Below are 64854 nucleotides of genomic sequence, written 5' to 3'. Positions count from 1 at the left end.
TTTTTCATGCCCTTGTTTGGTCTCAATGCATTTCAGTACTAGTGTGGTCATGCCAAGGAATTTGTTTGGACCTCCATGAAGCAACTGAAATATCCAATATCCAATCAAGCTGATCTCTTTGACAGGATCCTGCCCAAAGGCAGATTAGCTCCCAGTTTGCATCTGGGCTGTCAGTTGGCTTGCCCAATCATATCCATACTTATATTGATACCAAACATCTCATTTCACTGTCATCAGCTAATATAGCATCCAAATTCACCATCATACTCCAGGCAAAGCACCCAGGTAATGATGCAGCAGGAAGGGAATGTGCAGGCAGGGATTGAGCAGTAATAAGAAGGCAGCACCATGCATTGTGCAAGGCCAGTGCAGTTGCATTTGTATTTATGCCCTGACATGTGTTAAGGTACCAACATCAATAGAGCTAAATGATAAAGCAGCTTGCACTAGTGGTAGCATTTCTAACAACTGACCTCATACTGTGAAATCAGCAACCTCCAGATGGCCAAGGGAAGCACTCAAAAGGGTATGAGAATGATTGGTCCTACCCTGGGCCATCAGGTGAAGCAGCTGAAAGTCAAGGCTCAGAGAACATGAAAGCATGAGCCCACCAGTCCAGCAACTGATGTTACTGCAGAAAAAGGTATGCAGCAGTTTGCCAACCTGAAAGCAGACTTCACATGGTGTGTCAGATGCAGAATGATTACCTCAGTGAATGGGTTCCATGGAAGGGGGAGTTCTTGAAGATACTCCTGGAGCTGGAAGCCTCCCCAGAACCAAGGAACTGCACCTGATGTGGCAATGACAGGGTATACAGATGTCTGGATTGCTTGCATCAGCCCCTATTCTGCACAGAATGTTTCCAGAAGAGTCATGAGAGCCTGCCTTTCCACAGGATCCAACAGTGGACAGGTGACTTCTACAAGGAATCTGCCCTCCACATGGTGAGAGATCAGTTGCTTGCCCAGAATTACATTCACATCAAGACCCACAGACTGGCATTCAGTTGCACCTAGGACATGGCAGAGCACCCTGTCCCCATGTGATCACACAAGCCCAGCAAGCAGCAGGTGAACCTCTACCCATGGATGATCAAGAGTGGGAAGATGTGGAAGATATCAAAGAAAACCCAAAGCACCTCTGTCCTCCAGCAGGGTCAAGATATCTCACCATTGTGGATGTCACAGGTGTTCATTTCATTGTAGTGAATTGGTGTGAATGTGAGACTGCAGAAACCCAATACATACAGTTACTCAGAGCCAAACTATTTCCCTCAATGTTTGAGAAGCCAAGCACTGCATTCACATTCACAGTTCTGGATGACTTCCTGAGGGACAACCTGGAATGTGGAATGTCTGGTATGAACTATTACAGCAAGTTGCATTGGATCACATCCAGTGTGTTTCCACACCTCATTCCAGTAAGATTTGGTATTTTGGTTCCAAGTGTTGGAATGTCTGAAGGGTCAATCAGGATAGATAGTGTGAGCTTCTATGGGTTGCATGGAAATGGCAATACCTCAAGCTACTTAAATGGAATGGATTCTGTGGGACAACCAGGTCAGCAGAGAAAGGTGGACTGGCATTATTTTGCACAGCATGCCCCCAGCCTGGAGTAAATGTTGATACCAATGAGGATTTGGATCAGTAAGTGGCTCCAATAATGCAATCCTCATATGCTGACCTTCTCCAGCTGGTGGTACACCTGCACAGTAGTAATGGATGGAAACTTTAAAGTGGAACACATGCATGAGCAGAAATCCAAAGATCAGGTGTGGTTGATGGATGGACTAGGTTATATGGTGACCAATCCACACTATGCAAACTATTTGAAGGCCACTCCACATATCACAGAGGTATGATTCATTCAACCTGTGCAAAACATGATCTGAGCTCATGCACAGAAATCCACCTGCAACAACCACAGAGCTATCAGTCAGGCAAATGCAGCCCAGGGAAAGCTTCATGCGACAGGAATTGGGGTGACTGCATGTGCACAGCATGGATGCTTTTATCCACATTGTGTTGTTGACTTCCAAAAAGGAGAAAGGTATGAGGTTGATTTGTTGATTTTGACACCTGCTGATGGTGCTACAGACATTTGAACATGGACTACTCTTTGGCAAATGTATTGGGATACAATACGGAAGGGATCAAACAAGTGGTTTGCTTCTATGACATTAACTGCTCCTACATGATGAATCTGCAGAAGCATCTGGGTTGAAGTGAGATGATTGATATCCTGTTGTCACTTCAGATTATCCCTGGAATCAGCATATGGCATGTGCATGGGCACAAGAAGGAATGTTATGCATGGTATGCCCCACTGTTCATCAAGGGGGCTGGATGGGTAGACAGAATAATCATTGGGGTGTTGTGGTCTGTCCTTAATGTGGCATCTGCATCTGCACACAGGATGACCTCACCACACTGCCAAGAACTGCTGGATTTCCAGATGAATGATTCCAACTTCATGAAGATGATTCAGATTGGTTAGTCTGAGGATCCACTTGCAGTGCACTCTCTGACATCCAAGATTAAGCGGTGTCACACACCAAAGGTGTTTGGTGAGGTGGACATGGATGTAGCTGATGAATGGAGGTGAAGACCATAGCCCTCATGCGAAGAAGGACAGCCAGCAATGTTGGCAGTCATCCCTCGCACAAGAACAGGTTGTCGATGCCAAAGAAAAAGGAGGAGGCAAGTTAAGTGCCAATAAAATTCTTAAGCACCTGTGTACAGCATTCTGGTTTTCAACATATCTCCACCAATTCTGCAGACACCAAAACCATTCCCACACTCGCTTGTAGTGCTCAGCCACGCAATCCTACCTTCCAAGATTGGAAAGGATTTGCACACTCCACATGTTTCTACAGCACTCCCTCCAAAAGACGCTCATTTCGCTAGTTCTTCTGATATGGCTGCCTCCACATCAGTCATTTCGCTTGTCCCCTTTGCTAGGGACCATGGCTACATATATCTACCAGGAGTTCCTACCAGCTTCCATCCTGAAGCATCCTGGTACATCCCACTCTCATCTGCCCCCTCTCAGCCCATCCAGCTTGGACAGCGTGTTCTTTTTGTCAGTATGACCTCCAGGAGGACATTCTTTGGTTGCCTCAGGTCTGTCATTCGCTTGGAAAGGTCTTATGTGGTTGTTTCAGTCTCTCCAGTCCAAGAAGCATATGGATCCTTCCTCCCTGCCCCCTGCAACATCTTTATACCAGTCTCGTCCATCATTCTTCCAAAATTGCGACAGCTACAGTATAATCTGCTGTTCTCCACTCTCCCTGATCGCATCCATGACGAGTATGATGCACATCTTGCCTCCTTGTTGCAAGATACAGCAGAAGACGCTCCCCCTTCATCCTCTCTTCCAACAGAGCCTCATTCATGAAGTTTTTATTTGCTTCACTGAGAGGATGGTTTGGGGGGGAAAGTTGCGATCCCCTATGCTCCTGTCACCCCACAGACCCCCAAAGCTTGACCCCTGTTGACATCTGACTCACCCTGTCTGCTTTTGGATGTACTATATCGGCATCAGATCAGCGCTGCCTCTCTGTCATCCCACCTTGGCCTAGAAGCGATCTCTTCAAGATGTGACATGCACAGCCTCCCCCTAATGCGATTCCAGTGCGCTTTCTTGGTTCCTGACATTGCTTGACTCATACTTTGACATTCTGACTGTCTTTGACTCACCTATTGCCAATACTTACCAATCTTTTGACTTTGCTTACTGATTCTTCGCTTTTTGGCTTACTTATCCTTACCAATGCTTACCAATGCTTTCCAAGACAATTACCCATCACTTACATTCCTTACTCATCAGTTACCAATCACTTACCAAGTCTTTGCACCTTGTTTTCCATAGGCAACACCCCTGTACTGTATACAAGTCACTGTACTTAGGTAGCAAAAAAAGAAGACATCAGAGAGCCCCTCTTGCTCGCAATTTATCATCTCTCAGTAAATCATTCATCAGCTTCGATAGTTGAGACTTTATTAAGGGTCTAGCTATCATCTACTTCGCTTATCATCATCTATCCTCCATATACTTCGCTCCAAGCCCTCCCTGAGCTCAGTACAGCTTAGGACATCAAATTAAGTCACCATCCATCCTTCTGTAGGCTGACAGCAGTCTACCCTATTGCTTTCTATCACATTCTTGCTCCCTCTTTGTCAGGAGCACCCCCAACCCTCAGCACTCATCTTCAAGTGTTGTAGCTCACAAAAAACCTCCCAAAGAACAGGTTCTACCATCTAGGTACTGCATAGGCACACCACCACTCACTTTCATTGTCTTTTGTGTTGGTTTTGGTTGGTTTTCACCACTGAACCACACTTTGACTCACAGCGGATAGCCTATTGTGGAAGCTCAAAGCAGCTTGAGCAGCAGTACCATTGGCAAGGCAGGCATATATCAAGCTAGATGAACCTTTGTCTGCAGAACAGCAAAACAACTAGTGAATGCAAGAGATTCATGCACTGCATGATCACATCAATGACCCATCTGTCATGGACTTCTTCAAAGTTCAATTAAGGGCAGGTATGGCATCTGCCTTTTTGGATGAATGCAAAATACTTACAGTACATATCACAAGAAGCACCAACAGTGCATGCCATCAAACTAGCATTATTGGAGGATCCCAGACCCAGCAGAAGCCTACATGGAGCAGCTAGTTGGCTGGTGCACAGTTTATGCTTAGAAGAGGGCATAACCTCATTTCACATGGACAGAAAGGATGTCAGGGAATGGGCATCAGAATTGAAAAAATTGGCTATGGCATGCTGTGCTGATTGCATTGCATCTGAACAATTGGGTTTTATCATGGATGCCATGATTTACTTGAAGCTGCACCTTGAAGTGGGCTCTGACACTTCTGCCAGAAAATCCATACAGCAGACTGCATTTCTTGATGAAAATTCAGAGCAGGATTATGCTTTGGATGATGGTTGGCTGGACAATGTGGGGGATGAGTTGCCTGCTTCAGATGGAACCCCAGCAGGACTGCAGGACAAATTGCCACTTCCATCTGCTCTTGGCATTGACACATGTCAAGCTTGAGGGCTTCAAAATCTTGCAGAAATGGAGCTGAAGCCTCACACAGGTCAAGCTAATGATGCACTACATGGCCTCCATCTTACATTGGCAGACAAGGCAGCTGTCTTTTTGGGGGTGGTGCACACAGCTAAGAGCTATTCTACAAAAACTCAGGCCTGGGATATGATCTGTGTTATCAATGTCTCAGTAAAGAAACAGGCCACAATTTATAATCAATGCAGAGATGCCATGGTTGCACTTGCTGTGGGCACAGATATCTTAGGACATTATCAAGAGCTTCATAAAGAAGACCTGGCTGTGCAGACAGCAGCCTTCTCCCAAAATGCACAGGAGCACTGTGGAACCCATCTTCCATGGTTTTGGTCAATTGATGTCCCATGGGACACAGAATCAAAGAGCTGGATGCCTGGATGTATGTCAACCTTACCATTCAACAGTGCTTCAAGGTTGATGAACTTTCTTCAATTAGTTTATCACATTCATTGGCTGCAAGCAAAATCCATCAAAGATCATTTGGAAGAAGAGGAAGAGCTCATACTATCAGAATTTCAATGGGCTATAAGTTTCTTCAGATTTTGAGCAAAAGAATGGCATAAGATACAGATGGGAAGCAGCACTATTGGAGCTCCTGGGGTGCAGTGTTATGCAGCAAGGCAGAGGATGATGTATTTGAGGTTGGCCAAGCATGCTGGATGCAAATGGCAGGCCATGAATTTGACTGATATTCAGTTTGTGCTGGAGAAAGATTTGTAGTTAAATGTTAGCTTAATGTGAACCTGCAGTTTCTGTCCCCTGCCCTTGCATTCTGCCCTGTAGCTGATGGGCAGGTCAGCAGGTACTTCACAGGAGATGTCCAGTGACAAGCTAGCCCATTCATTCACCTTCAGCATGTTTTATTTCCATTGTGAATATGTCTGGTATGACATGAGTATGTAAATCATTTGTCTTGAAAGGCTCATGCATCTGCAGGCTGAGATGAATGGCAACAAACCATTGTTGGGAAACAGAATATTTATTGCTCACTGCAAAGGGTGAATTGGTCACTAGTGGCTGGCTGAATGCCCTTGGTTGTATTTCCATCTGCTGAGAAATATTTATCTGCTCATTTGCCAAGCTTCTGCCTATCAAAATACATTGGCTCCTGCAATAGCAGAATGCAATGTTTTCCCTGAATTGAACCTTGCAAATCTCACACTCTGCTCATTTGCACATGTCCCACCTGTGGGCATACCTTGGATCCTACATTAGTGCAATGAGAATATTGCTTTGCATTTGCATCCAATGACCAATTGCTGTCAGCCTTGCATCTCACATAGTCCACTCATTTTGAAGGGTTCTGTCTATCAGGATCCATCAAATGCCATGTTAGCAGGTCAAGACAGTCCATATCAACCTTGCATATTGTGCAGGCTGCTCATTTGGAAGGGTTCCATATATTGGGATCCACAGAATGCTGTTTTTGCAGGCTGACATCTTTCTTTGCATTGTTATCCTATTATTAGCCATTATCTTGTTTTGTAACTCCCAAGTGAACACTGCAAATAGCATAGCCCACTCATTTGCCAGGTGTCCATCTATTGGGATTCATCAGTGGCCATATTAGTAGACTCAGATGTGTTGGCCAAATCAGACTATTAATTGCATTTGTGTCAGATGGCAGGTTGCTATTGCATATCACACTGTCCATTCATTTGCAAAGGTTCTGTCTATCAGGTTCCATCAGCTCCAGTTTTAGCAGAATGAGACCATCCCACTATCTCATTTTTTAAGTTTCAAGTTAACTATTCTACATCACAAAGCCATGCATTCACTAAGCTTCTGCCTATCAGGATACATTAGCAGTTGTTTTAGTGGAATGAGATTATCCTTCGCAATTCTGTTGGCTGTCTAGCCATTATTTTCTTTTTCTCACTCTTAAATAAAGGTTGAATATATGATGCAGCAGGAGTGGTCAATTAAAATGGAAATACAAAATGACATCATATGTACCATGGAGGAGTAAAATGATAGACAGCCTTGTTCACCCTGCTGTCCCATCTGCCCTTGTCTCATCTGCCAGAGGCCCTAAGAGATTGATGAGATCATCACCCAATGCTCGTCCATATACCTGAATACACAGAGCCTCCAGCTCACAAGCCATCCTGCCCAGCATCTGCATGGTTTTATCCTGTTGTATTTGGAAATCATACATTCAATCCTCATAGTATTGGTAGTGGGCCTCAGCATTGCAGAGTCGACATTCCAAATCTTCGATTCACTCTTCGATTGTGTTAGATGTTTGCAACACCTCAGCAATTGGGGCACAGACAGGTGATGGTGCACTGGGAGTTGCAGCAGTTGTGAGTTGGATGGGTGCTGCTGTTGTCGATGGGTGGGTGTCTGCTTTGAATACAAGGGTTAACTGCAATAATTAGCATAAATGTAGAGTGATTAAATGTACCTGCTGCTGTAGATTCCTCTACCTCCTGTGCAATGGATGGGCCAGCCTCAATGATTGAATCTGCTCATACAGCAGCTGGGATTGGGTGGGAATCCCTGTGTTTGAATGCAGGAATATGAATCTCTGAATAAAATTTGAGTCAGTGTAAATACATGAAATTGTGAACATACTGAGTGAAGATCCCTCAGGGATTGTCTCTCCCTGGTTGGAGGGCCCAACCCCAGCATTGACAGCTTTGGAAGCCATTGAAATGTGTTGCTTTGGGGGATGTTCCTTTGGGCTTTGGGATTCTTTGGCCTCCATCATCAGGGACAGACTTCAAGCTCATTTTTTTCCCCTGGCTCACAATGGATTCTGTTGAGTTGGAGTGGCAATCCTGCCTTTGGCATGGCTACATTGAATCTTGTGACTGTTGCATGGGAAGCAGGACTTCCCAGGGTTCTTGTAGTATCAGACCTTGTGTCTGTGGCATGACTCACAGGAATGAGATTCAGGGGAAGGCATCCTTCTAGCAGCTATGGCAGTGTGACCATATAGTCCATCTGACAGTGGATGAGGCTTGTGTTTCATTGGCCTTGAGTGGGAACATTGTTGTCATCATTGGTTTCTGCTGTTGCCTTCCTAGAGTGGGATCGATGTCTGGATTGATGGGACATCATTTTCGTGGCAGCTTTGTGCTTCTGCCTGCCTTGCACTGGTTCTTCCTCATCATCCTCCTTCTCTGGCACCTCATCTTCACCCTCATCATCCACCTCCATCCTGTGTGAGCTATCCACTATCATTTGCTCCACCTCTGCTTCAGTCACTTTCTGTTTTCCTTTGTCACTCATAGGCATTTTGGTCTCTTGAGCAGGTGGTGTTGGTGTTGGCACCACATGGGGCATAGGGAGGCCCAACTGGTGGTAGTCACATCAACACTTGACAATGTCAAGCCACTTGTGGTTGGCAATGTCAGTTTTGGAAGGGGATAGGGCAGTCTTCCACTCAGGCCATGGGTGCTTGATCAAGCTGAGGTCTTCATGCCACTTTAAGAACATGTCAATGCTGATGAGGGTCATCGGAATCTCATCCATCCTAGTGATGAGGTTGCATACAGCATCCTGAATGCATCAGTTAGTGAAAAAATGTGATGATGCTATGATGCACTTGTTCATCATTTATCACCTTGATGGCACCTCTCCACTTCACAATCTTGTCTGCCTTTCCCAGCTTGCTGCTTTCCATGATATCCTTGAAGTAAATTTGAAGGATGCAGTTGGCCACAGCATTGAGCTCAGGTGATTTCTTGAAGAGCTTGCAAGATGATGACAATGACATGTTTCTGATGACAAGATGATGGAGTAGTTTGACAGTGAGAGTGGTGATGGTGATTGGAGAGTGGAAGAGTCAGAGGTTAAAGACAGACAACAAAATACATGGATGTTGCATTTTTTATCCCACCTATGAATGATTCCCATGGCATGATGGCAATACCAGTACAAGTCAATAATCCTGAATGCATATATGAAGCAGAGGCTCAGATAAAAATATGATGCATTGTTCTGGAATAGCATTGCTGTTTGTTTTGCATGTTTCCCATCTGCTCCAATGGAAGAGCCTGGCTTGCAGCTACATAGACCAGTGCCTGAGATTCCAACTGAATAGGCAAATCGTCCAATGTGAAACACAATTTATAGTGGGAAATTCAGATACTCTATAGTGCAAGAGGTTCCACTTTCTTCATTTCTTGTCTTCCTGGGCCTGTCTTATATTGTGACAGGGGGATAACCCAATTATGGATAGGCCCATCCATTTGTGGTGAGCTATCTATGATATGATGGATTGGCCCATCTTATGCAGTGCCAAGGGTTTGTAATCCTGTGATGGACAGATCAGCCCATCTTATGTTGTAACACTGGTCTTTGTTTTCCCTTATCTGCTGCCTGAGAATACCATGGATGGGCCCATCCTTATGTAGATCCCTTTTATCTCCCTTTCTGCTGCCTGAGAATGCCTTACATGGACCATCCTTATGTAGATAGCTTGGATCTCCCTTTCTGCTGCCTAAGAATACCATACATGGACTTGTCCTTATGTTGCAACAGGGGTGCATCTTGCTAGATGGGCCTGTCCATTTGTTGTGATGATATACATGATACTACTGAAGGGCCTGTCCTTATGTTGTGATGCTATTAGATGATATTACTGATGGGCCCATCCATATGTTGTGACAATATAAACAATACTACTGAAGGGCCCATCCTTATGTTGTGATGCTATTAAACAACATTACTGATGGGCCCATCTTTATGTTTTGACAGGGTACATCTTACTGGGGCTGGGCCCACCCATATGTTGTGACAATATAAATAATACTACTGAAGGGCCTGTCCATATGTTGTGATGCTATACATGAGATTACTGATGGGCCTGTCTAGATGTTGCAACATCATAAATGATATTACTCCCAGGCCCATCCATATGCTGCCAACTTTGTATTCTAATCATAGATGGGCCCATCCTTATGTTGTGACCCTCTCCATGTTATGATAGGTGGGCCTGCCTTGGTGTTGCAACAGGGGTGTAACCTACCAGGACAGGCCTGTCCATGTCTTACAGCAACTCAGTATACTTAATTGGTCATGGGCCCATCTAAATGTTTCAACATCCTTACCCATCACAGGCCCTCCCATATGTTGTGGTAATGCACTTACAGGCCCATACATATGTTGCTCTCACTTTAGTCCCTTGGGCCTGTCCATGTGTACTGGCTGATCTATTTAGGCAGGCCCATCTCAGGGTCTATATAAGTGTTGGTGTTTTGGCACACAGGCTGCCCATGTGTTGTGACTAAATGTGACTACACCATGTGTTTACTTTTACTTCAGGTAGAGTGATCTAGACAGGATGGCATCAGTGGCTGTCAAAAGTGAGATCATGGAGCCTTGTCAGTTAATTTAGCACTTGTGTTGTTGCCATCATCATCATCATCGACGGAGGTGAGTTTGAGACTGGGCAGAGTTCCAAAACAGGTTGAACAGGTGTCCACACACCTCCAACCATGTCCACACTGTTGCCATTGTCCTCAGTGACACACCACTAACAAATCTGCAAATGGACCATCCAACTGGACCACAACACCCACCAGACAAAAAGGTTGTCAATACTTGCCTCCCAGGATAGAAATTAGGTAATATTTACCACATCCTGAAGCTCAAAGAGAAATCCACATTCATAGAACAAAAGCATGAAGAAGTTTGTGGGGTTGCAGAGGGAAACCCAGAGAGGAATCTGTAGGGAACCTCAGTAGTCTGTCAAGCTACTTATATTGAGTATAGTACCTGTAGGGAACTATACAAGTTAGTAAGGGTATTCTATCTATGTAGATGTGTACTCATCCTCAGTAGTCTGTCAAGCTACTGAGGGACTAGATGAATGTTACTAGTTTATGGGTGCGCTCTAACAGCTTATGTAAGCAACATGATCATGTGCCTAAGTCCAAGTACCTGAGGATTGCCTTGCAGAGGTCACCCAGCTTCCTGTGACCTTCAGGTGTGTTAACCTCCCTTTTATGAATCAATGCCATTGACTCAAACTCTGGATGAACTTCAGGTGTGTTGCCTGTCATTGGAAAATGACAAGATTTGAAAGTCCTCAGCCCTATTTTGTAAGTGCATATTGCCACCCCAATCACTTCTAACTCCAAGTACAGGGCTTCTACTTGTCAGGCAAGCCAGTCCTGAAACACCCTCTTGTGGTCATTGGGGGGTTTGAGCATGCCACCACCTCTGAAGTGGCTGGTAACTCTACTGCCATTATCCACCTCCACCTTGAGTCTCTGGAGCTTGGCCATGCCCCTGTGCATATCCTTCACACCATGCTGCAGGGATATTTCACACAAGACACCTACCACTTCTCACAACTTCTCACAACTGCCCTTCAACTTTGCCACTGAGGAGTCCAGAGATGCCTATGACACTGCAGCATCAAAGCCAGCTGCAAGTCTGACTACCTTTGCTAAGGTAGTCATTTTCCTTACTACTCATACTGATGAAGACAGGGGGAATCTGTTCTCTGGAATGGAGAATAAGGTTCCAATAGCCACAGAGGTCTTTGAGGTAAGTCACCATTGTTTGACTGTCACTCCCATCTGATCAGTTGCAGTTTCTGCAAGGCCTTCTGTTACCCTTCTCCAACATTGTCAAGGGTGGAGACCTCATCTTCTTTGTATGTGGTTCTACTGTAAGGAAGGAGGAGAGCTTCCAAGGACTGAAGGCAGCTGTGCAACAGTAGGTTTCTTTCAATGTTGGTGGTTATGGCTGACACCATATCAGTTTCAAGCCAAGGTCCATGCTGCTTTTTGATGCTGAGAGACTTCAACTAGTCACCACCATTCCCTTCCTCATGAGTGTCCTTGACCACACCCTGGTTCAAGGCTTCCATGTCCAAAGTGCAGTCAGGTATGCCCTGAATGACTGTGGTATGTTGGGTAGGCACTCCAACATCATCTTGATGTTGTGGCAGGAGAAGGTAGTGGTGGAGAAATTTATCCAGACTGACAAGTTCATTAGGCCTTGGGGACAACAATTGCCTGCCCAGTGCCCTCAGTGTTATAGCATTCAGAAGTGGGAAGCTGGTTGTTCAGGGCAGACTTATTCCTATGAGTGCAAGAATCCTGGCTGTGGGAAGGACACACAGGGCACATCTCAGCCTCCCCAAACCTATACTATCTGCATGTCCAAAGGGGCTACCAAACTGACACAGGGAATGGGGCAAACATCATCCTGGCTGTTGGAATCTTTGTAAAATACCCTACCTTGATACATATGATATGCATGTACTACAATAAAAAATGGCTGCTTTGTGTTTTCAAATTTCATATGACATTGAATGTTCAGAAAAAAAAGTAATTTCCTGCAGGACAATTCCTCCTTAAGTACTGATACACAACTGAGTAAATTTGTCCAATGTTAATTCCAACACAATGGCCAGGTTGGTAGAGTTAACTCCAATACCACAGGATAAGGATAGGACATAGGATTTTTCCACAACCATGTGGGTTCAGCCAGCTAACTACCAAGGAAGTAGTGTACTGAGTAATAAGATTGACCAGCCCCACTGACCCACTATCAAGATATTGGTCTTTCTTGCAAAGTGTCTGCCCAACTATAACTCCAGGTCATGGTTCATTCCCCCAGCCACATCAGCTGACCCCACTGCTAGGACATCATCCCTTCCCCCAGCCATGTCAGCTGGCCCACTTCCAGGTCATCAATCCATCCCATAGCTGCATCAGCTGACCTCACTTCCAGGACAGCCAACCCTACTTCCAGGACACCCATTCATCCCATAGCTGCATTGGCCAATCCCACTTCCAGGTCACTAATTCATCCCATAGCTGCATTGGCCAACCTCACTTCTAGGACACTAATCTATCCCATAGCTGCATTGGCCAACCTCACTTCTAGGACACTAATTCATCCCATAGCTGTGTCAGTCAACCCCACTTCCAGGTCACTAATTCATCCCATAGCTGCATTGGCCAACCTCACTTCTAGGACACTAATCTATCCCATAGCTGTGTTGGCTGACCCCACTTCCAGGTCACTAATTCATCCCATAGCTGTGTCAGCCAACCCCACTTCCAGGTCACTAATCTATCCCATAGCTGTGTTGGCCAACCCCACTTCCAGGTCACTAATCTATCCCATAGCTGTGTCAGCCAACCCCACTTCCAGGACACTAATTCATCCCATAGCTGCATCAGCCAACCTCACTTCTAGGACACTAATTCATCCCATAGCTGTGTTGGCCAGCCCCACTTCCAGGTCACTAATTCATCCCATAGCTGCATCAGCCAACCTCACTTCTAGGACACTAATCTATCCCATAGCTGTGTTGGCCAACCCCACTTCCAGGTCACTAATTCATCCCATAGCTGTGTCAGCTGACCTCACTTATATGACACTAATCTATCCCATAGCTGTGTCAGCTGACCTCACTTCTAGGACACTAATCTATCCCATAGCTGTGTCAGCTGACCTCACTTCTAGGACACTAATCTATCCCATAGCTGTGTTGGCTGACCCCACTTCCAGGCCACTAATTCATCCCATAGCTGCATTGGCTGTCCTAGAAGTGGACACTAATCTATCCCATAGCTGTGTCAGCCAACCTCACTTCCAGGTCACTAATTCATCCCATAGCTGTGTTGGCCAACCCCACTTCCAGGACACTAATTCATCCCATAGCTGCATTGGCCAACCTCACTTCCAGGACACTAATCTATCCCATAGCTGCATTGGCCAACCTCACTTCCAGGACACTAATCTATCCCATAGCTGTGTCAGCCAACCCCACTTCCAAGTCACTAATTTATCCCATAGCTGTGCTGGCCAACCCCACTTCCAGGTTACTAATTCATCCCATAGCTGCATCAGCCAACCTCACTTCCAGGTCATCAATCCATCCTATAGTCATGTTGGCTGACCCCACTTCCAGGGCAGTTGATCCATCATCCTGTGACATAGGCCAACCCCACCTTCACAGTCCAGCCTACCCACCCCTAGGGACCACTGGCCAATGTTGGTTAGTCCCAGTTTCAGGACAAAATGTACATGTCAGATGACCCACTTTTAGGACTACATGTGACTGAATCATGTGTCTCACCATTTCAAAGTAGGTCTTGATGTTTCATTCAGCAATCCCATTCTGTTCCAGGGCATAGGGCACTGTGGTCTCATGTAGGATACCATTTTGTCAACAGAAGGATTCTACTACTGAGTTGACAAACTCAGACCCATTGTCTGAGCACATTTTCTTCAGTTTTCAGCCTGACTGCCTCTCCAACATCACAACTACTTCCTTCAAGGCACTTGCAACCTCCTCCTTTTTCTCAAGGACCCATCCTACTCCAAATCAGCAACTAGCTTCAATGATCACCATGGCATAAGTGCGCTGTGTCCAAGTCTCGACTGACATAGGACCTGTGATATCCATGACAACTAGTTCCATTTTCGAGTAGACAGTGTTGCTGACCTTAGGGAATGGTAGCCAATGTGATTTGCTGAGGACACAACCCTCACAAACATGGTCAAAGTCCTTGGGTGATGTGATATTGAGTCCATTGACAAGGTTCTTCTGCACCATGGTTCGAATAGCATCTAGGTGCAGGTGGCCCAGTCGATGGTGCCAAACTTGCATGCTCCCACTGGCAACAGCAGCAAATGCCACCTCATGATCTACCATGTCAACATGGTAGAGTGTTGCAGTGGAGGTTGGGAACAATGCATGGAGTAATTCATCTCCCCAAAGGGTTACACTAATTCCTTCCTCATGGCTGTGGTGCCTGGCTCCTGCCCACTGTAAGGTCCCCAAGCTGACCAGGTTTGCATCAAGCTGTGGTACATGCAGCACACCATGCAGGACAACAGTCCTGATCCCATCAGGTAGTCTACACTTCAGTTCAACTGACCCTTTCCTGGCAACAGGTATGTCTCTTGCATCCCCAACAGAAATAGTCTCATCCGATTTGTTGGCAGTAAATGATCAGAAGTATTTTTGGTCACAGAACATATGTGCAGATGCACCACAATCCAACAGCACCCCTGCAGGGGCTGCTGTAGGGCTGCTCGACACCATGTATATCTATCTGACTTCTTGAGTCCCTAATTCCCAAAGGTTTCCAATGGTGAAGTTTGATTTCTCTCCATTTCCTTGCTTGGCTTTCTCATCCTCCTCACAGTGTGGGCATTTACTAGCCCAATGGCCAGTGGGCTGCAGTAGCGACATATGTCATCAGGCTGGGGACCCTTCCCTTTTCCCTTCTTCGACTTTTTGCCACCACTCACACACAGTGCAGTCTCAGTCCCTGACTTTTCCTGCATGCGTCAGTTGGCCTCTGCCTGGAGCTTCATGCTGACGATCTCGGAGGTGAGCATATCTAGCCCAAACAGTTGAATCTTTATCAGCTCCCATGTCGGAGTCTTGGGGAGTGATAGTATGAGTGCACTTGCAACGTGGAGGTCTGGGAGTTCCTCATCAGCAGCTGTGATGCAGTTCCGAATATCCAGCATCTTTGCTATGTGGTCGGCCATTGGTGTTCCATCGACATACTTCTTGGTGTAGAGTTCTTCGAAGAAGTAATGAACATTTATCTTTTGTTGATTGTCGACGTGAATTTTTTTCCAGGTGTCCCACATTTCTTTGGCACTGCGGCACTCGCTGACATGCGGCCACTGCGACGGCTCTGCCGCACCCTTCATAAAACCCTGTGCCGCCTCATCTCGGAGACACCAGTCGAGGTACTCCTTCCTCGCCGCTCTAAACTCCGTTGCAGTCATGGTAAGTGGCTGCACTTCGGGTGGTTCAGATGGGCATAGTTCTCTTCCATCTGTGATAAGCAATAAGTACTTTGACTGTAGAGTGGATTTCATGTTGACGGCCCACTCTGCATAGTTTGAACCAGACAGTTTGGTAAAACGGAACGAGTCAACTGAGGTTGAAGTTGATATGGTTATAAGGTCGCTGGCGGGGCTCATAACCTCACAGCAGACACAGTCTAGCTGGAGGCGGACACTGGGATATTCAACGAAAGGACTTCATATTAGCTACTAGACTAGCGTAGTGTACTGTATACGCACCTGGGAGATTCAACGAAAGGACGAAAAAAAACTCCCAGGGCCGCGCAGTGAGGGCGTGTATGCTACCGAAAAAGTAAAGTAAAGTCTATGAGCGCGAGTCGCTCACCTCACTAGCAGTACCATTCGTCAGGTGCGGCAGGCGACTGCGAAGCAGCGGAGCGAATTCGTTTCCAACATTTTTGGAATGAAAAGAGATTTGCGCACCGCCTGCTGGATGGCATCAAGGGAATACTTTTTCGCTGCGTCGAGAACATAAATGATCTCTCTGAAATCCTCGAGCACAGGGTCCTCCGCCAGGGTGCAGGGGTAGCAGAAGCGGAGGAGTGAATCTAGCGTTTTGCTGTCCTCTGAGACAGGAATAACGGGGAGTCCGTCTTTGATCTCCATGTCGGTGTTAGTCTCCTCAGATGGTTGGGGAAGATCGAAGAGCGTCTCGAAGAAGGGTGATGCGAGGGAAAGGAAGAGCCTGAAGACGCGGAAGTCTACGCCATCAGATGACCGCAGGATCACGTCTGCCTTCACATGATCGAAGGGCGGTAATGCGAGAGCGGGTGAGTCTTGTGAGTCGGACATGTTATAATTTTACAGCTAGAGTGTCTGTCAGACGTGTCTGCATAGCGGGGAAATTCACGCACGCACCTGAGATACGGTACGATGAATCTATGCCTTTCATCGCTCGCTTTACACGTCCCCTTTTATACGTAGGACAAGGTGCACACGTGCCCTGATTTTGGAGTATGGCAGATACGAGAGAGATCATGTCGGCATTCCTCCTTGTCCTTCCAGTTCCCGCCTTTGTTTGCGCATACAAAAACAAAAGGAAAGGACTAACGCGATAGGTATTTGCGGTACCAGGAGTACGGTTTATCGATGCCTATGAATGAAATTCAACGGGAACTTGACGACCTCGTGTCAGACATAACGCACATCGAAGCTGGCAGCTGCATGTCCCCCAGAATTATATCTGGCACGAATTCGATCGACATGAAATTGCCAACTCTGAGTGGGCGCACCTAGGCCGGAGAGGGAAGTCTCCAACTGCCTTTTTGCCTGAACCATTTTGGTTTTCTGACCCTTTTTTCTCTTCGAGGCAGGGCCGAGAGGTTTATCGATGGGCGAAAGTTGGAAAGTTCGAGCAAGTCGATAAACTTGGGCGTACGGAGGTTGTATGGGTGCCACTCCCTCGACTACACATGTGAGACGGAAATCTGTGGCGTGAATTCTGCCGTTGAAGGACAATGGAAGACGTGCAGGCACGCGTGACGAAAGAAACGGGGGAAGTGGAAGAGGAGCCGTCCCTGATCCTGATGAGAGGAGATTAGGATGAACTTACCAGTCACTCGCGGTGAAAGAGGTCTAGAAAAATCGTTACGGGATGGCGGACAAATACACCAGCGTGAAAACACAGCATCTACAAGGGGTCGCCAGGAGACAGATAAAGGCCACTTATCAACCAAAAGATTCAGTGAGCCGATGCGAGTACCCATCGCATGGTGTCGTCGTTTTCGGCAACTGCACTTCACCAGACGACCTGGAGAAATCGCAGTGCCAGAAATGTTTCAGTCAACACCTGCAGGGTGGGTCCTAGGTAGCAAATAAGGCTCGTCTATCATCCCTTCTTGTACTGGAATATGCCTAGTATTACAGAGGATCAGTGAACATGTAAGGGTACCCGCAGTTGCGAAGTGATGAACGAGTATTTTTCTTATTGGCTTTTCCTAGGCGGAAACGAAGTTCCGAATGAAGAACGACAAGCCCTTGCTTGAGATTCCATTCTCCTCAACTCTAAGGTTTCCGAGCGCTGCAAGCGTTAGCATTTTAGCAATACATACATCTACCTGAGAAACACTCGAAGTTCCTCCCTCCCGTACCACATACCTATGATGGTAATCGCAACGGTATCAATGAGTGGTTCAGCGCCAAAAAATATTGATGAGCGCTGAGCAAACAGTTGACAATTCAGGAGAGTCCTCACCAAAAACCATAAGGGTATCCAGTTTTGGATGTTCGAAGAGGACGGTCATTGAAACCATAGATATAATACAGTTGGGCCAAGCTTATAGTGTCAGACCTGATGCGCTCGTTCGATATGGAGATTGTCGCCACAGATGTGCAATAGGAGAAAACTACAAAGTAATGACAACTGGCCCGGTAGTGTATCGGATTGTCCAATGAGGGCTAACCACCCGCGACGACGGCCCAGCTTCGCCGAACACCATGGTCCACATGGTTTAGCACGGTTGCTTTAGGTGTATGTTTAGCCTGGCAGGTCTAATCGGATGATCCGGAGTCCTTGCGTTTCCTTCCTCGTGCAGCTGGGATGACATGCTCGGACGGCTGTGGGATGCGGGTGTAACTAGTATGGTCTCCATGCCTAAATGGCATGATCTTTGCACGCATGGTCGGTCCCGACGGAATGCGGAGGACGCAGAGGTGCTCCCACCCGTGTGTAGATGGAGTTGGACCATGGGTGCGCTGGTCCCATCGATGACTTCAGTGATCTAGACAGGATGGCGTCAGTGGCTGTCAAAAGTGAGATCGTGGAGCCTTGTCAGTTAATTTAGCACTTGCGTCGTTGCGGTCGTCATCGTCATCATCGACGGGAGGCGAGTTTGTCGGACTGGGCAGAGTTCCAAAACGGGCTGAACAGGCGTCCGCACACCTCCAACCGTGTCCACCCCGTCGCCATCGTCCTCAGCGACACGCTACTAACAAATCTGCAAATGGACCGTCCAACTGGGCCACGACACCCGCCAGACAAAAGACACGAAGCATACGAGTCCATCTTCGGGAGACCATCCACCTCGCACCATCTGCTTCCCCAGCAGGGCCAGTACTACCACCCACCGCACCCGTCTGTCTATCATCAGCCAGGGTATCAGCCAGCAGACAAGCGCACGTCCCATGCAGCCTCGATTCGCTCGCAGCAGAGCTACTACAGCCAGCCAAGACAGTCTCAACAATACCAACACCCCTCATATCACCATCATCACCCGCAGTACCCTCCTCAACACCCCGGCCACGCCCTCGTTCCGCCTTCAACCCACGGCCGGGACCCATCCGTCCTCAGTTCTCCCCACAATGCGGCTGGCATCATTGCTCCAAGACCAGACGACCCACCCGACCCCGGCCTCGACGTACTCACGAGAGCAGGACTCACTCCTGCGCAGGCTTATCGGGCCCAGGTCAATCTAACCAGCAGTTCTACCCTTCCTCTCACCATGGCCCCTCGCAATGGTGCGCCTCATGGCGTCTCGGCAAATGACATACCTCGCATAGGCGTGCACCTCGAAGAGGAGATCGGTCGCATAAGCCTCGATTTTGGCTCTCAGGACCCTCACGACAGGTCGTCTAACGAGGCTTACAGCGAACTGCCATGGGCACAACTGACCCCAGAACACTCACGTGCGTGTGCAAAGTCTATCATATCCATATCTGGTGGGCGACGTGATGTACTCATTTGTATCCTCACCATCTACAGCAATGACGTCTTTACCTCAAACCACCGTGGCCGCCCAGCAGCATCGCCAACCCAGCCCTCTCTCCCTCGCATCTGGCCATCACTCGCCACCTACAACCCATTCTCCTCCTTACCACCTCCAACTGGATACAACCGCGACCGCAGTAAAAGCGGCCACCCGCTCTTCTTCGCTTAGCATCTCCCCGGTATCCAGCACCCTTGTCGACCACTCAACAGCAGCTAATTCACTTCTCAACACCTCCACCCGGCGATCTTCCGAGTCTGCCCGCACCATGCCTGGCCCTCCTTCCCGCCGCGATCGTACTGGTCAGGACAGAACCCTGTCCATGTCTGCTGCCTCAGCCTCATTACGTACTGTTGTCGACCCTCGCTCACGCGCTCCTATTCCCCATGGGTTCCAGGCTGCTGGCAGAAGCTCACCTACCCGTCTACCCCCAAACAGGATCCGTGGTCTCTCAGTGTACCCAGCCCTCCTCTCACGCGTCGCAGAAGCATTCAAGGCCCGCATCACGCTCGCAGATAGGGTCAAAGATGGCTTGACGTACAAGGACGCCTTCGATGGACGCGAAGCAGTAGATAAGATCGGTGCTATCATCAAGACAACAGATAGGAACTTGGCACTCCTCCTTGGACGTGCCCTCGATGCCCAGAAGTTCTTCCACGATGTCACGTACGACCACCGACTACGCGATAGTGCTGCGGAACTGTATCAATTCCGCACGACACTGAGCCCATTCGTCAGCGGAGAGCTGGCCGCAGCGAACAATAACAACGATCACAACGGAGATGGAGACGATGAGGTGAAGAGTCCCGAGCAGGAGTATAAAACAGAGATTACGCGTGGTGTGTCTCTCGGTCACGGATCGTCTGATTCCCATGAGAAAGATGTGTCACCTGCTACTGGGACTGCCGAGCCCATAGGACGGCAAGGTTCCGAATCAATGGACGAAGTTCCTCTCCCGACCGGGGTATTCACGCTTCTAACGGATTGTTATTCGCCAACGTGTTCGAGGGATCAGCTTTGTTATAGTATTGCATGTCCCCGAAGGTTGGAACAACAAGCGAGGTTGAACTATGAAAGCCTCAGCCTGGTCTCAAGAAGCAGATTTCGAAGGAGTCCTTGGGCGACCTCGTGGTGCGTGTTGTTATCTTGCTGGGCGGGTTGTTATTTATTCCCCGTACTCGCTCAGGAACCCGGGACACTTTGGATACATTCCGTGCCGCAGGAAGTTGTAAGTAGCGTATCAGATACCGAGAAGAAGCGGCAAGAAGCTATCAACGAAGTGATCTACACGGAGCGGGACTTCGTGCGGGATATGGAGTACCTTCGAGATGTACGTCATTACTCTTCTAATTTTCTTTTTCTTTCTTTCTCATTCCCCATACCCCCTCCCCTTTGTACTCCACACCTGTCCTCTCGCCGACAGGTATGGATCGGAAACCTCAAAGACAACGATATCATCTCTGCCGATCGCCGTACCGACTTCATCCAACAAGTCTTTTGGAACATACACGACATCATCGCGGTAAATACACGCCTCCGCGATGCACTGAACAAACGCCAAAAGGCATACGCCGTCGTCGAGCGTATTGGGGACATCTTTATTGACATTGTTCCCCATTTTGGACCCTTCGTGTCGTACGGGGCGCATCAGCTTTATGGGAAATATGAGTTTGAGAAAGAAAAAAGTTCCAATCCGGCGTTTGCGGCATTTGTGGAGGTGCGTTATGGTGTCTCCTTGTCGTTGTGGTCTGCCCGTACCGCCGGCGGGAGGGATCTGGAGTCTTGTGTGTGTGTGATAATTGACACGTGTGAATTCGTGCAGACCACGGAACGGCTTCCCGAATCCCGCAAGCTGGAGCTGAACGGGTATCTCACGAAACCGACGACTCGTCTAGCACGGTACCCGCTCCTACTAGAAGCCGTGATCAAACATACATCCGAGGACAATGCCGATAAGCAAACGCTCACACAGGTGGTATCGATGGTCCGCGAGTTTCTCCGCAAAGTCAATGTGGAGACAGGAAAGACGGAGAATAGGTTTAATTTGATGCAGTTGGATCAGCAGTTGGTGTTTAGACCTGGAGAGCACGTGGTGAGTATTTATGTATAAATGTATATGACGTTGTGTTATGTCGGTGTTGGTGGTGCCGGGAGTGGGTGGGGTTGGTGGGTTTGGGTTGGCTGATGCTTTCGTTTGCTAGGACCTTCGCTTGCAAGATCCTCAGAGGGAGCTGGTCTACAAAGGTTCGCTGAATAAGAGGGGGGGTCAAGGCGACAACGGTGATCTGCTGGTTTACCTCTTCGATCACGCACTCTTGATGGTCAAGCAGAAAAGCAAGCACGAGCAGTACAAGGTTCACCGACGCGTGAGTTCCTTTCCTACGAGATATTGCCTGGCGGGATGCGTCCCTACATTGCTGATGCGCACGTTCTTTCGCAGCCGATTCCGCTGGATCTTCTTTTTATCTCCGTACCTGAGGAAAATGCACAAGGGAACAACCGTCCTGCTAACCGACAGCCGCGCACGTTGACGAAGCGAAATTCCTTCAATCGTGGTGCCCCCTACGCACCTGCGATCCCGGTCCGCGTAGATGGCAAAGGCGGGCTTGCGATCACGTTCATCCATCTTGGCCGCAAATATTACCAACTGACGCTATGGGCGAGTACGATCGTGAGTCACCGGAAATGGGTCGAGAATATTACGAAGCAGCAGGAGCTGTTGAAGGAGAGGAGTACGGTATTTGAGACGGTGACGGTTTCGGAGGGTTTCTTTACGGGTGTGAATAAGGTGACGTGTGCGGCTCCATTTGGTGCGTTCGTTTTTACTTCGGCGTGTATACCGACAAGGTGGTTGATTTATTTTGGTGGTGTGTGGTGTAGGAGGCGGCAGACATATCGTGTATGGGACGGACGATGGCGTTTACCTAACCGACTTGCGGGAACCAAATAGGGATCCCGTCAAAGTACTGGCATTACTGGACGTCTCGCAAGTCGATGTCCTTGAAGACTATCAGCTTCTCATCGTGCTCTCGGGTGCGCAACATTGATCGGTTCATTCACGGCACAGAAACTGACGCGCGCGCTCTATTTCACTTACAGAGCGGCAAGTGGTCACCTTCCCGTTGGACGCCTTGGATCCAAAGGACCCTACGGCTGGCCTGAGACGCGCGAAACGAATATCTTCACACACGTCGTTTTTCAAAGCTGGTATTTGTCTCGGCAAGGTGTTGGTATGCGTCGTCAAGTCTAGTCCACTCTCGAGTACGATCAAGACACTCGAACCGATCGACCAAAATGTCCGCGGACGGAGTAAACCGACGTTCCGGAAACTCCTACAAGGCGGGAATGATACCTTAAAACTGTTCAGGGTATGCTTGGCTGCAGTTTTCCTTTGTGGATTTCTTTTTGATTATTATTAGGAATTTTATATCCCTGTGGAATCGAGTTCAATACATTTCCTCAAGACGAAGCTATGTGTCGGGTGCTCGAAAGGCTTCGAGATCGTAGATCTTGAGAGCTTGGATACACAAGGCCTTCTTGACCCTGCCGATGCCTCGCTCGAGTTCGTGAGGAAGAAAGAAAATTTGCGACCCATGGCCATCTATCGCATCGACAATGAGTTTCTGTTGTGTTATGATGGTGAGCTTGGCTTTTTACGTTGTGGGTTGCGACCGCCGGTTGAAACCGTAATTAGATTTTGCGTTTTATGTCAACAAAAATGGGTGGCGGTCAAGGCAAGAATTTATGGTCCATTGGGAAGGGTCGCCAACCGGTTTCGGTGAGTCTTGAAACCTTGAGGGGGTTTTTCCACGGCTGACAGGTGGGGCACAGCGCTACATTATCCTTATGTCCTTGCCTTTGAGCCGATGTTCGTCGAGGTCCGGCATGTGGAAACTGGAGTTATGTCGCAAGTCATCCAGGGGAACAACCTTCGTCTTTTGTTCGCAGAAACACCACCATCAACGTCACACACTGCCAACCTACACCAAAATACTTTCTACCCTACACAACAACAAGGATATAATCCATATCAATCGCCGCCAGCGTCCATGTACGGTCGATCTCCGTCTATGTCAGGATATGGACCTCCTGCTGTCCCGCCACAGCCACCCACGATGTACCCCGCACCTCAGTACCCCATGAGGACGATGATGCCAAGTTGCCGGGATGAGATTCTGATGGTGTCTGATGATCGTGTGCTGACGTTGCGATTAGCGAATGGTCAAGAATCCCGTGTCACCTCGGACGCTGCATCTACGGCATCGAGATGAAATGGGATGAGATGGCAGAGAGAAATTTCGCTTGTTTTTCTGTGTGTATATAACGGCGATGGAGTGTTGTTGTCTCTGCTGCTGACGGGGATGTTTGTTTACGTAATTGTTCTTTTGTTCTTTCTTTTTCTCTTTTACTCGCAACGCGTGCGGGCCTGTCTGACCTGCGGATGGTGTAGTTATAATATGAAGGTGTTGAGTATCTCCCATAATCCAATACTATCGAGCGTTAACAGCCTGGGGCGGACTTACTGGTCCTTCGCATCGAGAATAAGTCTTAGGAGCCAGCTTTATTCTACAGCAGAACGTCATTAAATTGCCACCAGTATGATAGTATAGCCTATCACTTGCAGCTTGGCACAGCGAGGAAAGATATCATACATGTAAGACTTGCATCGGGAGTACTACGTGATCAGAGACTGACGTAGTGGATATACGACCACCTGATGAAATGAGTTGCTGCCAAGGCTAAATAAGGTCGATGGCTTCTCCATGAACGACGGGGTGGGTCTCTGTATGCTCCCTCTTGATGCGTTTAGGCTTCTGGTCTTCCGTTCCATCAAGGACTTGACTACGCAAGCGTTTCAGCTCGTTCTAGGATGGTCATAATCACTCTCCACTCATTCCAAGAGTGTGAATCGCACCAACCTCGAGGAGTGCTATCCTTTCTAAGATCACACTTTGAGTTTCCGTTTGTGTCCCAGAAAGGGAGTCCGTAGAGATGACGGGAGTTGGCCGTGGTGCAATGCCATTTGCCTGCAGAATCCATGAAAGTAAACTGAATACATGACATCTGGTGGGAATGATTGAGTGTGCACCAATTGGACTGTATTTAAAGACGAATTCAAGGGGAGGACTCCGGTTAGGCGTAAATATCACCACTTTGTGGAAGCGACCTTCCCGCTCTGGTTCAAACCTGGCGGTCATAGTAACAAGGTGTATGCGGGTATAAGTCACTTAGCCTGCCTTACCCAACACAATGGGTCGTCAGTTTTTCACGGATTTCTCGTGGTAAACATTCGCGTCAGTGGACAACCCTGAACGTGTCCCCAGTGTACCTTTTCCTTCATTTTCTTGATCAACCCTTCCACGATCTATACGCAGTGTAATTTCCCCTAGCTGATTTGAAACGGACTTCCCTAAGAGGGCTTCATCATCTTAGCCAGGAATTAGACATTTGAAAATTTGAAGCGGAGAAACATGTGTACCAGTCAATTGAAGATCACAGAACAGTAGATCTCTCTCCTTCGTGCCCAAATGTATCCCCCCGAAATCCCCTCTGTGCAGGTGATTCTTCGAAAGAACGAGGGAACCACACATTATGCCATCCAAGATTAATTTCCCTCTGTTGGAAAGACGTTTCAGGGAATGACATTCCCATTTTACAGAAAACTTCTGTACCAGTGAAAGAATCAGTAGAACTCCGAGACAACGCTTGTATCTACGCATGCATACGTACCTTGCCAGCCTCTGAGGCGATCCAACACGTCGCTCGTTTTCCACCGTTGCTCATGGTGTCTTCATATTCTTCCAACTCTTTCCCCTCAACCACAACATGTGCAGAGAAGTCTCCAAGATACATGGAATGGGGAAACGGTTAGTTACAAGGATCTGGGTCAGCTCTAGCGAAAGAGTCTCAATCCAAGGCGCGTCGAGCCACGCATGTGACGACGTAAAGATTTGGCTTCGCGGCTCTCGAACGCCTCCCCCGAGAAGTTCGGGCCGACATCCGCGCCGACTTTGTGCCATCTCAGTCTCTTGGAACCACGAGTGGTTGACCGTGGAAGTGAGTGTGAGTACCGTGGTCAAAGGCGATTCTGACTCTCGGTAGGTGGCGAGAGGCGTTGCGTGGATTTGAATTGTTCCCAAGTTTCCTCTCGCGGTGAAGATTTTCCGGAGACGAGTACTTGACTACATATCATATTATGTATAAGTCTGAGGCCTTCTACAGGACTCCTGGCTACCAGTATTCGTGGTTTTTGTTCATGGGTCAAAAGGGGCGATTTGTTGTCCGATGCTGGTGTGCATGTGATTTTTGACGACGAGTCAGACTAAGGTTAGCACTTCCTGAGTATAGTCGCTTACATAGGGGTAGAGGGGTCTTGACTCCCTAACTGCGTACCCCTTGGGTTCGATAAAAGGGAGATGTAGGCGCGTTTCCCTCTCTTGTCCCTCACCAAACGTCGACTCACGTTCTATCACTTACAAGTAAGCCCTTTAGCATCTTCCTACCGTCTCGTATTCACCTTCTTGTTCCCCTCTCTCTTCTTCTAGTGGTTGACACAGAAGTTTCACAAGAATTTCTCGACTTGTGCTTCGACATAGCGAGGAAATTCCATAACTATCACTAGGAGTTCCAAGTCTGGCTTCATCTCCACAGATGACAGTCCCCCTACTTCGCCCGAGGATGCTGATGTTGATCCAGAGGCAACGACGTATTACTGCGCTTTGCCTTCAAAACCAACCTTGGTCTTTCGTACGGGGCCCCCGTCGGAGAAGCTAACTGGCTTTGAGACATACCTCGTGAAGAGGGAGATCAGGCCGGTCTTCGACGACAAGTTTGCGGCCATATGGGAAGAGATGGGCATACGCATATACGAGTACCTGGACTCTGCTACAATCAGGTGGACAACAATCGACGTTGTCCGCTTCGCCGAACCCGGAAAGCACGTCGGTCCCATCGTTCTATGGGTCGGTGTCAGGCCGGGGTCTCTCTCCCGCAAGCTCGCATAGGTCGCAGCCCTTTCCTGTGAGAAAATTCTCCTTTCATTTCAGATCGTCGGCGTCGAGATAGCGTTTCGTGAGTCGGTCTTCAGGCGGTCCAGCCCTAAGCTCCTAAACTATGTCGCCGCTGCAAACCCAACTGCCAGCGTTCGCAGTCCTCTCACTGCGGCTCTCGGCCTCTCTATTGCATCCCTCCCCACTCGGTATGCCGAGGGCACTGGAGCTCTCTACCTCTCTGCAGGCCGCCACAGCGAGACGGTCTACATTCTCACTGCGCGCCATGTTGTCTTCCCACCCAAGGATGTACAGAACAAGCTCTATCACCGTACGCAGAAGAATCAGTGCCCTGTTGAAGTCATGCTCTCTGGTCCCGAGGCCTTCCAGGGCATACTCACGTCTGCCATGGTCAAGATCGCTGATGACACGGTCATGGTGGACCAGTACCAGAAGCAGCTTTGCAAACCGCAGCAGAGGGAGGCGAGCCCGGACGCGGATGGCGTCGAGGCAGAACAGGCAGTAGTCGAGTCCAGTTTGAGGGCGGCGAAAGCATCGATCAAGGAAATCAACAAGTTCCACAGCAATGTCACCAAGGTCTGGAGCCAGGAGAGGCACCGTGTCATCGGCCACGTCCTGTATGCCCCTCCTATTACTGTTGGTGCCGGCACCAAGCGCTACACTGAGGACTGGGCCTTGATTGAGCTTGACCGCAACAAGATCAACTGGGCCAACTTCAGGGGCAATGTGATCGACTTGGGTACGTTTTAGTCTATTTTATTAAGTCCGTCTATTCTAACTACTATATCCAGGGACGGAGATCACGCCAGGCAAATTTACCTCAATGATGAACCCTGACCAGACGGCTCCCTCTATGTTCGAATATCCCTATGACCGCCTCTTTCCGATTCAAGGCATCGTCCCGGAAGACGAGCTGGCCAGCCCAAAAATGTGCGAGGCAGACGGTGAACCATGCATCCTTCTGATCAAGAACGGTGGCAAGACGAACACGACCATTGGCCGTGGCACCGGCATCAAATCATTCGTGCGTGACTACTCTTCGGACGGCACCGCGCAAACATCGATGGAGTTTGCGATTCTCGCATATGACAAGTCCGCCGCGTTCTCCGACCGTGGTGACTCTGGTACCATTATCGTCGACGGCCAGGGACGAGTCGCGGCCCTCCTTATTGGTGGATCTGGCCAAGCGGAATATACCGATATTACCTACGGAACTCCCTTCGAATGGCTCTTAGAGCGTATCAAGGCCAAGTTCCCCAACATCCATCTCTACCCGACTACTGGCCTTTACTAGCGGCATAGGCGCCAAACTCGTAGACTTGTTTAGGTTCGTGTCGTTTATTTCCTCTCCTCCCTTTGCGCATCTGACAGCCTGAAGGTCCAGGTCCCAGACGGCTTGATACGATTAGCTGAACTGCCGTGCAACCTCACGACCTTCGAGTAGCAGCCACTAGACATGTGTGGACGTTCAATTATCCTCGTACGGTAGCATCTTGTTTGCTCTCGCAACGTAATCGCATACCTCTCCCAAGACAACTTGTACGAATATTGTAAACCCCCTTGCCCGCTCCTGTACCCCTTTCAATAACTGTACTACCATTGTACGTCGAATAAATGGTGAATTGGTGTTTCCCTTACGCGCATGCGATACAGTAATGTTTGATGGCTAGGTAGGATTGACTTCGGCACGTAGTGCTCGAAGTTTCGTTCGCTGACACAAGAAATGTCCGGACAGAGGTCGTTGGGGCCTTGAAAGTATCCTTGGATTTAATTTGCTAGATGTTGGAGGACCATGTCTGCTATAATAGGGTGAACCAGCATCCCCAACCTCCTACAGCTGTGGACAGACAAACACGACAATTCCAATCATTTAGCTCTCTTTCCTTCGCACCGAGGAATATCACCGAGGAAAGTTATACTGACCAGGCGTGAATCCTTGAAAAAGATGAAGTCATTACATCTTTTGCTATCAATATTCAATTCCGGGATGAGTACAATACACACTTGTACTGTGAACACAGCGATGAGTCTTCATGGAGGAGTGCCTCTAACCTTCTGCGTTGTTCAATTGGCCTGACCTTTCGACGGTGTATTTATATTAATACAAAGGTATCCCCGTAATCCAATATTGAGCCTGTCACGTCGTATAAAAGGTGAGGCTTACGGCTCACTGAGTTCGTCTGGTGTCAGCTTCAGCGTTCCACCGTCTCCCATGCATCCCACGGCCGGCACGGATCTCAAGGAGCGAAGGATTCAGCCGGTGACACGACAGGCTCCACTGCAGACCAAAACGAGACTTGGGGGAGGGTACCAAGAGGAGGCTAAGGTATCCCATTATGTCGATTCGCCAGAAATACTTCCGCTCTGTGGTATAAACGGACTGAAAGAAGGCCGTTCAGTACATGATAAATCTACTAGGTTGTGTATGAGTAGTGAACCTTTGTACTTCAGTTTTGGACGTACATACCTTTGCGGTGCTACCCCTTTTAGTTATGGCTCAAGGCTAAGTGAGGTCGATGACTTCTCCATGAACGACGGGGTGCCCCTCTATATGCTCCCTTTTGATGCGTTTGGGCTTCTGGTCTTCCACTTCACCAAGGACTTGACTACGCAAGCGTTTCAGTTCATTCTAGGTAGTCGTTATTACTCTCCACAAGTTCATTCCAAGAGTTTGAACCACACCGACCTCCAGGAGGGCTATCTTTTCTAACACCGCACTTTGGGTTTCCGTTTGTGCGCCAGAAGGGTGGTCAGAAAGGGTGGTAGGAACGGCAAGAGCCGGAGTGGGCCGTGGTGCAATGCCATTTGCCTGCAGAATCTCTGGAAGTAAACTGAATATACAACGTCTTCATAGTGGGAATTGATTGGAAACACACCAATCGGCCTGTACTTGAAGACGAATTTGAGGGAGGGTCCCGGTTACGCGCAAACTTCACTAGCTCGCAGTCACTATCTTCCCGCTCTGGTCCAAAGCTGGGGAATCATGTTAACAAGACGTGGGCGCACATACATAAGTAACCAGTCTTACCCAACGCAATGGGTCGTCAGCTTTTTCACGGTTTTCTCATGGTAAATGGTTGTGTCACTCGTCAGTCCCACGTCTGTCACTGGTGTATCTTCATCTTCACTTTCTTCACTTTCTCTGCTTTCTTGGCCCATGATTCCACCAGCAACGCGCAGCGTAATGTCCCCTAGGTGACTTGAAGCAAGCTTCCCCACCAGGACTTCGTCGTCTTAGCTGCTAATCAGACTCGAAGATTTGAAACAGAGAAACGTATGTACCAGTCAGCTGAAGGTTACAGAACATCAGTTCTCTCTCCTTCGCAGCACCGAGAAATATCGCCGAGAAAGTTATACTATCCGAGCTTGAATCCTTAGCGAAAATGAAGGTGTCACATCTTTTGCCATCCACGGTTAAAACCCCTTTGCTGTCTAGATGTTTTGGAGTGGTCGAGTGGCGTTTCCACTTTGCAGAAAACTTCTGCACCAGCGAAAGATCAATCGAACACTTGAAAAAAGCTTATGTCTGCACATGCGTGCATGCATACCTTTCCAGTCTCCGAGGCAATCCAACATGTCACTTGTGTCCCACTGTTGTTTACGGTAACTTCATATTCTTTTGACTCACTGCCATCAACCACAACATGTGCGGAGAAGTTTCCAAGGCGCATGAAATAGAAAAACGATAATGTTCAAGGTATAGTGAAGTGGGTTTTGGGTCAGCTCGACCGGGCCAGGGCGTTTGAGCTAAAGTCGTGTTCCGCGCTACAAGCGTGCGTGCGGCGGGACCAGCCTATATGGACAGTTGATTCAGGGAGCAATATTATCTATCGCTCCCTACGTGCACATTCTTACCGACAGTGAGTTCCGAATGGCAGAGAGAAACAGGAGGCACGGCTATCCCATGAATTAGTCAGGCAAGACAGTTAGTGAAAGGACTATTAAACCTTCAATTCTGGAATGAGTACAGCACATCATTGTACTGCGAACAGTGAGTGATAAGTCTTCGTGAATTTGCGTTGTTCATTTCGTGACTCTATAGCGATATCTGACAAAGCTTACGCAGGATTATTATTCCCCGACGAGACCCTAAGGTATCTCATTATGTTGAACCACCCGAAATACTTTTACGCAGCGCGATAAACAGGCCGAGAAGAAGAGACCGCTCAGAACACGATAAGTCCAAGACCCGCAGAACTGTATGAGTGGTGAATTTGTGCAGTGAGTCCAATCGATGAACTGGATATTATGCTACTTGGCTATGTAAGTGGGCGCACCGTGCGTAGTGGATGCAACAGTCTATGATAACTGGATAGGCAGAAGGTGTTGAACGACGAACATGATGATGGAGTGAAAGAGGATGAAACGGGTAGGCTAAAGATATGCCCGTGCGGATCTACGCGCCATCTGTTTTACAGAGAAAAAGAAAAACGGATGAGATGGAAATGGAAGGGAAGTGAAAAGACAGATTTGAGACCCACCTCGACAACCTTCCATCCGCCTGTCAACTCGTCTGAGATCTCCTCTGCAACACGGGTTAGGACAGCAGCGTATACGCATTGCTCGACACGGTTTTCGGCGCCGATGACAATTTCACGCGAGACAGGGTTCCGGAAGAGGAGCATTTCTTGTGTCGAAAACGTCACCACAAACACAGGAACCTCGTTCTCCAGAATTTTGGCATCGGAGACCTGGTGATAAATAATTATGATATCATGAACCAAGCGGGAATGAGGAAGGGACCTACGTCGACTTGACGGATATCCAAGACCTTGCTATCGCTGATGAGTCCCTGACGAAGGTATTGTTCCATCGTTGCCCACAGCACATTGTAAATCTGTTCACCAAATGAATGGTGCATCCTTAAATCGAATAGTTTGACCCACCGCCTCAGAACACCATTTCGTCAACGCCTCTTTGTCTGCGCTGAGATATGCATCTACAACTTCGGGAACGATATACTCTCTCAGCTCCCTCTCGAACGCCTCTCTCGAGAAGTGCGGGTCGAGTGCTCTCATCATCCGCGTCACTTGTGCTACTTCGGTCTCTTCGAACCATGAGCCGATCGCAGAAGTGACCGAGCGTATCGGGGTAATCAGAGGTGATTCTGATTCTTGGTAGGCAGCGCGGAGGGACGAGAGTTGTTGCATGAGCGGATTCGTGGATTTGAATTGCTCCCAAGCTTCTTGTCGAGGTGAAGGTTTCACCGAGACGAGTGCTTGACCGGCTCTGTGTTACCCCGTACGCACGAATAGTAAATCAAGTATTCTCAATTAACACAACACGAGATGAGACATACTCTGTATTTTCAACGACGCGTCTACCAGCAAGACCGGCCTTCTCCAGGCGTCTCTGTCGACGTTTGCGCCTGGCTTCTTTGCTCTCAAACCCAGCGTGTTTGGCGGAACCCGAGTCGTCGAGTGCATCGACGAGAGTTTCTGCGAGAGTTTTGTAGGCGGCAGTATTCCGAATTGGTTCTGTAGTTTGAGCGATAGTGCTAGATAGTGAAGACGTCGCACGGGAGATCTATATTTAAGTATCGCAAGAAAATATGATTAACACGTAGAAATTAGAGTGTGGTGAGGGGGCACGAACCGCTCGCATGATCTCACTTTCCTCCATCGTCTTGAGTGCCTCGGAGACTGCATCGCCAACTTTAATACCGGCTTTCTTGAGTTCCTCTGCAGCCGCTCTCAAACGAGGGTTCTCTTTAATGCTCGATGTCAACTACAGGGCACCAGCATAACGATCACATGATTTAACATTCCGCATGTCATAGAACGAGGAAAGAGCGGCGTACCCTGGCACGCTCGTACATATCCCTTGCACGCTTCATCGCCTCCGAGTCCTGCAGCTTGTCCACGTCTCCCTGGAGCTGCTTGACGTTGTCCTGCAACTCGCGATTCTTGCGCAGTTCCTCTCGCAGGACTTCCACGAATGTCTGGAACGGAGACTTGGGAACTTCGTTCCGACGTCGACACGAAGCGTGAAACGAGCGGGATCCGGCAGGAAACGATGAGCACGAGTACTGCGGTGCTGGGGGTATCCGGAACGGCGGTGGGAAAGCCTTGGACGACAGCCGGGCTGGCAGACGCGCATGCTGGGCGACGACGAAGCTACGCAAGTGACGGGGCAGCATCCTGGCTTTTCAAGACTAACTGCCTGTCAAAAAAAGTCACATCCGGAAAGAAACTGTCGGTGGTCACGTGACGACCCGACGCACTCGAAAATTTCATTTCCGGTTGGGACTTTCAAAGACAAATCACAGATGGGCCAGTCACAGTCTGCGTCGTCGTCGCCACCGTCAACGACACCGCCGGCATCATGTCCAATGCACCAGTCGACCCCTTCGAATTCGGGTTCAGGCTGTCCGATGCACCAGCCCAACCCTGCTTCAAATCCATCGACTTCCGGGTGTCCAGTACAACATGCTTCTGCACCAAAATCTAGCGGAGGATGTCTAGTTGAACACTCTTCGACAGGACTCAACCCTCTCAACCAGATGCCGTCGCTACCACAGACTCCACTCGATTCTCATTCTCAGTCAGCTCCACTTCCGACCGATCGGACACTCTCATCGATACCCCGCGGCACGGAGGACGGGAAGACGCAAACATGGGAATATCCGTCTCCTCAACAATTTTACAATGCTCTCGTGAGGAAAGGGTGGGAGACACCTACAGAACATGTCGAGGTGATGGTAGACATACATAACTTCTTGAATGAGCGTGCTTGGAATGAGGTGTTGAGGTGGGAAAAGCGTGTCGCTCAGTTCGTGATTTAGTCGATTTCATGCGCGTATATGGGTGATCGACTGATCTGGACAGGCCTGGCGACGAACAACCACACTTGGCAAGGTTCAAGGGGCGGCCGGGAGAAATGTCGCCAAAGGCGCAGTTTTGGATGTTCATGGGGTGGTTGCTGCCCACAAGGTTCAAGTATGCAAGCTCCGCTCCGGTGTTTCTCTGTCTCTGTCTCTGACAACGTTGCGCAGTACCGAGCCACCATTCGATCGACACGATTGGGTTGTTCGTCGACCTCGGACGGGCGAAGAGGTGCGGTATGTCATCGACTACTATTCTGCCCCACCTACTCCAGATGGTGAGCCTGTATTTGCTCTCGACGTGCGCCCTGCCCTGGACAGTTTCGAGAGCGCCCGCGAGCGCGTATCTGTTGGGATGAACGATATCTGGGAAACCATGCGAGAGCGTGGTTGGGGGAACAACCGAAGTTAGACCTCTTGCTACTGCCAATGTTATGTTCCAGATCACCGCAACTCTTCTCAGTATTGTGCTCGAATGTTCTGGTGCAGGAGAAGTATCGTGTGGTTTGGCTCAGGTAAGTGTGCGAGAGTAGAAAGGAGTGGATGCTTCCAATAGGTATCCATGCGTAAATCACACAGTACGTCGTTCATTTCGTGTCCGTAGTGTGCCTCGCGGAAGATCTCTCACTAATTTATAACTCGCGGCGCCGACCAGCAAAGCCCTTTATTGATAAAAATGAACGCGCATCCTACGCCCCGGGAGGGTCGTGATTGTTAACCGTCATAACAGATTGCCTTATGCGTAGTTGAACAGTGGCATCCCTTCAAGGCGGCAACATCCTCCAAGTCTTCGGTCTTTTCAGTCGACGGACCTTGCGTTCATCAACCAGGACGCATCGCGCCCTTCACGAACCGATGACGGACGGCATTTGGTAGGCACTCTCTGACTTCATGCCCCTCGTTGGTGCAAAGTTCTCGTGTGCGGAATACGCCAATAATCGATTGAATGAATGCATCATTGGCGAACACACGTGACAAAGTTATACCGCTGTTCCGTGATGGTAGGACTGACGGCATCCCTAGCAACTCATTACTCGGCAGTCCGTTGTTCAGCAAACCACCTAACCACTGCGTAAGTTGTAAACTACATCTTGAACTGATACGGCTTGAGGCTCTACAATTCCTTTGTGGTCCCCCTGGCGCGGAACTTCTTTGCCTGACTTTACAGGGGTTCTCCGAGCGTACAGGGAGAGCATCATCATACTTTGCATTCACCGTCTGAGTGCACGTCTTGTATTGCGAACTCGGATATGCGACAACTCGAACTTCGCGTGGTTTCCTACTTCGAGGAGTTGATGTGCCAAAAAGTGTGTGGAACGCTGGCAGGCGACCCGCTCAGACAACCCTAGATATCGTTTGGAACTTTATTTTATTCCGGCCCCTCCTGCAATGACAAAAGAGTATGCTACCTTGTCGCTTGTGTCTCGCTGTGGAATAGTTACAGTGCAACTCAGACTCATGACTTTAAAGTTCTCATTTCATAACCATGGATTATAATGCTTTCACCGTAACAGAGGTTGAATTGTAACTACATATGTACTTCAATACATTCGGCGTCGAATTTGGGATTAGCATAAGCCTGCAAGGTACTAACATGGGCCACATGGCCCCCACATGTCGTGCTCATTCCCTGAACCCACCACTCTTTCTCTAGTGCCTTCCCTCCGGTTGAGTTACTTCTCCAATTGGGCTCGCCTTGCAAAAGCTTCCACTAAAGCTCGATCCCGCTCTACCGCTACCTAAATCCAGAGTCGTGTTGAACACAAATGTTCACAGAAAAGAAAAGATTTACATACCTCTTGCTCAGTTCACCGTCTCTATTGGCTTCCTCCACTAAAAATGTGTTTCTTTTACGATACGCAGTACAAACCGCATCCACACGGTCAGCAATTGGTATCGGCGCATCATACCCCGTTACTGTTCGCCTCGACTGGATATCTTCCCTTGCATCCGGAAATAGGCGCTTTAGTGCCTCGAAAGCTGTCTCGGCAAACCCGCAGCACTGGCTGCCCATCACATTGTACCTTGACTTGTTATCCGACGTCACAACAAGTAGCGTTGCCAGTTCATGGGCAGATGGTCGAGTACTGCCAACGGGGAATGTTAGTGTACGAAGAGTAGTTGCGCCACTACATTTCACGACTAAGCCGGTGGCAGCTCCACTGCCGAACGTTGCGGCATATACCGTGTCTATCGCGCCATCAATATCTGAAATACGTGAGCACAATGAACACAAAATGTTACTATTCTGACCTGCTGTGGTTGGGCTCGCGGAAGCAGGGGGGGTTGCACTAGCAGTGCTGATAGTGCCGGGTTGCGCGACAGACTCTTGTCCTGTAGTATTGTCAGTGGTTTAAATGGACAAATAAAGGGAGATTACTTCTGTCTGATTTAACACGAAACATACCCGGCTCAGCTAGAACGATTGACGCGTGGCGTCCATCCTCAGACCATATGATGAATTGAAGGAACTCGTGCTGCACAGTAGAAGATTGCTTGTACCAGGTGACCTTGTCCACCAAACACCGTGATGCGTTATCATCACCTCGAATTATACTCTCCCACGACCTGGTGTCACAAATCGCCAGTGTATCTTGGAATAGACCACTGACTCGTGTTGGTGTTTGCGGAGCCATTCCAAAACTACTGAGGAGCCTCAAGAAGAAGTGGTGACTTGTGGTGGGCATGTTGAGAGGGATTACCTTCGATATATTAGAGCGACCTGCAAGGCCTTGGAGGAAGAAGAAGGTCAAGGAAGGCAAGACGACGTCCGCATGTCATTACATAACATAATTCACACAGGATGTAATTACTAAATCAACAAACCCCATGATGCTACTTACAAAGCTAGCCAGGTATACTGCGCACTTCATGGGATGGCATTTGGCAGGCACTCTCTGGCCTCGTTATGTGCGAAATATGAATATGCCCGTTCGTCCATGAATCGATTATTGGTCCTCCTGCTGCCTGACGCACTAACTACATCGGTCCCGAACGATTCATCGCTCGCCCGCTGACTCCCGAGTATCCAGTAAGTTTTATATCAGCTCTTTTCCTCGTGATCCAAGTAGATGCTAAAGTTACGGACTATCTACTTTCCAATCTGCAGTCTCTGGTTTAGCCTGCCTCGGTCTGATGTGAATGCGGCCGTACACAGCAGGCTAATAGAATAGTGACCCGATTCTATTAAAAAGCATGTCTTGCGGCAGTCACAGCGTAGATGGATAAGATATCAGCCAATAAGCATACGTGCCAATGTAACGAAAAAGATTTACCAAGACTGGATTCGGAGGAATTCTTCTGTGGACATCCCATGATAGGGTTTTTTTTTTTTGATATTGATCCCCGTGGGCAATAGGTACGTCCCCCATCACAGTGTCACATTTGTCTTCCATGGCATACATGCTGCACAAACTATTGTGTAGCATGTGTGACACGGAAGAATCCCTCCTATTCCAGCCCCGGTAAACCTTCTCCGTTGCATTGGCACGCACCCCTATTGGCTGATATCCCCCTGATATATTAAGCGAACCCTCGCAAGATGGTCGTGTCTATCATAATCTGACACTTCTTCTTGAGACTGCTCAGTGTCCTTGGGATGCCTTCGCAAACAGTCAACCCACCACCACCATGCATCCCTGGTCTATTCACAGATGAAGGGAGCAATAACGACACCAGATCATGGGAGGCTCTAATGTATTGGAGATCGGATTGTTTCGTGTACAGTGTCACCTGGTATAAGGAACGTTCCGGCGTGCAACACGAGTTCCTTCATTTCTACATAAGCTCTCCAGATGGACGCCACTGGTCAACCGTCATAGCTGAGCGGGGTAAAGTTGATGGTCAACCGGGTAAGTCGGATAGAAGTACTTCTCCCTTTGTATGTTCATTTACGCAAACCACTGACGATACTGCAGCCGCGAGTCCTTCACCATTTTCATCTAGATCAACCTCGGACAGGGTTGCGGCAGACATGGTATTTGCCGCAACGCTCGGCACCACAGGTGCCACTGGTATAGACGGGAGATGTGCTCCTGCTCGTGCGATCCGTCTTCATAGTCTAACATTCCCTGACGGCAATGGACCATCTGCCCACCAATTGGCAATGCTGCTTGTTGCGATGTCGACAGTCAAGGAAAAGTACCATTTGTTGGCCAGCCAGTGTTACTGGTTTTCTGCGACAGGTTTCAAGGCACTCGTGCGCCTATTTCCGGGTGCAAAGGCAGAAGAAGATATTCATTCGAAGCAAAAAGGAACATGCTATGGTTTGCCAATACCATTTGCTAGTGTTGTAGACATGGTTTGTACTACATATGAAGAGAAACAACAGGTATGCAGATGTTTTCTTTTCTGTATAAATTTGTGCTCAACATGAGTCTGGATTTAGGAAATATATGGTGGGGTATATCATGGGCCAGCAGACCCCACCCACTGTTAAGTCATCGAGCAGGAAACATATTACAATATGATGTAATGTGTTGCATTGAAGGCATAGGCCGGATGCAGACATAAACGTCGTAACAAAAGTTAATGTTCGTCATAAGGATTTACTTGTCCAAGTATAGGCTGCTTGCCTGCTTGAACGGATATGTAGTGTTAAGCGACAATTAGTAACGTTGAATAAAATCAGGATTTGCTGATGGCCTGGTTGGGGAACAATTGAAGTTAGACATCTTGCTACTACCAATGTTATGTTCCAAATCACTGCAACTTTTCTCAGTATTGTGCTCGAATGTTCTGGTGCAGGAACAGTACCGTACGGTTTGGCCCAGGTGAGTGTGCGAGACTTATAGCGCGCTTCACGAACGAACGACGGACAGCATTTGGCAGGCACTTTCTGGCGTTATGTCCCTCGTTGAGGCGAAGTTGCCTTGTGCGGAATATACCAATAATCGATTGAATCAACGCATCTTGCTGCTACCTGATGGTAGGACTGCCGTCATCTCTAGCAATTCATCGCTCGGCGGTCCGTTGTTCAGGAAACCACCTGACTATCGCATAAATTTAAACTACATCTTGTCCTCTTAATCTAACTAGACATAACTTGGGACTTCTAGAATTTCTGAATTTACAGGCGTTTTCCGAGCGTCATGTACAGGTACTTGTGGCATCACAGATAGCAAGGAGAGCATCAACATACCTCTTATTCGCCGTATGAGAGCGCGTCTCCCTGTCCTTTGCTTTGGACCTAGTATATCGATTGTATCCCACCTTCCTCCACTTAAACCCACTTCTTCCGGGAGCAACCCTGAGCTTATGGCGGAAGCTTCACATTACATGGGCCCCCCGTGGATACATACGACAACTGTGGAAAATTCGCGGAAGGCTTGTTGAAATTTCAGGACCTGTGGGTGAAGTCCCGCTTCGCTGCAAGGGGCGATAGTTCACGGAGCGGGGCGCTGGCCCTTTCACATCTTACTCCGACTTGACGGAGTGGTTCAACAGCAGGTCCGCCGTTTCCAAACGATTCAAATTCACCGGACCCCACCCTAACGAGTTTCCATTCGACCATTCCTGCCTGTCCCTGGTATTTACTCGTTAGGATATCCATATGCGAAACATCGTCATCCGGGAAGAGAGCACTGTGTGGCTTTGTGATTGTGAGTGGGCTGGCTTTATCCGGAGTACTTTGAATATGTCGGTACGGTGGAATACGACAGAACCCCTTGGCTGTGGAGATTCTTTATACCTTTCATTGCCGGTTTTCATTCTAATGGGTATCGACTTTTGTATCGGCCGGGTGGGCGGTTTTTATTAGCGCACATGTGAAATGAAGCATTTTGCAGGGACAGGCACATGTTCGTTTTTCGGGATGGGGTGCCAGCAGCTTCGCCTGTCATGCTCACGTACCATGCAGCATCACTGTCTTCAAGTCGACGACATTCTTCGAGTCTTCGGCCTCGCCAATAGACGAACCCTCCGTACACTAAGCAGACGTCTCAGACCAGCGATGGACGGCCCATTTGGCAAGTATCCTCTGGCTTTATTCCAAGGCTGTCGTACGTGGAATATACCGAAAGTTGATTGAATGAACACATTTCACTGCTGCTGATCGGTAGGACCAATGACATACCTGTTAATAATTCATCACTTGCCTACTGAGTACAGTCTCGATTCAAGGTGGATACGATTCGAGAGCTCTATATTTTCTTTGCAGTCCACCCGGATGCGGATTTTCTTTTCCTGAATCTACCGAGGTTTTCTGTGCGGTTGAGCTGAATGCAGATGCTTTTGGCATCACGGATGGTCGGGAGAGCATTATCACACCTTGCATTTGTTGTCTGAGAGCATGTTTTGCATCCTTTATTTGAACCTGGTGTACGGATTTCGTCCTACCCTCTCCCATTTATATGGCAACTTATGTGCCCGGGAGCAACCCATCTCGCGCTTCTTTCGAGTCGAAGGACGTCCTAGGGCGCGCCCTCATTCCAGATTACGGTTTGCGAAGTTGTAGTTGTCTTCTGAGAAGATTTGTGGGATTTTTCTAAATTGCAACTCGATGAACGACGACTCGGACTTTTCATGGGTTGCCACTCGACTCGTCGAGGGGTGGACGGTGAAGGACTTGGGGTTGGCGAACTGCTGGGAGGGCGTCGAGGTCAACCCTGGCGCCTTATTCAGGCCCTTCCTGCCATGTTAATATGAATCTACCTCGCCACTCGTGCCTACCAATGGGATAGCTACATACAAGTGAAACTCAGACTCACGACTCAAAGTTCTCATTTACGTCTCTCACCACGTCCTGCAATAAGGTTGAATTGTAACTACATATGCAGTCGAGTCGAATTCCGGATCAACATAAATCTGCCAAGTACCGAGACAGGCCATGGCAATGTCTGATCCAATGCACTCATTGCCTGATGCCTGCCGCTCCTTCCCTCATCCGACTAAGTTGCTCCTCCAATTGTGCTTGCTTCGCCAGAGCTTCTGCCATAGCCCGACTCTGCTCTGCAGCTTGTGCTAAAGCCCGATCTCGTTCTGCCATAGCCCGATCTCGCTCTGCAGCTTGTGCTAAAGCCCGATCTCGTTCTGCCATAGCCCGATCTCGCTCTGCCAAAGCTTCTGCCATAGCGCGATCCCGTGCCGCCAAAGCTTCTGCCGTAGCATCTCGCTCTGCCAAAGCCTGATCACGCTCCTCCACAATCTGCATTTGGATTCATATCAGCTCTGCATAGGAAAAGAGAACATCTATGTACCTGCTGCCCAGTTCGTCGTTTTCGTTCAGCTTCCTCCAGCAAACAAAGTGTTTCTTGCACGATATTCAGCACAAACCGTTTCTACACTCTCAGCAGTTGGTATCGCCACACCACGCCATCTCCCCGCTCGATCCGACTGGATATCTTCCCTCGCGAGCGGAAATAGGCGCTTGAGTGCCTTAAAAACCGTCTCGGAGAACCAGTAACACTGGCTTTCCATCAAATTGTATACCAGTATGTGATTCGATGTCACAGCGAGCAGCGTCGACAATTCATGGGCAGATGGTCGAACACTGCCTTTGGGGAACGTCAGCGTACGAAGACAAATTGCGGCGGTACATTTCACGGCCAATTTAATGGCACCTGGACTGCCGAACGCCGCGGAATACACGGCGTCATCCGCTTCAATGGATGGTTTACTTGAACCTAATGAAGACAAAATGTTACCGTTGTGACCTGGTGCGGTGGAGTCCGCAGAAGGGGTAACATTCGCAGGAGAGGCGGGAATCACAACCGCTGGGAAGTTTTCAGTAGCAGTAGGGTCCGCGAAAGTGGGAGGGTTCGCAGTAACGGTAGTGTCTGTAGGGGGAGAGCGCGTGGCAAACTCTCGCGCTGCGCATCCATATTGTCGTCAGTGATTTAAATGAACACAGAATGGCAGAGGTACTTCTATCTGAATTGGTACGATCCTTTCCCCGCTCAGCTACGACGGTTGACTTGTAGCGTCCATCCATAGACAGTATATCGAATTGAAGGAACTCATGTTGCACAGTAGAAGATTGCTTGTGCCAGCAGACCTTCTCAACGTAACATCGTGCTGCGTTATCGTCTCCTCGGATAACACGCTCCCACCAGCTGGTGGTGAAGTGGGACATCTGATCTTCGAATAGACCATCCACTGGAGTTCGGAATTGTGAAGCCATTCCAAGACTGGTGAGGAGTCTCAAAAAGAGGTGGTGTATTAAGGTGGGCATGACCGTGTCTTGAGAGGGATCGACTTTATACTGTTTGATATCGGAAGGAGCTGGCCTGCACGGAGAGAAACAGTCAAGTTTGCCCATAAACCTACAGTCTACCGACACGTCCGAAAGAGAGGACGCGTGTAGATCGAGTGTGATTACATAATAGAAGGGTACATGTAATACACCGCAAAATCGACCCTGGTAAGTAATTCTGAGTGCGACTCGTGCAACCTGCCTTTCGATACAGCTGCACCGTGTCCGTAAGTGGGCCATGCGGTGATCGATCGACTGATCGACTGTACATCCATGGTAACTCAGTTGAGCTCTTACCAATCTCATACTTTTATACCCTTGTCTGCAGGCCAACGTTCGAGAAACGAAACCAAAAAAAGAACGGGAGGGTTCACCGGGGTCAGTCCTATGCACATGCATTCTAGTTCTTTTTCTGTATGCATGTCGTGACTCGACAGGACAGGCTCCGCTCTTCTAAGCTTGTGAAATTGTACACACAGAAGCATTGCCTTAGAGCCTCGAGGCCAATGCCCAGCGGCCCGCATCACTGCTGCATGTAGTGCCTTCCGAGGAGATCTTGCTGATAGATGTATGCGATAGGAAGTTATTTAGGGCCGCTATTATTGCACGCAGCGGGCTAGAATAACGGCTCGATCCCATCAGAAAGCATGTCTTGCCACGGGTACAACGTATAAGATGTCGGCCAATGTAGCCAGAAGGGAGGCGTGCCAATGCGATAAATTTACACGGACTAGACTACGAGGGACAGTTGTGCAGCATGTATGCCACGGAAGACAAGTGTGACGCATGCAATCTTGACGATCAAGAAGAGCCACTAAATAATAGAACTAGCCCTCAAGGTAAATACTTGAAATGTCTGCGAAGTTACAGGTAGTGATTCTGAAGCTTACGCTGAGGACCTGCAATAGGAAGGACTATATCGGGGGCCACAACCGTGAATTTCAAACACGTCAACTCGTACAGCAAGGAAAATGTGGCGAGTCAGTGTGATGCAGGGGATGTATCTACGGGGATCAATATCAAGAACATATTATCCCTGTCAGGGGGATGTCGCCCTCAAACGTGTACTTGAAACATGTTCGGCCAGTCTAGACTGAGGTACCCACGTTACCAATGTTGCCATCTCTCGATTGGAGAACCTAACGACAACATCTGCTCGCCGGCCATCCGAGATTCAACTGGACTCAGGTGATAAGAATCGTGACTCACCTAGGACGGTGGTGATTCCTAAGAGTAGTGGTGACCGCCACACACTCATGTTCGTAGGCAATGCGTGCATGTATGGTGAATGCTACTCGAGTGCGGCAAGGACAGCGCAAAATTATGCATCGTAAAGAGGGAAAGCAAAGAACGGAGTTGACTCTACCAATCTGTAAACCCTGTCAGTTTTCCGTCCCAACCCCACCAGATCAACTCGTCTTGTTCATCGACGTCCGCATCAGCAGCTTCTCTATCGATCCGTGGTTCACTTTCCGACTCAATCCCCTTCACACCGCCCAGCGCTTTCGACTGGTATCCGCTCCCCGACCTACGTGCTCGAGCCCAGATACCCTCGACCCGGACATTTCCTTTCCGGTGTTGTTGTTTTCCCACCGCCGTCCCGGTGGTTGTCGGAAGGGTTTTCGGTGCCTTACTGTCCGCAGACATATCCAAAAATGCGTCCAAGAAATCGTCCAAAGCCGGCGAAAACGGTTGACGGGGTATCCATGCAGGATGTGTGAATCGACGGGGTGCGCGGATGAGGATATGGATGTTAGTGGGTGCTATGCACATGAAATAAATCAGTGCATGGGATGAGTAACTCGAAAGAGGCGAGAAAGAAACATACGCAGTTCGGCAGCAATTCCTTGACCTTGGACATCCTCTGCGCATGCCTTTGCAAGGGTGAACGAGAGGAGACGTTCGGCTGTACGGAGGAGGGTGTCGTCAGTCTCTTCGTGGCGTCGGGGGAGAGCCGCATGTTCTAGGGGTGGTGCTAGTGGTGGGGGTGGTGGAGACGAAGTGGGAGATGGAGATGGACTTCTGGAGGGTGGTGGCGGTTCTTCGCCTGAGCTGTCTTCTTCTCCATCTTCCGAAGAGGGTTGGTCCTCTGTACTCTCCTCGCCAGTCTCGTATGGAGATTCGGTAGAGTCGTCTGTCTCTACATCTTCTCCTTCCGACTCATGGTTGTCGGATTCCTCTGACTCGTCGTCGTGTTCCATGTGCGAGCACTCGACTGTCTTTGCTGACATAGGGGAGCGGGTGACGTCGTCTCTTAACCCCCATACTTTGACCTCGAAGCCATCAATCCCCATAATAAGGCGAGATTTTGCAGTGCCAATCGTGGGACCTAATACGATGGCTAGGAATACTTTATCAATATCTGTTTTTCTTGATATCTCAGTTGTATCTACATGACATGCTTTGCGTCGGAGGGCAAGAGATGTCGACAAGGCGACGAAGGTGGTGTACAGATGCGAGGTGAGGGTGTCGAATGAATTGAGGAGTTGCTGTCGTTTCTTCGCAGCTCGAGAACGCGTCTGTGCGTGTGGTGATCTTGCCACTTAACTTTAGATGAAGCTGAACGAGGGGGAACTCACGTCTTTGTCTGGTATGCGTGCCAGTTGAGCGACAGGGCTGTAAGTAGATATGAGCCCTGTTTGTCAGTAGGTTTGAATGGAACTGACAAGGGTATCTGATTTTTGAGGAAGAGGACGTGGGCAAGGAAAGTCGTTGCGAGTCTTGCAGCGAGGTCGTGAGTGACCCTCTCCGTGTCCAGCGTCACCGTCGGGAAACAATCGGCCCGGTCTGTCTCCGTCGTGCCGGTCATCCCCGTCGTCGACGTGTTCGTCGCAGTCGCCGGTGTCGGCGTCGCCGCCTCTGCCAATGTCAGGACTCTCATAAAGCAAAGACGCGGTGTGACAGCGTGACATACACGGTGTGACATGACGTGACGGTGATATTTCCGCTACTTGCTCACGGCCACAGCGATGCCACCTAAGTCGAGCACGACGAAACAAGCCGGTAAGGACTTGCGTTCTTTTTTCGCTGGTGGGGCACCGGGGTCTGCTCAGAAGCAACCGCAAAAGGTGTGTTTTGTTTCGTTGCGTGGTGTGGCCACTGGCCGGTTAATCAATTCCACCACTACTCAAGTCAACCGCGGCAATAAAACCCGGACATGGGTCTGCCAAGGAAGACCCCATCGAAATAAGTGCGTATCACTGATTTCATAGGATCGCGGCTTACATACAGCCATACAGCTGACAATGGAGCCAATCCTTCCAAGGTCAAAGCCAGTACGAAAGCCGTCCAAGTACATCCCTCTCTTTCCCTCGTACAGCTTCCTATCATACTCTAACTCCCTGATGCACTTTCAGCCAAATAATATATCGATGACCAGGTCCGAGCAGGCGATGCTCGTCGACAGTGACGAAGAAGAACACGCTCCTATCGGAAAACGCACTTCCGCGTCCGCCTCCAGAACGACTCCGAAGGCAGCGTCGTCGAAACGAAAACGAGTGGTTTCGTCCGACGAAGATGACCATATGACGGAGAAGGAGATTTCGCCTCCTCGAACGAAGAAAAAAGCCCAAGTGGCGTCGTCTTCGAGAAAGGTTGCAGCTGCTACTGTTAAGGCATCCGCTGGTGGGCGTCGACCATCAGCCCCGCGGCGTTCCAAACCTGCAGATGACGATTTTGTTGTAAGCGATGACGAGGACGAGGACGACGCGTTTGATGATGCGGAGGAGGAGGAAGAGGTCCCAAAGAAGAAGAGAGTCAACAGGGCGAAGGCGCCATCAGGAAAGACGAATCTTTCGCCAACAATGAATACCAAATCCCCTTCTAAGAAACCTCCTCCCCCAATCCAAACAGAGGAGCAGAATGCGGCTTCAAAGACCATTCCAGCTGCAACGGCCGAACCCGAACTCGCAGCAACGACCTCTAAATTTAAGTAAGTCTTGCCTTCTTTCTTTCAAGAGCCAAAATTATAGCGTGTTATGTGATTTAAAAACCTCATCTAGCTGGGCAGCTGCCAAAGCCGCCAAACTAGCGGGTCCGAAAGCTCCTGGATCAAAGCCTATCCCGGAACCGAAAACTCAAGACTGCCTTCTCGGTCTATCATTCGTATTTACTGGTGAATTAACTAGTTTTTCGAGACAGGAAGCCGTGGACCTTGCAAAACGTTTCGGGGGGTAGGTTGTGTTTTCTCCTTTTGTTGTCCGCCTCTCCTTGTATCTGGCTCGTTTCTCAGCTGACATGCGGTTATTTGTTGGGCACAGACGTGTCACACTGCAACCCTCTTCTAAGACTTCGTACGTCGTGTTGGGCGAAGACGCAGGTCCCTCCAAGTTAGCAGCGATCAAGAAACATGGATTGCGGACGCTTTCGGAGGATGAGTTCCTCGAGCTTATTGGGACGCGTGTGGGGCCGAGTGGGATGGAGAGTGGTGCGAGTGCCAAAGGTGCGGGACTGGATGAGAAGTTTAGGAAGAAGATGGAGCGGGACGAGGAGGCAATTCGAAGTGCGGCGAGGGAGATGGAGAAAAGAGAGATCAAAGAGGCTAAGAAAGGCAAGGCACCAGGGGGACAACTTGGGAGGTGAGTTTTCTTCCTTTGAAATAACATGGACTTGTCGCACGCGAGGTGATGGATGCTAATCACGATTCGTGCACCCCAGGTCGACACCAGATATGTCAACCCAGCTATGGACTACCAGGTATGCGCCGAAGACTTTGAAAGAGATATGCGGGAACAAAGGGCAGGTAGAGAAATTGCGGCAGTGGTTACAAGATTGGTTTGCACTCCTTTCCCTTCTTTCTAGGCTTATTCTAACGTGGCTACAGGCCATCAAACCTCAAATCTAACTTCAAGAAACCCGGAAAGAATGGTATGAACGTTTACCGCGCCGTCCTAATAACTGGCCCCCCAGGAATAGGAAAAACTACTTCTGCCCATTTGTGTGCCAAGGCGGAGGGTTTTACGCCCATCGAGATGAATGCGAGCGATACGAGGAGTAAGAAGCTTGTCGAGGTTCGTCGCCATTCTCATTTCCCTGTACTTTGTGTCCGGGGGGAACTGAGCGATTTGGGGATAGGAAGGAATGAGTATTAACAATCTCTCGCTAGACGGATGGATGGCCGGAAAAGAGGTACGTTCGCGCGCTTTCTGCTACGTCTTCGGTGCCGACGAGTGATGTATGAAGACGACCAATGCGCTTGGTGTGACCGTCACGGACCGGACGTGCCTCATTATGGACGAGGTGGATGGGATGTCGGCGGGTGATAGAGGTGGCGTGGGTGCATTGAATGCCTTGATTAAGAAGACTAGGGTAAGTGTCTTCGTCTGTTCGTTGGTCTTTCCCGTGTCTTCTCGTTCCCCTTCTTTTGGAAAATGCACTGACGCCGAAGCGTATAGATCCCCATCATATGTATCGCCAACGACGGAGGCGCGCAAAAGTTGAAACCATTAATGCACACGACGTGCAAGTTGCCATTTAGGAAGTGAGTCGTTCACTCTTGTTGGACCACATGTTGGTGTAACATGGATGGGTAACTCGGGTATCTAATCTATTCGACAGACCAGACGCTGGCGCTGTGCGGTCGAGGATGTTGACAATTGCGTACAAGTGAGTACACACTTATTTCTCTCCTTTCTGTTTGAATGCGAGGCAGATGAGCGTTATTCTAACGCTGACATGTCCCGACGTATGTATTGACCTCTCGCTAACGCGCGCGATAGGGAAAAGATGCAGATTCCTGCCAACGTTGTCGATCAGCTCATCGAAGGCGCTCAGTCGGATATAAGACAAATTTTGAATATGTTGTCGACGTGGCGGTTGTCGAGTGATACAATGACCTTTGATGAAGGCAAGGACCTGTGCGTAGTTCTTCCTTGCCTTGTGCTGGTAGGCGTTGTGTGAGAGGCGATACTAATGAGAACGACTTTGGGTACAGTGCGAAAATGAACGAAAAATATACGATCCTGACCCCATTCGACGTGACGAATAAAATGCTCGGTCCCTATCTGTTCTCGAGGACCTCGAGGGAGACGTTGAACGATAAGATGGAATTGTATTTCCATGATCATTCCTTCGTGCCGTTATTCATACAGGTATGTGATTCGTTCGCCGGTGGCGCTGGCCTGTGCCTCTGTTAGGGTTTGCTGAGGAGAGGACTAGGAAAATTATCTCAAGACCCAGCCTGCGAGAGTGCGAGATCTGGAGGGTCCTCCGAAGGCGTTGAAGCAATTACAGTTGATGGATAAGGCTGCGTCGTCGATCTCAGACTCGGATCTCGTGGACGTCCTCATACATGGGTGCGTTGGATTTCTTTTAGCATGGATCTACTCGAAGTCGCGCTGACGCGGGTGGCGAAGGCCGGAACAACATTGGTCGTTGATGCCGTTGCATGCCGTGTGTTCTACCGTTCGGCCTGCATCGTTCGTGTATGGAGGTGGCATGGGGTATGGTGGCCCGAGTGCGATGTCGTTCCCTCAGTACGTCTTTTTTTCATTGCCTCGTTCGTTCCGCTGCCACGCACGCTGGTTGTGTGGGCTGTGGTGTAGCGAGTATCCGGCTTATAAACTATTGTTATTGGCAGATGGCTAGGTCAGAACTCGAAACAAAACAAACTCGGGCGTCAATTGGGTGATATTCAAGCCCGGATGAGACTCAAGGTTTCGGGGGACAAAGTCGAGATACGACAATCGTATGTACCTGCGCTTCTCCCTTACCTTGTCAAACCGCTCGTTACGGATGGATCGGTGAGCTTTTGCGTCATATTGATGGTGTAACACGTCCTGAAAAGGGTTCATGCAGGATGCCGTGGACAATGTGATCGAACGGATGGATGAATATTATTTGACCAGGGAGGATTGGGATACCATAGTTGAGCTCGGAGTAGATGAGAACAAGGACGATGTGTTGAAGAAGATTCCTACTGCAACAAAGACAGCATTCACGAAACGGTAGGTCGTACTGCCCTCGTTTGGACCATGTCTATGCTTTACTGATGGCTGTTGTTGTTGTGGACAGGTACAACGCGGGAGAGCATCCTATTGCATTTCATAAAGCGGTGGATCTGGGTAAAGCTGCCAAGAAGATTTCCGGTGGAGCCGTGCCGGACCTCGAGGAGGCATTCGAGGTACGTGTTATACACTCGTGTCTTTCCTATCATTTTTGAAGACGTGAGATGATTTATGTATTTCAGATGGACGACGAGCTAGCTGATGCTTCAGATGAAGAGGCGAAGAAACCAAGTGAGGATCCAGACATTGGAGGTGATAAGCTTATCGTGAATAAGTCGAAGAAGGCTACTCGGGGGAAGGGCAAAGCGAAGCGGTGAGGGGGATAGGATACATATGTCAGTTTTACAGCAATAGTAATCATGCTCATCCACTAAATACAAGTTGCACTTCTGTAGCTTTGACTTCGGGGTAAGTATTATGATCTCACGAGCCTTTCAGAGGTGCCGAGCAGTGGCTCTGACATCTTTCACGTCCCTTGTTAAGCTGGTCATCGAAGTAACTGATAGCTGAGTGTTTCTGAGCATAGCAGCTCAAGTCTTACGGGTACCTACCAACGACGATAATCATACATACAGTAAACTGCCTATGATCCTCGTATCGAGCTTATTCAAGTCTTCCAACTATGTGTGTTATGTATCAACATCTCCATAGCAACTCCTCTACGGCAACGCTGACTCGTCCACATTCAATATCAAAGCCGTATGGTACCGAATTATTTCCACGAAGTTGTCGATCGACATTGCTTTTGGGATGCATCACCGTCAGCCGAGGGTTCTTCCCAAGAATGAACGATAACGGGGACAAAAGACATACCTTCATTTACAGTATGTATCCTACAGAAGGATGACCCCTTCATAACATGTCCATACCGAATGATATGAGGCGTGAGCTTCCAGTAATACGTCGTGTCTAGGCAACGATCCATTCGTCAGTCCAACGATGAACGGATTCGAACATCAGCCACGGGTCGTGGTACATCACATACCCGTGTTCCCAGACAAAACCCCTGGACTAACAACAACAGCATCGACATCCCCTTCGATACCCCTGTGCCTGTTGAACGCCGCCTTGATTGAACCCGAAAGAATTGTGTAGGGTGCTGCGTCGTCGCCTTCGGTCGGCGTCACCGGTGCAGGTTCCAACCCGACCTTCCCAAACGCCTCCGATAAAGTTAGGTTGCCATATGTAGAGGGAACTGTGAAGTGGTCATCATAGCGAATATTCTCTCCGAAGGCGGTGTAGGCGAGGTTAAATTTCGAAGCCAGAGGTTTGAGAAGGTCGATATCACGTGCTTTGGTTTGGGTGATAGAACTATGTTGCATTTCGTAGCGGTCCAATTCACGGTGCAAAATGATGGAGACACAAGAATCAATAAATGGTCAGCCGCTCACTCAAATAACGTACGGACGGGTCCTACTCACCTCTCCGTCGAAATCCGATGATTGACTACCGCCCAAGCCTGTTCAGGCAATGCGTTAACTTTGACACCTCCCTGAACAATATCGATCGCTTGTGTGGTTCCAACGAGATTCTTGAATGCCAAGTTCGTGAATAATGCATTTTCAGCTGCGTGGAGCGCTTCGTCAGAATAGGCTGATGCGAAAATGTCTTTCCTGAGATGTTCAGGGAGGTCTGGGGCGTGTGCGGCCAAGCATTGCACGCTTTTGTAAATTGGAGAGTTACGCGCCTGGTGAATTCCAAATTTATGAACAGGGATAAAGTGGAGAAAAGGCAGGTATCGGCGTACCAGTTGGGCCTTGAAGGGATTCGCTTCGAGTTTAACAAGCATTTGGGCTAGAATACCAATGCTCTAATATATTCACCAAAAAGAAAATGTTCTATTCTAGCAATACTTGTGTGCATCAAGGCAGAATAGACATACTGTATGAGGGGGAGGCAAGCTCGAGTGCCCTCCAGGAGTGGTGACCTCTATATGGACGTCGAGGTACCCCTTTTCAGCGATGCTGGGTGTCGCGATAACGCGACCATATTGCTCATCGTATCCAGCTGGGAGGTGGTATCATGACAAACAAACATCGCGAATTGAAGAAAAGGACGTACAGCCTTCATCGACTAACATCGCATACCCGTTGGCACCAAACATCTCTTCAAGTTTGACTGCTAGCGTTTTTGCACCCTACAATAAAAGAAAAAAAAGGATGGAAGAACGGAGAGGCTGACTCACACTTCTACACCTCGTGGATGCAGAAAGAAATACGTACATGAGTTCCCCTCGACTCTTCATCAAATCCAAATGCAAGGACAACAGTACGGGTCGGCTCAAAGCCACTCGTTAACATGGTCTCGATCGTCGCCCTATCGTCCATGAGACACCGTAAGGTCGGGAACTGAGCCCACAGAACAGAAGCCAAAAGAGAATTGGAAGGAACCTACATGATACCAATGATACCACTCTTGTCATCGCAGCTTCCTCGGCCCCAGATATGGGTTCCTGCAGCATGGCAGCGGGTTATTCAGTGACTGTAAGACCTTCCGATATTAAGATACCAGCCCACCATCAAAGTGGCCCGAAAAGGGCGGGTGGAGCCAATCATCAATAGTCGCAGGTTCCACAGGCACGACATCTGCCAACCGATAAGGGAGAGCGCTTGGGAAAAATAAAATAAAAGCAAGAACCTTGGTGTCCAGCTAATAGTAGGGGCTTCAATTCCTCGTCTGATCCTTTCCACACGAAAATGAGGCCATAGGTATTCACATTGGTCAACTCGAGCGTCGCGTGTCTTTTTTTCGGGTACGAGTGGTAACCACGTATGTGAATGAGTCAAACGCAACACGAGCACAGATGGAGCCATGCACAGAGGCTGGGGACGTACACCGATGGGAAAGCTTGTTGGAGGTACTCGTGGAATGCATGGAACTTCTCCCACCGTGGATCTGTTCCCACCGGGCCATAATAATCATACGACTCCGTTCTGTGATAATGAATAACGCAGGACACAGGCAGTAGTTATTTATCTGCAGAACGACGGGAAGAGAACAATTGAAGAGGGTACGCACGGGACTTGAACGGCTTTTGAAAGCCAATCTACCGCTTTCGACTTGAAGGCGTCGGTATCGTATGTAGCACTAAGGTTCTCCCATGTGTCGAAGTTTCGTTGAGGGATCAACTCTGGAGCTTGGGGACAAACATTTGCGAATGTGTGAGGGTTGCGGTGAGTGGAGCTATGGGATGCCGCATGGCGCTCCCAGGAGTAATGCCAGACGTTGTAGTTCGCGAGTAGACCTACGGCCGCCAGCAACGCTATCAGAGCTACCCTAGTAGGACGCCTGGATACGGAAGGCCGTGTGGACACAGGATCAGGGAGTGGCCCAGTTGCAGTGGAGATTTTCCAAGTCTCTTTCACAGTCATGACCGGAAAAACTGTGGTCGTAACTCCCATCCAATTGACGTATACTGTAATACAGTTCGGCTCTTCGCTTGAAGTACGTAGTGCGACTGGAAGCAATCTATGCGGAAGACCGTTTTCGCTTATAACGACTAAATCTATGGTAGACATGTCTCATAGCGGCACAAGTCTAACTGTGATCATTCTGTCAACCACACGAGAGCATCGAAAGAACAAACAACATCTACAGCAGCGCCGACTCATCCACATTCAAGATCAAGGTTGTGTAGAAACTGAATCACCTCCAGGAAGCTCTGAATTGACATCACTTTTTGCAAATGTCTCCGTCAGTTATGGATTCTCCCAAATGCGTACGATAGCGACAAGAACGACAAGGACACACCTTCATTAACAGTATGTATGTTATCAGGTGGAAAAGCCCCTCCGACTTTACTACTGATATGTCCATACCGAAAAATATGAGGAGTAAGCGCTCAAGCTTCCAATAAAACTTTATGTCTATCCGATACACTCATTCAGAGATACATTACGTCTCATAGAGCATCACGTACCCGTATTCCCAATCATGATTCCAGGGCCCACGACGATCGCATCATCTCTATTTATTGTTAGCAAGACTACTCAACGATCAATGGGATCCACTCACCATCGAAGTGGCCGGAGAAGGGCGGGTGGATCCATTTATCGACAGTCGTAGGCTCCACGGGCACAACATCTGCCAACCAAAGAACAGTGTTCCATTCAAATCCACAAACTCAAAAAAAGGAAAGGACCTTGATGTGCCATCAATAGCAGGGGCTTCATCCCTTCGTTTGTATGGAAAGCCGGACAATCGCGCTTCTGTACGGCCGAAAGTTGGAACTTTTTCCAGCGGTCACATGGACGTGCAGCACGTATCTTCGAAGTTAGGAAGTATCGTCGGTTAGGAGGACACCGGACACTTGCAGTCATGCAGTTCGTTCGGCCGTAGGTCACGCGGTCACACATTCATGCAGTCCGAAGGTCGTGCAGTTCGTTCGGTCGTAGGTTATGCAGTCATACATTCATGCAGTTTGTTCGGTCGTAGGTCACGTGGTCATCACCTTGTTTACAAGGTCACTGCACCCCGAAAATTGAGATGCTTTTTTCGACATCCCAGGCTATAGTGTCATTTTGATGCATCAAAGTGTGATAATTGTAACATTATGTCGCAAATTTCTTGGGCACGTGATAAGAACCTTATAATACATGTTAAGGGTGGCTGTTCACACTTCTGTTATAAGCCATGCCAATGCCACCCATGTGTCATTGAAAGATTGCCAAAAATGGGTATTTGTACATAATATTTTACACATTTGCACTATATCTTAGATAAAATATCACATATTTGCTATAATCTAGCCAAACCTGACCATTATAACGGCAAGTGGTCCATTACACACTGCTTACAATGGGGGCACGTGACAATGGACCAAATAAATTTGCGACATACTGTGATGCAAGACTGCCTAACTCCCTTATACCAGTAGTGATGTGTCAGTATACTACTAGTGCAGATCTGAGATCTGCCCACCCCCTCCCCTTGGGAGTTTCTCCCCACAAATCCCCACTCCTCCGCATTTTATGTAATTACATAAGCATAAAAAAGCGCAGCCACTACTCCCAAAACATGTCCTCATTTGGCATGTGCCTGATACCCAACATTCCCACACACTGCCCTCATTGCCCCCAGCCTCCCTTCCTTCCTGGGCTCTGTCCCTGCCCTGTGGGCATTGTATATGATAGTTAGATGTACTATAAGTGTATTAGACCATAAATGAACGCTTTTCTGCCCATCCTAATGGGCCTGATGTTGTGCACAACATGTTTTCTGACCAACCCAGAAAGTTTTATGCAGTTGTTGTCAGTCAACGTGTAGGCATACACCGTACGAAGTGTGTCATCCTAATGTCTATTCCTTTCTCATTACTGACACGTTTACAGGGATTCCGCCCTTAGCTCACTTGGTGGTTCCACCTTTCCGTGCTGGAAAGAACTGCCAACATTTTGGGATGCACTAGCCTTCATGATTGTCAAGGGCATCGAGGAGCTTCTATTGGATATTCCTATTCCCAAGTATAAAGGTAGCCACGTCCATTTGATTGCGACAGACTCGTCAGATTCGGAATCGGGTGTGGACAACACTGTACCGGCTACGCTTCCTGTTGCATCAAGCACGAGTGAGGATACTCCCACTCCTGGCATTCCTATTACATCAACTGCAAATGAGAAGAACATGGCGTTCATGACAGGTTTTTTTTTTTTCTTTTTTTTTTCTCACTTGTGAGTTCGCTCATGTACCTCAGGTAGTGACCCAAGCGTGACGTGGGGGAGCGGTGTCGCACCCTCCCCTATCATTTACACCCACGTGCGCACCCTGCGTGGTGTCATCGAGAGTCGCTTCTATCACTCAGAATGGGTTTCCCCTCCTGCCGTCGCTGCTGACGTTCTGGGTGTCCACGCAGTCAAGTATTTGGAAACTCATGGTTATGTTCAGTCTGCCATTGCAACTATTGTGGAGATCTATTGTACCTCACACAGTGAGCAGGACTTCGCACTCGGACTCACGCGGCTTGGCCTCCCTCTTGCAGAGGGCTTCTTCTTGTGGTACTTGTTTAATCTGTAGCCTGCAATTCCAAGCTTACCATACTTTTTGTACGAACATCTCGCACGTGTACTGCCAATCTGTGGTACTTTTTTTTACGAAACTTTCTGAAATACGACTGTTGGATTGTACTGCCCAACAACTGCGTGATTGTGTGACCGCATGACCTACGACCGAACGAACTGCATGAACTTCGGACTGCATGAACGGGTGACCGCGTGACCTACGACCGAACGAACTGCATGACTGCAGTGTCCGGTGTCCTCCTAACCGACGGTACTTCGTAACTTCGAAAATACGTGCTGCATGTCCACGTGACCGCCGGAAAAAGTTCCAACTTTCGGCCGTATGGAAGCGCGATTGTCCGGCTGACCATACGTTTGAACCCTTCCATACGAAAATAAGGCCGTAAGTGTTGACTTTGGTCCGTTCGAGCCTTGTATGTCTGTTTTGGGTTGCGGTGGGCAGGCAAACACGTAAATAAGAAGTTAAGATAAGACTTCCGGAATCACACGTAGAAGAGGAAGACGTACACCAATACAAAGGCTTTCTGGAGACACCCATGGAATGCGTGGAATTTCTCCCAGCGGCACAGGACCAAAATAGTCATACGATTCTGTTCTGTGATAACAGGGAGGGCGGAATCGTTAGCACCAGTTCCACCAGGGTGACGACGATGACAGCGGCAACGAGGGGACATGGGGAGGGATGAGCGAGAATGAACGCCACTCATGGGACTCGTACAGCTCCGGCGAGCTTACCACCTTTGCCTCAAAGGCGGTGGTATCGTACGTGGTTCCGAGGCTGCGAAATATCTCTGGGGAATCAACTCGTGGACTTGGGGGAAAATGTTCGCATGTGCGTCAGTGCCGTAGTGATCGAATTTGTGGAATGAGTGATGGGAGGATCATGCCACCAGCAACGATGTGTGGTATGGTTCACGAACCTCGGCCGGTGCCTGTGAATCTCATTCGATCGCGACTGTCTCCTCCCACCCCTGCCATACGCAGAAGGCGCCCACTAGGAATAGCCGGCGACTGTGATCGCACCCTGCGATGTCGCTTCTCGTACTCTCTGCTCAGGATGTGGACACGATCACTGCCGCCTTGCCGTCTGCAGAGCTCGAGGCCCTCATGGCTTCCGTATTTCATCGCCTCTCGTCAGGATCGCACTATGCATCGCCGCAAAGGACAAGCATTGCCATGTCCCATCACACGGCTCTGTTTATGCCCTCACGGATTAAAGACATCGGAACTGCGATCAAAGTCGTTTCTGTACCTACGTCTGCCGACGATAAGCGTGGTTTGCCTGCTTCGACCATTCTCCTGGACGAGGAATCTGGGCGTGTGGAGGCGATCGTCAACGCGAGTGCGCTGACAGCCTTGAGGACTGCCGCCGGTATGGACTCATCTCATATATGCATCTTCTAAACTTCTAGCAACGCTCAGGCACCTAATAGGCTCTGTCCTCGCAACACGCTTGCTCCTCTCCGAACCGCCTAGCTCGTTGGTCGCCTTCGGCGCTGGGAAGCAGATCGAGGCCCATGTGGATCTTCATATCCGCGCATTTCCATCCCTCAAGCGATGTACCATCGTCAATCGTTCGATGAATGCACGTTTGGAAAACCTGTTGTCTGTATTGCGTCAATCTCACCCTCTCGTCTCACTCGAAGGACTTGTGCTGGACGATACGACCAACGTCCGAAGTGCCGTAGGTCATGCGCATGTGATCTGCACGGCAACATCAACCACCCAACCACTTTTCCCCTCTGAGTGGGTCTCGCCTGGAACGCACCTAAATCTTGTGGGGAGCTTCAATCCGAGCATGGTCGAAGTAGACTGTGGTCTCATAAGCCGGGCAGAGATGATCGTCGTGGATTCAATCGAAGCATGTAGGATCGAAGCTGGAGAACTCATCACTGCCGGTCTGAATGCTGGAGATATGATCGAGATTGGACGGTTGGTGGAGAAACGGGATTATAAAGACGGGCTGGAAGAGATTCAAATGAGGAAGGGTGACGTGACGGTGTTCAAGTCGGTAGGCATTGGGTTACAGGATGTTGCTATTGCGAGGTATGTGGTGTCCAAGGCGGAGAACTTGGGGATTGGGACGACTGTGGTGGATTTCCACACGGGAAGGTGACTTAGGCTCGATTGCTTCAACCTGGTTTCCAGATAGTTCAGGATGATTCGAAGATGTAGTCTTCATATTGCCAGGATGGTATTCGAAGTTGGGATGGGCCAGCACGCCTCTAATACCTCTCGCATGACCTGGATGTGAAGGTGAGTTCCCATCGAGTGACCATTGCGCTCAGAAATTGTTAGGATGCCAAACTCAAACTTACCGGCGAGTACACCGAGTACTATTGGTGACACTGGGTCTCCCAACCTCAAAGCCTGCATACGCGAACGCATCGGCATTTACGCTCCGAGCCCTAGAAATGATCCGTAGTAAGGTCATTTCTTTCTAAACCTCTGCTTCTCGTGTCTTCTCGGTGTCAAGCTGCCTGATGAGTCAACGATGATATCAAGCTTGCGACCTGATTCCGTTAGCCTGTACATACAGGTAGGAGCCCGTGACAGCACATCAAACCAGCACTTCCATGGGTCTTGGCACGGGACATAAATAGTGTGTCATAGGTCTTGAAACGGGTAATGCTACAACATGTTGTTTCTGTACAATAACATCTGTCCGAGAGCCAGCATAACATGTCCAAGGAGGGTTGTCATCCCCATTGTAGGCCTCAAGTCATCAGGTAAACGTCTCACCAAAGGCGCCAAATTCACATGTACCTTTCGAACCATTCGGCTCGATAATGAAATCCAATTCTCCGTAGTTATCTGCCCTCGCTGCGCTTGCGACTAAGTCATACTACCTGCTTCTAAACCCATGGCGAGCCGCAGCGCAACGTCCGTCATGGTGATCTGCTCGTGACCATCGCTGGCATCAATCCTCGGGATCATGATTCACGAATGTAGCGAGCTGCATGTTGGAAGTGAAGACGGTGGGTGGTGATGGACCCGGTGAATGAGTCGAGCTTGGCGCCAGGGACGGTACAGAGGCGAGTGCCGAAGAAGTCATCGACGAGGGCACCTGGTCTGGTTGGCATGGGATCGATGTCATTCGGAGCGAGGATCATAGAGCAGACCAGCAGAAACACAGGGGCAATGCACTCTAAATCTGGCAGTCGGTCCGTGCACCAGCTGCAACGTGTTGAAGGCGCCTAATTTCGAACTGACAGTTACCACCACCTCAACTAGCATCCTCAACCTCAAACCAAAGCTCAAACTCGCGAAATTACAGTGATATCCATTTCTCGATGGCTAGAACACAGTCACAGAAACGTCCGTCTCTTGGGATTTGTGAAACCAGTCCAACTCCACCTCCGGCCTTGCTTCAGTATGTAGCTATCGCTTCTTCTGAGAAATGTATTTATCAAAATGCAAAAAAAAATAGTCACCAGGACGCTCTGAGGCTCGAGCAGGGGATCTCGCCTCTGTACCTGCAACGTTAGGCATGGCCTCTCCGGGTATGCTCGCCAGAATGAAACGCTTCTTCAATCGATCGAACCAAGGTTCTTCAACTACCATCGCGGCAGAAATTGCTGGTCCAGGCTCCAGTGGGGGAGTTCAGAAGGCACAGGAACAGTCCCAAGCGGCTCCAGATCTGGATGTATGTGATCTACCATATCCAATTGAATGCGATGATGCTGAGTGATTCGCTTAACAGGCCGCGGCCACAAGTTCTGGCGGTGGGGCTCAAGCCCAACAGGAGACATCTCAGACAGTTTCGACCAAAAATGTGTGTGCTTTGTGATGTGCAGCTGCTATGATGGTTAAGTGATTGTGGCCGACAGGTCGAAAAGTCAATCGCTAAACCCGAGCCTCAACACGCGCCAACGTCGGCTGGGAAGGATGTCGATGCTGCAGTGGAAAGTTTTGGCTGCATCGATCCCATTCCGCGTGTCGCCCAAGGTGCTGTCGCTGCCGTCGGTAACGCCAATACCACATTCTCCGAGATTCAAAATTTGAGTGATACGTATCTCAAACCTTTCAAAGTTTTCAATCAAGTCGTTTCCACTCTCGCCAACGTAAGGATTTCACTTTTTGTATCCATACAATGATTGCATGCGTGCGCCAGGTCCACCCCTACGCCCAGATTGCGCTAGGAATCTTAACCTCTGCCGCTCAGGTTCGTGGCTGCTCATCATAGGCGTTTCGCGTCTCACGTAGTCGTCTGTAGTTGCTCATCAATCAAGCGAATGTAGACAAGGCGGTGTCCGATCTCCTCGACAAGGTGCAAAGCGTTTACGAATTCCTTACGGAAAAAGATAGCATAAACAAAATCGACGAAATGAAAGATACCCTTGCGAAGATTGCACGAGCGATAAGCGACTCTGCGCAGTTTATCAGCAGCTATTCTGCAACGAAAAGCTTCTGTAGGTCCTATCCTTGTCTTGGTTACCATGTCCTGACATAATATGCCCTCAGGGAAAAGAACTGCGAAGAACATTTTCTCCGAGACGCAGACTGTCGTGAATGGCTACTCTAACACTCTAGACAACTTGATGCAACAGTACCGCGACCGCGCCATCCGGGACACTCAGGTTAACACATACCGCATATTTGAAGACTTGAATCTCGATGGTATGGCTTATGCAGGGGGCGCGGGGCTGAACAAAACGAAGAAATGCCTCGACGGTACAAGGAAGGAGATTTTACAGCAAATCATCAACTGGATCAACGATCCTAACATAGATGCTCCTCGCATCTTGTGGCTTCACGGACAGGCGGGAAGGGGGAAATCAGCCATTGCTCATACAATTGCGTCGTGGATCAAAGATGTAGGAGGACTCGGATCTTGCTTTTGCTTCGCCCGCGACAGGCAGGCTGAACGCCGCGAGGAGAAAATTCTGACCACGATTGCTCGTGATCTGGCTGATCGTGACCCAGCGTTTCGGCGAGCATTGGCGGAGGCCGTGTCAAAGGACCATTCCCTCAAGACCACTCCAGACGTGGTACAGCAGTGGGAGCAACTTATCTTGGAGCCGTTGTCCAAAGTCAATGGGGAGATCGTTGGGAACGTGGTCGTGGTGATTGATGCCTTGGATGAAAGCGGGCCGGACACATCTCGAGAGCACATCCTATCTCTTCTCACTTCTCCGGAAGCTGCTCATCTGCCTTCCAATTTCCGCATCCTTCTGACGTCCAGGCCGTTGCCAGACATCGAACGTGTTCTCAGTCCCTCTGCGCATATTAAAGCCACCTCGTTGGACGCCATCTCTGCAGTATCCGTAGACCGCGACATCCGATTATATGTTTCCACCGAGCTTCGAGGTCTTCCCGAGATCGGAGCCCCGGAGGTCCAGGCCATTGCTCAGAAGTCGGATGGTCTGTTCGAGTGGGCTCGTCTAGCCTGCAGATTCATTAAGCCGAATAGGCCGGGTCGAACGGTCATGGAGCGTTACAATGAGATCATTTTCCCTCGTGTCGGAGGTGGGGGGACCCTGTTGGATGTCATGTACAAAACAATCCTGGAGGATATGGTACCCCCGGACGAGACCACGCTGGCACGGTTCCGCTCCGTGATGCATCAGGTCATGTCAACGTTCGCACCTCTGCGATTGGATACCTTAAATGAGATGCGCAGTCACTTCCCGTCGGAGGAAGACCATTTCAACATGATCATCATTCTCGAATTTATGGCACCGCTATTGAGTGGGATATCAGACAGGTGCACTGTTGTCCGACCTCTGCATGCATCTTTCTATGACTTCCTCAATGATCGTTCGCGAAGTGGGGAATACTTTGTTGGTGCATCTAGCATTGGTGTTCATTGTAGCCTCGCCTTTGCATCGTTGCACACCCTCTGCAATGACCTGAAATTCAACATCTGTGGATTGGAAAGTTCCTACTCCTGTAACTCGGAAGTTGCTGATTTGGAGGAGAGAGTTAGCAAAAACATCACACCTCATCTATCCTACTCGTGTCAATACTGGGCACACCATCTGCAGAGAGCTGACTACGATTCAAGACTTGCAATGCTGGTAAAGACTTTTGTTGGATGTGAAAGGCTGCTATTTTGGCTTGAGGTATTGTGTCTGCTTGATGGACTTGGACATGCTACAAGTGCTCTTGCCTCTACTATATCATGGCTACAGGTGGGTGAAACAGTGTTGTGCATAATGTTATCTAATATAATATACAAGGGCAAGGAGGATGTTGAGGATGCCCTGATGCTAGCACAAGATGGGATCAAATTTGTGCAGAACTTTGGGAGTGTCATCTCCTACAGCACCCCACACCTTTATATTTCTGCATTGCCTTTTACACCCTCAAACACAAAGCTTTCTAGAATGCTCATGCCAAAATTTTCACACCTTGTCAGTGTTGCTGTAGGAGGGCAAAAGGAATGGCCAGCTGCTCAGGTTGCATTGCAGGGACACACTAGGTCAGTCTTCTCAGTTGGATTTTCTTCTGATGGCAAGAGGATTGTCTCAGGCTCTTGGGACAAGACTGTGAGGATCTGGGATGCTGAGAGAGGTGTCCAGATTGGTGGCCCTCTTGAGGGGCATACTGATAGGGTCTTCTCAGTTGGATTCTCCTCTGATGGCAAGAGGATTGATGTGCAGTCAGAGATTGGGGTGCAAGATGCTTGTGCCCATGAAGATGGGCAGGTAACATGTGTTCCCTCAAACCCAGGTGGTGTAAATGTTCCTCCAAAGGTCATCAGTTGTGAGTAGCTCCACTTGTTATGTCCTCTGACTTTATTCAGCTAACTCAAATCTATTGCAGCATTCCTAATTCAATTTTCATCATGCTCTTTGCATGCATTGTGTGACACTCAACAATTCCTTGATGGCATTCTGGAGGAAGATGTGCATCTGAAGTATGAACCTGTCAAACTTTTCAATGATGGCTGGATCAGAGGTCCAAAAGGGAGATTGTTACTTTGGATACCTCCAACATTCTGGAACAAATTTTATTCAATGTGGAACACTGTGGTCATCCCAAAGGGTGGAATAGAATTGGACTTAAGCCAGATTGTTCATGGCAACAAGTGGCAGCAATGCTTCAATGCAGTTGTTTAGTTTTGCTCTGACTTGCATACAATGTATCAGTAACAAATATTTACAGACATTCTCACTTACATGATACACATTGTGTTATGCAAATCATCACAATTTGCAGAAAATCCCCCAAAATACAGTTCTGTTAGCAATAGCCAGGACAATGTGGCCCCACCTCCATGGAATAATTGCATCCTCACCACCCTCACTCCCAATTTGTGTCACCCAATGAGCAAAATGCTGTATCAACATACATATATGACACACTTGATGTGTCATGAGGGGTATATTTTTGGAAGGCAGTGAGCTGCTCAAACTGCTGTAGGGATGTCAAGCCCCCTACCTCACATATTCATCTCTCCTTATTCCCTCCTTTCAGCCAAAGCATGATTTTATGTGATAGGTTCAGTGGTAAACTGTATGATCTACACTCTTGGCAATCCTAATGACTCTACCTCAAATGCCACTACCTAGATCTTAATATTCCCCTCTCCCAAGGCTTGCATATTAGGTGGGTGTACAAGTGAGGTATTGTCATATGCTGAAAACTTGGCACTTTGGCCCTGGGATGTGAACACTGGCCTTAAGCTGAATGTCAGTGTCACTTAGTTTCCTTTGCTTTCTTTCCAATTAGCTCTCTGCACTGCACTTGCTTGCACTGGGGCAGTACCTATCATTGGACCTTGCTCTTTGACTTCTTCCACTCTTGGTTATCCTTTAAGCTTGACACTCTACACTGCTATTTAGTGACCCATTGGTAACCTCAGTCTTTGGGTCACTGGTCCTTGGTCTATAAGTCATAGTTACTCCTGTACTTAGACCTCAGTCTGAATATCAAACCAGTCTCCCCTTGAACCCTCTGGCTTAAGTGCAAGTTGACTTTCAGCTTTCACATCTGACCCCCTTGGCTTCCAACCTCTGATTTCAACCTCACATGTGCAGGAGTCTAGCAAACATATTAGAGCACAGATTGTCACACCTTGGTCTTCAGTCCTCCAACCTTTGTCACAGACTTGGCAGGTATAATCTGTGTAAGGAACTTGTTGTCACCTGGTAGTCATGAATAAACTGAGCAAGGTAATCAGGACATCAGCAACTTGACAAAATTTCTGAAGCTCTGATTTTCACTTCTGGCATTTTGATGATCTGAAATTCTAAAGTTCTGATATCAAATTTTCTCAGGTCATCAAAACACCTGGAGTGAAATCAGAACTTCAGTTTCTTTGATGATCAGAATGTCAGGAGGAAATCAGACTCTCAGAAATTTTGTCAAGTTGCTGATGGAATGAAAAGAAGAAATGTACCTAGTCATCAGTCATTTTCAGTGACCTTCTCCCAGTTTGCCTGTGTCAGGATAAATGCTAATGATGAATATCAGAGAGTGAGAGAATCAGCCTATCTCCTTTAACAAACTGTAACATGGTCAGGCATCAATGGATTAACACATCTGGATTAAGGAGGTCCTCACTGAAATTTTGCCACAGCTTCCTTGAGGGCACATTCAGGATCACAGAATCTTTGCATGGCTTGTATGTCCAAACATCAACCCAAGTGGGCAAACTTGCATGCAGAAGCAAGACATCACTCTTAGCACACCAATGCAGCTAATGCACAAGGTACAGAAGCAAGTGCAACAGTACCAGTGAAGGAGCCTTTGCATGCTATATACATACAGTGGCTCAAAATTGTCCCAATGTTTGCATGCTTTTCATTAATCATGGTGTAGTGAGTGAACTATCATTATTGAGTCCAAGGTGTTGGTGGATGTATCAAAGCAGCTGGACATGGCTCTCTAATGAGCCATATTACATAATATTTGGATAGAAAATGATGACAGAATACCCAAATGAAAATGAGAGCTCTTTGGGACAATTATGTAACTTTGTGATATATGTACTGGGGATGTAGTCCTTGAGAACACATATAAAACATGGTGAGGTGCTCACCAATGCTTACATAATGTATCACATGGTCTACTGAATGATTTGTTAACAAACAAATAATGCCAAACAGTGATTTTGCACCACTAAGCCTCCTTGCTGTAACACAAATCAAGAAATCACCATTCTAGTTCATTAGGGACATTCTCTCAGGGCAATGGTAACCTCAGCAAATGCTGGTGTACACTATAGTATAATCAATAGAATATGCTATCAGCTCCATTGGTCTCTTCAGAAACCAGCTAGCAGTCATCTCCTGCACTGTTTCCCCACCAATGCCCCATGTGTCCTGGAACTAATCAGTACTGTGAGAGCTGAGAATGATGTGGAGGTCCAATCTGGCATTCATACTATCATAAACAAACCAATCACCCACTAACTACCACATCACAGCTGAAGAAATGCCTGCCTGAAGGCTCAGGTGAAGCACAACCCTCCTGGGCACTCCCAGTATCATGGGAGGGTTGGCCAGACTGTACTCTGAGCTGAACTGGGGATCACTGGGAAGGAGTTATTTGGTCATATAAGACTAAAGGAAATATCCAGTGCCAGATAGAAGGCCAGGAATGTGCAACCTGATAGCTCAGTAGCATATCCCTTCCATGGTACCTGGAGTGAGAGAGGGTTTAGCTTCACCCTGACTGATTTGTCCAGCCCATCATCACTAGAAATGCAGATGGATCTTTGAACTCTAAAGGAAGAATTGTGTTTTCTACCATGCTCTTCTTCAAGATAAAAGGAATTACCCATCAGTCCTTCTTCCATGTAATGGACTGTGGAGCAGAGAACATGATTCTTGGCCTCCCCTGGCTACAAGAGAATAATCCCATCATTGACTGGAGAATGGGAACTCTCTCCATCAATGAGAAAACTGATTGCTCAAAAGACTTTTTTTGAATGACCTCCCTGATCACTGTCAAGGAACCTGCTGTAAACCTCCTGTCTTCCAAAAAAAAAGGGAGTAAACAGGTTCATGGACTACTGAAGAACCAGAAGAAGAGACAAAATGTGCCTATTTTACCATGGCCATCAAAAAACTGCTTGAGGTAGCAAAGAAGGTTAACCCCAGGAACTGCTGCCTCAGAAAGATCACCACCACCACTGAGCTAGCTCAGGTGGAGGAAAAGAAGAAACCCAAACTGACTCTCCCTGCAGACTACCAAGAATTTGCATTGGTTTTCAAGAAACCCTCCAAGGACACTTCCCCTGTCATGACCCT

At 48.6% G+C, this 64854-nt stretch overlaps 17 protein-coding genes across 17 annotated transcripts; 9 read left to right on the top strand and 8 right to left on the bottom strand.

Moving 5' to 3' along the window:
- Positions 1-11256: 11256 nt before the first annotated feature.
- On the top strand, positions 11257-12286 carry F5J12DRAFT_786171 (uncharacterized protein; the record flags this gene model as incomplete). The annotated part of the gene is made up of 4 exons (XM_051743380.1): positions 11257-11598; positions 11645-11769; positions 11815-11940; positions 11974-12286. The coding sequence occupies 4 exons, from the start codon at positions 11257-11259 to the stop codon at positions 12284-12286; spliced, it is 906 nt and encodes a 301-aa protein (XP_051595697.1).
- A 2112-nt stretch (positions 12287-14398) lies between these two features.
- Positions 14399-14629, bottom strand: F5J12DRAFT_726982 (uncharacterized protein; the record flags this gene model as incomplete). Its single annotated transcript, XM_051741766.1, has 1 exon — positions 14399-14629. The coding sequence occupies one exon, from the start codon at positions 14627-14629 to the stop codon at positions 14399-14401; it is 231 nt and encodes a 76-aa protein (XP_051595696.1).
- A 1495-nt stretch (positions 14630-16124) lies between these two features.
- F5J12DRAFT_458097 (uncharacterized protein) lies at positions 16125-16712 on the bottom strand. Its single transcript, XM_051739537.1, has one exon. It carries the CDS (start codon positions 16693-16695, stop codon positions 16249-16251), a length of 447 nt encoding a protein of 148 aa, XP_051595695.1. The 5' UTR covers positions 16696-16712; the 3' UTR covers positions 16125-16248.
- Positions 16713-18765: 2053 nt separating this feature from the next.
- F5J12DRAFT_860026 (CNH-domain-containing protein) lies at positions 18766-24166 on the top strand. The gene is made up of 11 exons (XM_051746838.1): positions 18766-19527; positions 19604-20937; positions 21031-21324; positions 21430-21699; positions 21809-21973; positions 22048-22417; positions 22488-22640; positions 22707-22975; positions 23027-23246; positions 23302-23385; positions 23439-24166. Exons 1-11 carry the CDS (start codon positions 18846-18848, stop codon positions 23876-23878), a joined length of 4281 nt encoding a protein of 1426 aa, XP_051595694.1. The 5' UTR covers positions 18766-18845; the 3' UTR covers positions 23879-24166.
- A 211-nt stretch (positions 24167-24377) lies between these two features.
- F5J12DRAFT_457987 (uncharacterized protein) lies at positions 24378-25924 on the bottom strand. Its single transcript, XM_051739536.1, has 6 exons — positions 25338-25924; positions 25087-25273; positions 24937-25035; positions 24697-24783; positions 24527-24634; positions 24378-24472 (listed from the first exon to the last, which is right to left on the bottom strand). The coding sequence occupies exons 1-6, from the start codon at positions 25458-25460 to the stop codon at positions 24450-24452; spliced, it is 627 nt and encodes a 208-aa protein (XP_051595693.1). The 5' UTR covers positions 25461-25924; the 3' UTR covers positions 24378-24449.
- Positions 25925-26028: 104 nt separating this feature from the next.
- On the top strand, positions 26029-28229 carry F5J12DRAFT_860015 (uncharacterized protein; the record flags this gene model as incomplete). The annotated part of the gene is made up of 5 exons (XM_051746837.1): positions 26029-26061; positions 26231-26575; positions 26612-27356; positions 27409-27944; positions 27996-28229. Coding segments are annotated over 3 exons (1593 nt in total), but the record flags the coding sequence as incomplete, so codon positions are not given.
- A 2395-nt stretch (positions 28230-30624) lies between these two features.
- F5J12DRAFT_922665 (uncharacterized protein) lies at positions 30625-32869 on the bottom strand. The gene is made up of 7 exons (XM_051749322.1): positions 32418-32869; positions 32213-32344; positions 31917-32143; positions 31504-31846; positions 31365-31454; positions 31099-31308; positions 30625-31024 (listed from the first exon to the last, which is right to left on the bottom strand). Exons 1-7 carry the CDS (start codon positions 32754-32756, stop codon positions 30992-30994), a joined length of 1374 nt encoding a protein of 457 aa, XP_051595691.1. The 5' UTR covers positions 32757-32869; the 3' UTR covers positions 30625-30991.
- Positions 32870-32948: 79 nt separating this feature from the next.
- Positions 32949-33852, top strand: F5J12DRAFT_907406 (cytochrome c/c1 heme-lyase; the record flags this gene model as incomplete). Its single annotated transcript, XM_051748935.1, has 3 exons — positions 32949-33388; positions 33445-33555; positions 33612-33852. The coding sequence occupies 3 exons, from the start codon at positions 32949-32951 to the stop codon at positions 33850-33852; spliced, it is 792 nt and encodes a 263-aa protein (XP_051595690.1).
- Positions 33853-34845: 993 nt separating this feature from the next.
- On the bottom strand, positions 34846-36206 carry F5J12DRAFT_860002 (uncharacterized protein). The gene is made up of 5 exons (XM_051746836.1): positions 36143-36206; positions 35821-36086; positions 35694-35774; positions 35237-35648; positions 34846-35179 (listed from the first exon to the last, which is right to left on the bottom strand). Exons 2-5 carry the CDS (start codon positions 36074-36076, stop codon positions 35176-35178), a joined length of 753 nt encoding a protein of 250 aa, XP_051595689.1. The 5' UTR covers positions 36077-36086; positions 36143-36206; the 3' UTR covers positions 34846-35175.
- Positions 36207-36887: 681 nt separating this feature from the next.
- F5J12DRAFT_457910 (uncharacterized protein) lies at positions 36888-38103 on the top strand. The gene is made up of 4 exons (XM_051739535.1): positions 36888-36904; positions 36968-37306; positions 37358-37770; positions 37828-38103. Exons 2-4 carry the CDS (start codon positions 37039-37041, stop codon positions 37876-37878), a joined length of 732 nt encoding a protein of 243 aa, XP_051595688.1. The 5' UTR covers positions 36888-36904; positions 36968-37038; the 3' UTR covers positions 37879-38103.
- Positions 38104-40290: 2187 nt separating this feature from the next.
- F5J12DRAFT_859987 (uncharacterized protein) lies at positions 40291-42307 on the bottom strand (the record flags this gene model as incomplete). Its single annotated transcript, XM_051746835.1, has 6 exons — positions 42076-42307; positions 41961-42016; positions 41304-41908; positions 40713-41248; positions 40637-40669; positions 40291-40584 (listed from the first exon to the last, which is right to left on the bottom strand). Exons 3-6 carry the CDS (start codon positions 41869-41871, stop codon positions 40291-40293), a joined length of 1431 nt encoding a protein of 476 aa, XP_051595687.1. The 5' UTR covers positions 41872-41908; positions 41961-42016; positions 42076-42307.
- A 596-nt stretch (positions 42308-42903) lies between these two features.
- On the bottom strand, positions 42904-44543 carry F5J12DRAFT_859972 (uncharacterized protein). Its single transcript, XM_051746834.1, has 4 exons — positions 44298-44543; positions 44211-44247; positions 43460-44150; positions 42904-43394 (listed from the first exon to the last, which is right to left on the bottom strand). The coding sequence occupies exons 1-4, from the start codon at positions 44510-44512 to the stop codon at positions 42994-42996; spliced, it is 1344 nt and encodes a 447-aa protein (XP_051595686.1). The 5' UTR covers positions 44513-44543; the 3' UTR covers positions 42904-42993.
- A 41-nt stretch (positions 44544-44584) lies between these two features.
- On the top strand, positions 44585-49065 carry F5J12DRAFT_859962 (replication factor RFC1 C terminal domain-containing protein). Its single transcript, XM_051746833.1, has 20 exons — positions 44585-44699; positions 44764-44821; positions 44871-44923; positions 44988-45562; positions 45633-45803; positions 45891-46208; positions 46288-46404; positions 46454-46640; positions 46705-46758; positions 46813-46938; positions 47025-47110; positions 47188-47235; positions 47349-47486; positions 47564-47720; positions 47788-47924; positions 47985-48104; positions 48209-48371; positions 48427-48575; positions 48643-48751; positions 48818-49065. Exons 1-20 carry the CDS (start codon positions 44601-44603, stop codon positions 48950-48952), a joined length of 3000 nt encoding a protein of 999 aa, XP_051595685.1. The 5' UTR covers positions 44585-44600; the 3' UTR covers positions 48953-49065.
- A 75-nt stretch (positions 49066-49140) lies between these two features.
- Positions 49141-52527, bottom strand: F5J12DRAFT_457630 (uncharacterized protein). The gene is made up of 13 exons (XM_051739534.1): positions 51654-52527; positions 51470-51568; positions 51273-51376; positions 51152-51220; positions 51030-51087; positions 50858-50951; positions 50697-50772; positions 50518-50642; positions 50383-50445; positions 50057-50322; positions 49621-49946; positions 49449-49544; positions 49141-49377 (listed from the first exon to the last, which is right to left on the bottom strand). The coding sequence occupies exons 1-13, from the start codon at positions 52151-52153 to the stop codon at positions 49295-49297; spliced, it is 1959 nt and encodes a 652-aa protein (XP_051595684.1). The 5' UTR covers positions 52154-52527; the 3' UTR covers positions 49141-49294.
- Positions 52528-53845: 1318 nt separating this feature from the next.
- On the top strand, positions 53846-54762 carry F5J12DRAFT_915491 (uncharacterized protein; the record flags this gene model as incomplete). The annotated part of the gene is made up of 3 exons (XM_051749155.1): positions 53846-53916; positions 53966-54273; positions 54328-54762. The coding sequence occupies 3 exons, from the start codon at positions 53846-53848 to the stop codon at positions 54645-54647; spliced, it is 699 nt and encodes a 232-aa protein (XP_051595683.1). The 3' UTR covers positions 54648-54762.
- Positions 54763-55274: 512 nt separating this feature from the next.
- On the top strand, positions 55275-57131 carry F5J12DRAFT_747453 (NAD-binding protein). Its single transcript, XM_051742088.1, has 2 exons — positions 55275-56024; positions 56086-57131. Exons 1-2 carry the CDS (start codon positions 55682-55684, stop codon positions 56766-56768), a joined length of 1026 nt encoding a protein of 341 aa, XP_051595682.1. The 5' UTR covers positions 55275-55681; the 3' UTR covers positions 56769-57131.
- Positions 57132-57859: 728 nt separating this feature from the next.
- Positions 57860-58953, top strand: F5J12DRAFT_457567 (uncharacterized protein). The gene is made up of 5 exons (XM_051739533.1): positions 57860-58025; positions 58083-58298; positions 58356-58427; positions 58483-58817; positions 58869-58953. Exons 2-4 carry the CDS (start codon positions 58143-58145, stop codon positions 58747-58749), a joined length of 495 nt encoding a protein of 164 aa, XP_051595681.1. The 5' UTR covers positions 57860-58025; positions 58083-58142; the 3' UTR covers positions 58750-58817; positions 58869-58953.
- Positions 58954-64854: the final 5901 nt, after the last annotated feature.

The sequence above is a fragment of the Pisolithus orientalis genome, assembly GCF_024613125.1.
Source record: "Pisolithus orientalis strain OTSU chromosome Unknown F5J12scaffold_50, whole genome shotgun sequence".
Taxonomy (NCBI): Eukaryota; Fungi; Basidiomycota; class Agaricomycetes; order Boletales; family Pisolithaceae; genus Pisolithus; species Pisolithus orientalis.
Note: the sequence above shows the minus strand (reverse complement) of the source record. Positions and strands in the feature narration are given on the sequence as shown.

Coding starts and splice junctions, on each gene's coding strand:
- F5J12DRAFT_458097 (XM_051739537.1), bottom strand. CDS start 16,695: ATGTCCGACTCACAAGACTCACCCGCTCTCGCATTACCGCCCTTCGAT.
- F5J12DRAFT_860026 (XM_051746838.1), top strand. CDS start 18,846: ATGGACCGTCCAACTGGGCCACGACACCCGCCAGACAAAAGACACGAA. Junction 21,974..22,047: donor AGTACAAGGTTCACCGACGC/GTGAGTTCCTTT, acceptor GTTCTTTCGCAG/CCGATTCCGCTGGATCTTCT. Junction 22,418..22,487: donor GACGTGTGCGGCTCCATTTG/GTGCGTTCGTTT, acceptor TGTGTGGTGTAG/GAGGCGGCAGACATATCGTG.
- F5J12DRAFT_457987 (XM_051739536.1), bottom strand. CDS start 25,460: ATGTATCTTGGAGACTTCTCTGCACATGTTGTGGTTGAGGGGAAAGAG. Junction 25,036..25,086: donor CTGTGATCTTCAATTGACTG/GTACACATGTTT, acceptor TTCCTGGCTAAG/ATGATGAAGCCCTCTTAGGG. Junction 24,473..24,526: donor AAAGGATAGCACTCCTCGAG/GTTGGTGCGATT, acceptor TGACCATCCTAG/AACGAGCTGAAACGCTTGCG.
- F5J12DRAFT_922665 (XM_051749322.1), bottom strand. CDS start 32,756: ATGCTGCCCCGTCACTTGCGTAGCTTCGTCGTCGCCCAGCATGCGCGT. Junction 31,847..31,916: donor CGCGTCGTTGAAAATACAGA/GTATGTCTCATC, acceptor GGGGTAACACAG/AGCCGGTCAAGCACTCGTCT. Junction 31,025..31,098: donor GCGGATGGAAGGTTGTCGAG/GTGGGTCTCAAA, acceptor TCTGTAAAACAG/ATGGCGCGTAGATCCGCACG.
- F5J12DRAFT_860002 (XM_051746836.1), bottom strand. CDS start 36,076: ATGGCTCCGCAAACACCAACACGAGTCAGTGGTCTATTCCAAGATACA. Junction 35,775..35,820: donor TCGTGTTAAATCAGACAGAA/GTAATCTCCCTT, acceptor ACAATACTACAG/GACAAGAGTCTGTCGCGCAA. Junction 35,649..35,693: donor CGCGAGCCCAACCACAGCAG/GTCAGAATAGTA, acceptor CACGTATTTCAG/ATATTGATGGCGCGATAGAC.
- F5J12DRAFT_457910 (XM_051739535.1), top strand. CDS start 37,039: ATGCCTTCGCAAACAGTCAACCCACCACCACCATGCATCCCTGGTCTA. Junction 37,307..37,357: donor ACCGGGTAAGTCGGATAGAA/GTACTTCTCCCT, acceptor ACGATACTGCAG/CCGCGAGTCCTTCACCATTT. Junction 37,771..37,827: donor CATATGAAGAGAAACAACAG/GTATGCAGATGT, acceptor GTCTGGATTTAG/GAAATATATGGTGGGGTATA.
- F5J12DRAFT_859972 (XM_051746834.1), bottom strand. CDS start 44,512: ATGAGAGTCCTGACATTGGCAGAGGCGGCGACGCCGACACCGGCGACT. Junction 44,248..44,297: donor CTCAAAAATCAGATACCCTT/GTCAGTTCCATT, acceptor ATCTACTTACAG/CCCTGTCGCTCAACTGGCAC. Junction 44,151..44,210: donor CACGCATACCAGACAAAGAC/GTGAGTTCCCCC, acceptor CCACACGCACAG/ACGCGTTCTCGAGCTGCGAA.
- F5J12DRAFT_859962 (XM_051746833.1), top strand. CDS start 44,601: ATGCCACCTAAGTCGAGCACGACGAAACAAGCCGGTAAGGACTTGCGT. Junction 46,759..46,812: donor GATGGATGGCCGGAAAAGAG/GTACGTTCGCGC, acceptor TGATGTATGAAG/ACGACCAATGCGCTTGGTGT. Junction 47,487..47,563: donor TTTGATGAAGGCAAGGACCT/GTGCGTAGTTCT, acceptor CTTTGGGTACAG/TGCGAAAATGAACGAAAAAT.
- F5J12DRAFT_457630 (XM_051739534.1), bottom strand. CDS start 52,153: ATGTCTACCATAGATTTAGTCGTTATAAGCGAAAACGGTCTTCCGCAT. Junction 50,773..50,857: donor AAGAGTCGAGGGGAACTCAT/GTACGTATTTCT, acceptor CTTTTATTGTAG/GGTGCAAAAACGCTAGCAGT. Junction 49,378..49,448: donor GATACATACTGTAAATGAAG/GTATGTCTTTTG, acceptor GCATCCCAAAAG/CAATGTCGATCGACAACTTC.
- F5J12DRAFT_747453 (XM_051742088.1), top strand. CDS start 55,682: ATGTCGCTTCTCGTACTCTCTGCTCAGGATGTGGACACGATCACTGCC. Junction 56,025..56,085: donor AGCCTTGAGGACTGCCGCCG/GTATGGACTCAT, acceptor GGCACCTAATAG/GCTCTGTCCTCGCAACACGC.
- F5J12DRAFT_457567 (XM_051739533.1), top strand. CDS start 58,143: ATGGCCTCTCCGGGTATGCTCGCCAGAATGAAACGCTTCTTCAATCGA. Junction 58,299..58,355: donor AAGCGGCTCCAGATCTGGAT/GTATGTGATCTA, acceptor TTCGCTTAACAG/GCCGCGGCCACAAGTTCTGG. Junction 58,428..58,482: donor AGACAGTTTCGACCAAAAAT/GTGTGTGCTTTG, acceptor TGTGGCCGACAG/GTCGAAAAGTCAATCGCTAA.